The following is a 68,995-nucleotide window of genomic DNA, read 5'->3' on the forward strand; positions in this document are numbered from 1 at the left end:
CTCTTTCTTAACCGCTAACAACAATGCAATGGTTTGAAACGAAAACTTTCGTAAGTATACCATCGTAGTGCCATAAAGTTTGACAAGTTGAGTTGAGCGTTATTAACAGTACGGTGTCTTGGTTAACCCTGAACGAGCTGGAAAATCCGCACGTGTGCATGGAGATTTTTCAAGTACCATAAATTAATATATACTGTCCTCTTCACTAAATATATAAATAAAACGTTTGAAATTAAAAATCAGGCTCTCTGGTGATTTTAGTTGTGGTAACTATAAATATTTCTACGTGCCAGTGCTTGGAGTTGAAGAAGACAAAGCTTATAGTCCGGCGTGAGCGAATCTCTGAGCAACAAAATTCTCCAGACATTGTTCACCATAATATCTTCTTAACTCACGCTAAGCTATTACCTACAGGCATTTTAAATGGCTTATTGCCGGACGATTTAAGTACTCTGCCAACAAATGTCATTATAGCAACGGACGCATCTCAATCACATGAAAAACCAGGCGTTGGAATATATTGCCCCGTACTTTATTGGTCATTTTCACTTCGCTTACCGGATTTTCTTTCTGTCTTTCTAACTGAATTCAGGGCAATAATGTTAACTTTGCGAAAGGTAAATATTTCCATTCCAGTCCTCCGGGAAGAGCACACTGACTCACTATCAGTGTGCTCTTCTCTGTCCGAATCTGGTCGCTCACCCATACTGAAACTTTTTACATCATTCTTTCCCTGTGATTTCTGAAGTATTCATTTATTCTGGATACCAGGGCACAAAGGTTTGTTGTTAAACGAAATAGCTGATTCTTTTGCGAAGGCATCGCTTTCGACACCAATTATTTCTAGTTTCCCTCATACAGTATACATAACGGTGGCGCGACTTCGCGCATTCAAAATCAGGCAAAATTTATCAGACCCTGCACTGACGGCTTCTCCAGAGTACAAAAACTTGTTGCTCCCTTGGCGCAGTGAACTGTCTAAATCAAGGATGATGAAATTTGTCATCACAAAATTTCGTTGCCACGTTACCTCCCTCAATTTTTACTTGCATAGATCCAGGTATATTGAATTCCCCTATGTGCATTTACTGTAATCAAGAGGAAATGATCAGTCATTTTTTATTATATTGTCGACGTTTCGATTTATTCAGGCGAAGCATACTAGCACCACCTCTCCAAAGACTGGACTTGCAATTATCACAACCTGATCTTCTTTCACTTGGATCCTCTACACTGGGTTTCGGCCACAGGGATGTTTTATTCGCCGTTCAGGAATACATCACTGCGACTAAACGATTTTCTTGCTAAATTACGGTCTCACTATCTTTCTTTATTTTCTTTTCTGCAAACTTGATATCGGCATTTCAAATCAAAATAAAGTTACTAAAGGTTTGTAGGAATGACGCAATGCTGAAAGTATAGGGCAAATTCACCTTATAATTGGCCAATCCTCTCCTTTGGGTACGAGCCGTTTTCACAGAGAAACAACAACAACAACAACAATAATCTCTGTGGCCGGCGCTGCTCGCTCAACCGGCTGAAAATATACCTGTGACTACCCCTCTAAGTCAGTCTCCTGTTCGTAACATATTTGGTGCAGTTGTGCGATCCCCGTCCTCGCCACGAAACTCCGAAGAGGACGTTCCCTCACGGCTTTAAACATGACCACTCAAGACTCGGCTACATCCTCCCTGGTCGCCCACCCTTCTGCCCGGCCTGTCGACCCAGCGCCCGCAACAACTTTCATGACGCTTCCCGCCCTCAAAGATCCTGACATGTTCTTCGGCTGCGAGGCTTCCGACTTCGACCAGTGGCTACGCCTCTACGAACGTGTCAGCGCCACTTACAGGTGGGATCCCACACCAATGCTCGCAAACGTCATTTCTAACCTCGACGGAACTCCTCGTGTTTGGTTTGAAAACCACGAGCATGACATTACAAACTGGTACAGCTTCAAGGAAAAGATACGTGGGCTTTTTGGCAACCCCTTTGGTCGTCGTGAAGCTGCGAAGAATGAGTTATCATATCGCGCACAATCTTTCACGGAGTCCTACACCAGTAACATTCAGGCTGTCCTCTCACTATGCCGCAAAGCTGATGAAAACATGTCCTAGCCTGACAATGTTGCGCATTATTTGAAAGGTATTACCGACGATGCATTCAACCTGTTGGTATTCAACAATGTGTCATCCGTTGATGCGGTTATTCAAGAATGCCGCCGGTTCCAACAAGATTAAAGAAGGCGCATCTCCCATCAGTTTCAGTGCCTTCCAAACACTGCTGTGACTTGCTCGTGTCCCGACACATATCGTGCACCAGACACCTGTGAAAACTTGACGCGAATCGTCAGGCGGGAGCTTGAAGCGGCTGCTCCAGCAAAGGTGTGACCAACGTCTCCTGACCCCTCTCCTTCAATCACGTTGCCCTCATTCAAGCAGTCGGGCGGCAGGAAATCGACAGCTTGGGAATTTACTCTATTTCACCACCACTCGCACCGGCTTCTAGCCTATATACAAGCCTGTACGTCCTTTTCCCGATCGGCTCTCCCTCACGTTCCGTAGTCCGTCCGCATGGTGAACACACGATGACAAACCGATCTGCCTCTCGTGTCACTGAATCGGGTACATTTCTCGCCATTGCAGAAGTCAATGGGATGGGAACCACCTGCACAAGCCTCATCTCGTCCCTTCCATACTCGTCCTGCCTATCACCATGAGACCAGACGCGACCATTTTGCACAGGAACCTCCTATACTGAACACCGCTACTCCTGCTCTACATTCCCCCAACGTCACCAGTCTCATTCTCCACAGCCCCACCGACCGTCTTCCCCGCCTTTCCACGAGGTTCCTCGAAGAAAAAATAAGTGTTGCAGCCCACGGATGTGGCACTGCATCGCTATGACTCACAGAAAGTTCTCCTTTGACGATACAGACAAAACGGTACCTTATAGACCAACAAGTAGATGGCGTACATGTCGCTGCTCTTGCCGACACCGGCGCTCAACTTTACGTGATGATGAGTGATTTTCGCCGCAAGCTCAAGAAGCTTTTCACACCTGCGACCACTCAGTTCATCCGTGTTGCGAATGGCGTGATAGCATCTATAGTTGGAATGTGCTCCGCTCGTGTAAGCATTGCGGATCGACACACAGTTGTTATCTTCACCGTCCTTGATAAATGCCTCACGACGTAATCTTAGGCCTCAAGTTCCTGTCCGCGCATTCTGCCCTCATAGACTGTTCGACCAGTACGCTCAGTCTACACTTTCCCTTAACAGAACCTCTTGCACAACGGCCGAATCACCTCTGAACAACGGAATATGCGCGCCTCCCTCCACAGGCATTGACCTACGTAGAGCTCATCTCAATACCACCAGTTTCCGACGGTGACTATGTTCTGACCCCTATCATTGATGTCCTCATAAACCACGGCATTACATTACCACACATCATTCTGTGCGTCACAGGAAATTTTACTTGCCTGCCAGTTGTAAACTTTAGCATGACACCTCATGTGCTCCCGCAAGGGATTTCTTTGGCGTTTCTCTGCACCTTAGAAGACAATGCGGTAGATGTGTTCACAATGGCCGCTCTTTCCGACCCCCACACTCAACAGCAATCTTACACTTGCTCCGACAGCGCTATTACATCGATGATCGCTTCCAACTTAACGCCGCAGCAGACTGACAAGCTCCACCGAGTTCTGCTGTCCTACATCGACGTTTTTGACCTCAACGGCCATCCGTTGGGGAAAGCTACTGGAATGACCCACCACATAAACACTGGTAATGAGAATCCTATTGATAGGCGTCTATATCGGGTGTTGGCAGCCGAGCGTCACATTATCCAAAAAGAGGTCGACATAATTCTCGCCAAGGACATCATTGAGCTATCCTGCAGTCCTTGGCCTTCTCCTGTAGTGCTAGCCCGCAATAAAGATGGTGCATGACATTTCTGCGTTGATTATTGACACCTAAACAAAATTACCAAAAAAAGACGTGTACCCTCTGCCACGATTAGATAATGCGCTTGATTGCCATTATGTGTCCCATCATTTCTCCTTCATAGACCCTGCGTTCCGGCTACTGGCAGATTGAGGTAGATGAAATGAACCGCGAAAACAGGGCACTTATTACCCCCGTTGGTCATGCCATTCGGTCATGCCATTTGGCCTTCGTAACGCTCCAGCCACCTCCTTCGAACGAATGATGGGCTTCCTGCTCAAAGGATTCAAGTGGTTCACCTGTTTGTGCTACTTGGAAGACGTCATCGTCTTTTCGTCAACATTTGAAACTCATATAGAGCGCCTCTCAGCCATCTTAGGCATCTTACGTCACGCTGGCCTGCAGCTCAACTTGTCCAAATGTCACTTTGGATGCCATCAATTCACAATACTTGGCTATTTAGTAGACGCCAACGGTGCACAAGCAGACCCGGCAAAAATCAGCGACGGCTTAAACTTTCCTGCAGCACGACCTGCGAAGAATGTACGCAGCTTTATTGGACTATGTTCCTACTTCCAATGCTTCGGGAAAAATTTTGCACACATAGCGAGTCCACTTTCGCAGCTCTTCAAGAACGACGTCCCGTTTTCATGGGCTCCAAAGAGGTTTTTGCGTTCTCGATTCTCATCGCTCTTCTCACTACAACTCCGATGCCGACTCACTTCAACCCTGCTGCTCATACGGAAATCAGTACAGATACATGTGGACAAGGCATTGCTGCAGTGCTGGCTCAGAAACAACATGACCATGATTGCGTTATTCCATATGCCAGCCGCCTCCTATCCACCCATGAAGGTAACCATTCGATCCCAGAGCCGGAGGGCTTGGCTTTTGTATGGACGGTGAAGAAATGCCGACCTCCTCTATACGGACGCCTATTTTCGGTAGTTACCAACCACGACGCACTCTGCTGGCTCAGCTCTCTGAGAGATCTATGAGGCCGCCTTAGTCACTGGGCTTTGCGCCTGCAAGAGTTTTCCTATTTTGTGGTCTACAAATCTGGCCGCCTGCACCATGATGCCGATTGCCTCTCCCGGTACGCTGTCGACGATCCTGATGACACTGACGAGCCGACGGAGAACTTTATATTGTCAGTCTCTGATTTCTTAACATTGGGGAAGAACAGAAGCGCACTTTAGTGCCGCTTGACATCATCAGCTGTACGGAATCCTCCCCACAGGATGCTTCCGTCCGCTCCTTTGTCATTCAAAAGAGAGTGCTAAACCGCCGCAATTTCCGACCAGACGGGTCTAACCTTCTGATGGTTGTGCCTAAGCATTTGCGCCGCTGTGTTCTCACTGAACTTCACGACCCTCCAAAAGCTGGACACCTTGGAGTATCCCGCACGCACGAGCGCGTCTGGCGCCGTTTCTTCTGGTCAGGCCTTACTCGCTCAGTACGCAGATACGTCGCCACGTGTGACCTATACCAACATCGTTAAACACCGTCGCTGCTACCCGCCGGCAATCTTCAACCAATCGACATACCTTGGGAACCATTTTGCCGTGTTCGGTTACACCTTCTTGGTCCTTTTCTTACATCAAGACTGGGAAACAAATTGATAGCCGTGATTACAGACTAATCTAAACGCTACGCTATTACGTGAGCTCTACTGACCAGCTGTGCAACCGACGTCGCTGGCTTCTTGTTACGGGAAGTTACATTGATTCACGGTGCTCCGAGACAACTCCTCACAGACCGTGGCCGTACATATCTATCCCAAGTTATCGCCGACATTCTGCATTCTTGTTCCACGCAACACAAACTGGTAACCACTTACCACCCTCAAACAAACGGCCTCGTGGAATGAATTAACCGTACTATTAACAAATATGCTCGCTATGTATGTGTCGCCCGACCACCGAGACTGGGACCTTGCCTTATGCTACGCCACTTTCGCGTATAATTCATCCCGTAAACACAGCGGGCTTTTCGCCGTTCCACCTATTGTACGGAAGAGAGCCGACTTTATCACTGGACTTAGTCATCTCAGCTCACACCTCGTCCACCAGCGAGTATGCCCGTGACGCGATTGCGTTAGCCGATCATGCCCGTCAGCTCACTCGCACTCGGCTGGTGGCGTCGCAATCCAACCAATGCCGTCGGTACGATGCGAAACATAGAGACGTGCATTTTGCTTCCGGTACTCTCGTTTCACTCTGGTCCCGTCATTGTCGGCTGGCTCTATCGGAAAACTTTTGTCCCATTACACGGGACCCTACCATATATTGCGTCAAGTAACACCTGCCACCTACGAGATCAGCCCCATCTATCCATAATCATCTGCTGTGTGGTCCAGTGATATTGTACACGTCTCGTGGATCAAGCCCTACAATAATGCGTTAGATAAGGACCTTTAAAGCATCGGGAGGGTGCCTCCGCCACTGGGGGTCATGCTACGTGCCAGTGCATGAAGATGAAGAGGACAAAGCATATAGACTGGCGCGAGCTAATCTCTGTGGCTGGCGCTGCTCACTTAACCGGCTGAAAATACACCTATGACTGCCCCTCCGAGTCGGTCTCCTTCTCGTAACAATATTATGAGAGACGCCGTATAGAGGGCTCTGAAAATATAGACCACCTGCACCCAAATACCAACGTGCAGCTGAAGGGGAGCACACAAGCCTCTAGGATTTTGCCTTAATCTAAATGGGCCCGGTGCATCCGGAATTAAATCTCAAGACATGCGGAGCAGCGGTCGACCTCTGTAACCACTACAACACTGTGGCAAGTTCATGCGGTAAAGTTGTAGTCGAGAGGTAAGGTTGTTCGTTGATTTCCGTACAACGATTTTCACTAAGCATGTCGAATTGATCATGGCACGCTCAAACCCGACTACATTAACCTAAATTGTACAGGCCGTTTAACCACGTTGATTGAAGACAACGATATAGAACTTAGAGATTCCCCCCATACCCCGCCACTCCTAAAGAAAAAAACGGTCCGGTGATGCCACCAGGTTGTGTCGAAGCCTGTTGTCGTCAGGCTTAGACAGAACCACTACGCCACGACGGCGTCGCAAACACACTTAGCGATAACAACATGTCTTGGTCTCACAACAATTTGTAAGATGCCGTCGAAGCCATTTTTTCTATCATCACGATCACCTAGGTAGGTGGAAAATATTATGGCTTGCCAGGCTCGCTAAGACCACAAGAATTACACACTGCGCAACGCGTACGACAAATAGTGACATGTAGTGGACTTACCTCATTAGTGTCTTACGAGCGCGCATTCAGAGCTGAGGACCGTCGAATGAAGGTTTCTGGACGCAGCCAGGCACTCAGGAGAACACGAACACGACACAAACTTCAACAACGCAGCGCCGACGTTCGGCGGTATCAAACGCGCACCACACAACAAAGTTTGAACGAACAGTGGCCGAGAGTCGATATATTTAGCCATCCGACGTTACTACTCTTTGCTTGCGATGGGTTAAGCTCGGTTCAAAGTGTTTTCAATCCGAAGCATTTCTTAGTCGCAAGATGCCGCGCTTCGGTGACGGCGGCGACGCCAGTGCGCCATCCACACCCCAACTGCGCATGCTCAAGTCTCGCACCGGCCAAGGAAGAAACCCGCAAAGCTGTCGCTCCCCACTACCTCTTTCTCCTCGCAAGGACAATGGAGGCAGCGTATGCTAGTTAAAAAAAAGACTGCTCATGGTGCACAACTGTGCACTGGCGACTGGATCGTGCGTTCAAACTTCCGTCAAGGGCGTCAGTACTTTGATTTAGCTTAACGGTGAAGGCAACGCTTTTTCTTCATTAAATAAAGAAGGATAAAAACGACGAAATAACTATTAGGCATTTCCAAACCATACCAATTACGCAACATTCACGTTAACCCCCCCCCCACTCTTCGACGCATTCACTCCAGTTCCCCTCGTGGGAAGATGCGGGTGGCATTTACTTGTTTCCTTGACGAGCACTAACTAATGCATGTTTTCGTTAGACTGACCACGCTTCGTAGCACAAGCAACAAAATACAGCAGCGTGACCCAGGGCAGCTAGCAACGACCTTAGAGATTGCAGCGAGTGGTATTGCCTTCTATTCAATGTGCCAGCTTCACCAGATGTAACATTCTACAACGACGAAGCATTGAATAACAATGCCATTGCCTTTAGAAAATGGAAGTAACAGATCTATGGGTACATACCGAGTCTGACAAACATCTACATACACTACTCCTGCGTTGCGAGCGGTATGGTGTGGTGAGCCGCCCTGCGTGGCACTCAAGTCACGGAGGCTATACATTTATTTCTTGTAATAATTATGAAGGCATGTACTCCTGGTTAGAAATAGTTTGGAAAATAAGTTTTTGACAGCGCAGCTGGCAAATTAGGTAAAGTATGTAATCTAGACGTCCAGAAACTTCAACACAGCTAACTTAGGTTGCTTGGTCATCTTGAGAGAGGCGTGTTTAGTGAATAAAAAATCACAGCATATTTACAGTGAGAATGATGATGAGGGGGCGAAGCATTCATTCGTCTGTTCTTCCACCCGTGCTTTCACATTCGTCCGTCCGTGCATGCGAATAAACGGACGCACGGATGGATGGATGGACGCATGAATAGACAGACGCACGGACGGACAGAAGCACAAACAAACCGACGGACGGACGGCTAGAAGCACTGACATACAGACTGACGTATGCACGTAATCATGCACCGACAGGCAGACGGACGTACGCACGGACGGGTGGACAGAAGCACGGACGGGCAGGCGAATCGATGGTCGGAAAGACGGATTGACGGGCGGACGCTTCGCCCTACTCATCATCATTCACTCTGTAGATATGCTGGGAAAAATACTAATGACATCTAGTTATATTCCAGTGGACATATACACGCAACACCAACTATTTAGGAAGGCATAATCTACAGGTGGCTGCATACTACATACGGATGTGGCAACTATCCATAGCCTAAGGAGCTTCACACTTAAAAATTTACGATGGTCGCGTGAGCTTTTCATCTGGCATTTGTGAAAGACATTGTAATGGGAGCTGAGAACAGGGGTTCATTTTAACTTGCTGTGGCTGAAACAATACTTTTTAAAATTTAACTTCGTTCTTGGGGTGTTTCATGTAGCGGCAGGCCATGAGCTCGATTGACTGCTCTTGGCCAAGCCGCTGGTAGGCGCTTTTCACCTTCGGAAAAAAAACACAGAATTTTTTAATAAGCAAGTATACTACAAGCGAAAGCGTAGGAAACTTTCAAATGCATTGATATTCAAACTATGCTTGACTCTGCGGCTGATGCCCCACATTGAACGTGCTGCACTCCAGCATATTTTTCGGTTGTCGTGGGTGGAATATGAAGCAAGCGCTTTACAACGGTGCCATGCAGTCGATGTATTTTACGAATATACGCATAGGTGTCTGCATGGGGGGGGGGAGCAGGACAGGGACGAACGTCTGCCAAAGTCATTTTAGAGGGCCGGGGGCGCAAAGTTGGCCTATTGCATCAGCATTAGGGTGAGTTGCTTTTTGCTTTCCCCCCCCCCACCCTGTTTTTAAAAGGGAACCGTAATCACGCTTATGATGATGAAATTGTACGTTCTTCGTTGACACAGTGAACTTTGAGGTTTACTTTGAAAGACGCGTTCATCCATACAACCGTGCTGGGGAACTTGACTGACCATGGACGCTGCACTTCGTCAGCGAGGCAATATGCGCGCGCTATTCATCAATCACGCCGCGAATGGGTTAGGTGATATATAGTACCAACCTGAGAAAAAAAAGACATGGTTTATCCATCCCTTAAAGAAATCTAGGAAACATCAAAGTAAAACGTGCATTTACAGAAGTAGTTCAATATACAATGATATGAAAGAGCTTCTTCAATGTTCATTATTGTTAGGCAGCCAGATAATTTCTTAACGTAAATGCATTTACAATGATGCTTAGTCATACTTCTACCTCTCGCAGACTAATGTCAATCATTAAGAAATAATAAAACCTCTGTGGTCACATATGCGTGTGGCAGCTGTAGTAGTTATAACATTAAGCGTGGAACCAGAGAAAGCGATGTGACTGTCAGAAGAGCATGACTGATTTGAAGCCGAGCTTTGGATAAGGTCGCCCTGTTGCGGCCTATTACAGTTATCAGACCCTACTGCCCGACCAGAGGGAAACACAACACACGTCGTGTGTTACCTTTAGCCCGCCGCAATTATTCTTGGCACGAACGAAAGTGGCTAACGTTTAGCTATATCCTGGCGGAAGAAGAGCGTTCCAGAGTTCCCACCGCTTTGTTTGGTATTAATGGATGCTATGAACCATGTCAACGCTCGTGGTAAGGCCGCCAACAGGTGGAGTGTTTAGACGTCAGCAATGTTGCTCTTCTGCTATACTGGAAACACGATGAACGCGACGGATGCTTAAAAACGAACCTTAGAAGGAACTTATCACATTGCACTTTACCAACAACGCTCTGAGAAGACAGTGGAAGACATAAAAGCCATATTTTCAATGCGTGCAAGTATGCGGTTTTTTTCCAAGCCAGATGAATGTTAGAGTATCTGTGTAATATATTACAGGCAGGTCATTTTTTTCGAAGTTATGAGTGAAAGAGATGGCACCAGCCCAACAAAAACCAGCAACCGTCGTTGTCTTTCACTTTCACGCACCAAAGCTGCGACGGCTGTTCTGTATCATAACCCACCGTGGTATAAGCTGTGTTTCAGTCCTTGGTCTACATGCATGCGGTCGAAGGAGGGTCATAAGGCTTGAGTCAAGCTATGTGCATGATGTCGATCGAAGCGGACGATGACAACGTTGGATCGGCTGGAATGATGTCTTATGTAATGTCAGTAACCTGGCAAACGACGCGGTATGGTGCAGTTTAGCGAGCAGTTTTTGAGAAAGACCAACGCGCCGAGTGGGTGACCACAGAAGGACAAGGGAACACGGCGAAAAGTGCACGTTTTGACGATGAGAATTGTAGAGTTGCCTTTGGTGCTCCTGTGAGGCCTTTAGACGGTTGCAGGTGAACTGGCGTGCGTGGTAGGCTCGCGCGATGGCTTCAACAGCAGATTGAGTCACTGAGGGCAGCAAGGTGTCAAAGGGTCGTACAGAAGAGGCCTTATAGGCCATATAGAAGATTCCCTTCGGGGAGGTGGGGTCATTCCCCCCCTTTCTCTCTCTATGTGCTATGGGGCGATTTTGATTGATATGTAGGGTTTAACGTCCCAAAACCACTATATGATTATGAGAGACGCCGTAGTGGAGGGCTCCGGAAATTTAGACCACCTGGGGTTCTTTAACGTGCACCCAAATCTGAGCACACGGGGCTACAACAGTTCCGCCTCCATCAGAAATTCAGCCGCCGCAGCCGAGTACCTTAGCCACTAGACCACCGCGGTGGGCATCACTTACCGGGGGTGTAGGCAGAATTTCTTTTTTTTTTCGGGGGTGGGGGAGTTGCGGGGACAGGGGCATGGGGAGCACACCTGCCTCACTTGAAGTGGGGCATGAACTTGTGGTCACGTGTGACTTTACGATACCCTGGCAAATAAAAAATAGTCTGGGTAGGGGGGATGGTATGGGGCTTAATGTGTCACGGCTACACTGCTGCCATTTACCTAATTATGTTAAGTGGTAAATTGGCATGTAGTTTGAAGTTTGAAGCTTAAACTTTGAAGTTTATTTCACCACAGTGTTACACCATACAATGTGTGGTGTGGATTTCGGGAAAAACGCTGCAATAAAAAACGCAGCTTGACGCAGTCATTTCTAGAACGGACAAAAAAATATGACAAAAGAAAGAAATTATGAACAGCGCTCTGTTCCTTCCCTCTAATTTCGTCTTCGTTTCTTGTGCGCTTTTTCCTGCAAAACGTCAATACAGACCCAAAAATTATACGAATTGTGGTGTCAAAGAACAAAATAATCAAAGGTCAATTTAGAAAAGTAGCATTTTATTGTACAAACACCTGCACTTTACTACAAGCAGCACTCACAGTACAACCACAACGACTAGCACAGTCTGTGGTCGTCGAAAATCAGGCACAGGAGGACCAAGGCTCCTACGGGCTAGCGCTTCACACGCAACACAGAATCTCGTCGCAATCTCGTGACGTACGTCGTTACTTTCCAAAAAAAAACAGTAGCAGATACCGGGGGGCGGGTATGTGCGAATGATGATAGACGTTTTATATCTACTTAGGAACTCTGAGAACACACATGGCTAACTTTAACGCTTGAGCTTTAAGGAAACCTGCCTTAGACAGCGTTCACCGAATCAATGCGAACAGTAAATGTCAGTGTCCCTGCTGCAATCGGACCCTAGCATTCTGCATGGCAACGAAGTATCCTACACAGAGCCACGTCAGGTCTCGAGTATACTTTTTCAAATAGGCCCTAAGGTTCGTGTACCGTCAATTGTGGGTGCAGTACTGGCTATTTACTTTTATAAATATTACATATGTCCTCCTATAATACAGCCGTCATGTCACGTTAAAGTAAATTGTAGTTAGGCGCCATCCGCTGAACTTGATTTGTGTAGCAGTACACAGAGCTATCATCCTCGCGCGCACCAGCACAAACACCAGGGCTTGATATCAGCTTACCATCTTCTGGTGTTGCTAAGATCCATGTTGCTGTTGGCATCATTACACGACTGCAAACAACTGCTAATATTAATCTTCTGCAGCAGTTTAACGTATGTGTGTGCATGTATTTGTACATATATTTACCGCCACTTGATAAAATCTCGGTCAATAAAAAAATAAAACATATTCACCTTCCGCCGGCATACTTCGCATAACACCAATTAGCGAGGTACGTGGTATCTGCCGATTTCTTTTCAAAGACATAGCATAGACACAAAAATACTGCACACATCACAATGTATATCTGTTCTCTGCGCCATTATACAGTATATGGTTTCCTTTTTTATATAGGTTCGAGTGTGATCCCGTCAAAAATTTACAATCAAATTAAGCCTTGAGGTCACAGAAGAACGCCACGTTAGTGTATTAGAAGGCTTCGGGAAGAAAAATGGATCTCAAACAAATTCCCGATTTTGCAATTCAGATTGTTGGGTATACGGCGTCCCAGTGTAAGCAGACCTCACGTGGTCGTATAACTTGCGGATGATGTCGATCTTATCGATCACGGCGTTTGTCACCATATCGATGAAGGCCAACACGATGACGGCGATGAGACAGACGCCGCCAATGATCATGACGTGCTCCTTTATAAAGCGATTAGCCGCGTCCGGGCAACTTCCCGTGTACACGCGGAACCAAGCCTCGTGGTCGGACAGGTTCAGCACATCGCGTCCGCAGAAGATGCCCGTGTAACTGGAGTCCGCGCGGCAGCACGATGGCGGCACCGAGCAGCGCTCGTGGCTCGGGTTGGACAGGTTACAGTGGAAGTAGCTGCTGAAACAAGGTGTTTGAAGAACTAGTAAACTGAGTACAACACGTCCGCGTCAAACAATTTACAGCTAATCTCTGTACTTATAGCCCTACAATAAGTTTGTCGTTATAGACAACAAAAAACACACAAACAAACTAAATGCTGGGCCCCTAAATTACCACCAATGATCATGCTAGCGTCGATTTCTGTTAGTAGATACACGTGCTCGTGGCGTTTTCACTTCGAACGCTGAGCAAAATAATTCGTACAACTGGATAGATGAGTCGATGAAATTGTTCGCTTTAGAGTCGTGTACAACTGCAGCGTCATGAATAAATTTTATCCTGTGGGTGGTTTAGGGGCCAGATAGCATAAATAACATTAAGTACAAACGGTGCATCTTGCTTTTTTATAGTCTTTCTTCAAGACCTTCGACGGAAAATTTTTGGTCTTTCTGTCTGTACAATTGTCTGTTTGTCTACCCTAACGATACCTCAACGGCACCAAACGGCCAACCCCATTCGCAGCGCCCACCAATATAGCTCAATGTTTATCGTTCATAGTTGTGCGATCGTCAATAAATAGCAATTATTGTGCATATCTGAGGCGCCATAACAATGTTTCGAAGTTTTGTATGTCTGCCTTTATACTACAAGAGGCACACACAATAACTCTAAGGAAGTTAGCGTTTATCGCGCTGCGCTGAAAGTGCAACGCGATGCTCAAAAAGGCGTTTCCAGCGCTTTGCTACGACGTCACGCTGGTGGCACCTGACCATCGCTTTGCGTTCAACACCTTATCACCTCCGAGACTGGCGCGTACCTTAATCCGCGGGCTGCACGCCCTCGTTTTCGAAGATGACGCTTGTGCCAGATGGCACTCGTGTATAACGTGCCTCGATGAACTGGTTCGCCTCCGCTACACGCTCGAGGCACTCTAACGCAGCGCCTCCAGAATACCCTCCACCGTATTTTTTTTTTGCGCAGAACATCAAACAAACGTGTTGTTCACTCTCTCCAGACGCAAGACTATCGTCTTTCGACTACATTTGCTGTGTAACACGCAGATTTGGAACCAATGTATGCAAAATAAATGCAGCACTGTTCACTGTTGATTTTCACGAAGAAAACTATGTGAAAATCATCAGAATCGCATACTGGGTAACAAGGTGCCTGGAAACAATGGGAACACACACACCCTCCAATGTGTTCTCGTTGTCGTAGCTACTTTGCCCTCCAGAAGTGGGCTTTGACTGTCGTCATAGCACCCTGCCATCGAATGATGTCACTTCTCCCCGTCAGCTCCAAAGGCGACAAAAAAAAAATCAACGACAGAGCAATCGCCAAGGCACGTGTGTATGAAGGGGGAAATGATGAGTACGTGTGTTGGGGAAGTGGCGGTTACATCCCGTTTCAATAGCTGTTCACCTGCTATGGAAGGTACGTGGGCCCTCAGCCAGTCATGAAAGAGCACAGTACGAAATTTTGCGCCTTCACAAATGTTGCGTCCATGAAACTGGCAAGTGGCTCCACCTGTGCGTAAAACTAGGCATTGCACTATTCATCCAGAGTTACTCAATCACACCAGTTGCGAAACTGCGTTCTAAAAGCTGCACACGCAATTGGCCAATTCTACGTAAACTAGCAGACTGTCGCGTCATTTGGTAGCGGCAGTGAGAAACACAAACTATAGCGGTCAATAGTTGGCTTGCTCATCAACAACTGATACTACAATGTGCCCAGTCCAGCCATCTCAGCCAATGGCGTGCCCAAATTTCGATACACAGAGCCTATGGGCAGTTTTACAACTCGTTTGATTTTGCTATACAGCTGCAGAACTTTCACAGGCTCCATGCCTACTCATGGCCATATTATGAGGACATGCGAATGAAGCGTCATCGGCAACAACAGTGCCTTGCCGTAACTGAACAGAAAATAAAGGAAAACAATCATATTGGATGAAAATTGCTAGTTCCTAAAAATACTCATTGTCATATGGTGGAGAGATCCTGTGGACTATTATGGTAAAATAACAGTGTCATCCCATCAACTGCGTGGCTGCGCAGAGTGTGTAATAATCTACGATGAATTCCGTGTGTTTATAAAAAGAGAAGAACAATTGTCCTGGAAAGCCTTAAACTTTTTATTGCTATACTGCAGTTTTACAGAAATTTTCTTATTAGTTTCTTCTGTTTATAACCGAAACCGTTTCATTTAATTATGTTTTGAGATATAACTTTTTCTTGCTTGTTTTTTATTTATTTATTGCAGGATTGCCTTCTTGCGGCCAAAAGATGGTCCCACCTACTTACGTTCTAATAGTCTAGAAATTTTGAGCCCCGGGCACGTAAATACATAGTGCAGTCGAAGTTGAGATCAGTTATGGCGGTAATTTTACGCTGCAGCACAGTGTCGCTCCGCTAAACGAACCAAAGTTGATGTAGTTTGTTTCCCCGTCTACATTTTCCGCGTTCATAGGGGTGAAGCGACACAAAATTTTCTTTCGTAGATTTAGGAGTTTCCGTTTAGGAACTGTGTGAAAAATTACGACATCGTCGCAAATAATGTCCGGCCTTGCTATTCGTCAGGTTTTACATAAATATATAACTAGTACATCTTGTCCCCATAGACCAGCCCCACTGTCACTCTACCCGTCACATTTTCATCTGTGTAAAGTTTCGGAGCTTATACAGGTTCCTGGCTCTAACACATTCCCCGTGAAATGAGAAACAACTCGGTTGCATGGGGTTGAGATCAGGAGGAGGTTTTACCAAATGTGTTCGCACTATTGTCCACCAGCAATAATAAAAAAGGTGCACCCAGCATACCGTATTTTGTTTTTAAGAACAATAACCGCCACATTATGTTTTTCGTGTACTGGAATTTTCAAGCCTTTCTCAGGGATTTTCGTGGAGTGCACGACCAATTGTCACCAATATAAAGCAACAAGAGCATCGATGTGTTATAAGCTTTGCACTTTTCACGGTTTGGAAACAGCAGTTACGGCAATCAATTAGGGACTGGAAAATGTGACGCTTACATGTTATTTTCCCAGTCGCGAAAGTTTCGGTGTGTCATTCCGCAGCACTTCAGGTAGCGCTGTAGTGCGTCGACCAAGTTCTCAATTTCTGGCGCATCGCGATACTGAACCACCAGCTTTTCGGATAGTGTGGTCCTTATCACGATCGTGATGCTGCCTGAAAAAATTTGTAGAATAAAAGCAAGTGAAGATCCACATGTAGTCTTGCATGACTATTGGAAAATTTGTGATGAAGCACTCATGACGTTCGGACTCTAAGTTAGCATTTAGTGCTCAGCCCATCAAAAAATGGTTCGTGTAAAAGCTGCAGGAACACAATGTCCTCAAGAGCTTGAACTGAGTGTGTGATGGATAATGAGGCAGCCATACTTAAGAAAACAAAACTTGTGTGACAGCATGTACACCAATAAAGAAAACATATAATGCCATATAAATTGCAACCGCCTGGCCCTAAGATATGGGCTGGCCCAAAGATACATTGGCCCCCAGATAAGTTCTTGCACTAATTGTTTCATACTCCGAAAGAGAAGTCGGCTAAGATAATTTTCACATTTGACATATCTCCACGCTTCGAGTTCTATATGTCGTCGTGATTAACCATTCCAGCCGGGGAAGCTCTACGAGCCGTGGGTGTGGTGCACTCAAAATTAATAAAAAAATATATATGAATCGGTTCTCCTCTCGAAAGGTTTCAGTAATTCAATAGGTTCGGCTTGCGATCAACGTTTCCATCTGGTGATGCCACTACCAAAAATGAAAACATCACAGCATATCCACAAGGTGACTGATGATGAGTGGGACTCACGAATGAGCGGACGAACACACGGATGGAAGGAGGCACGCATGGACTGACGGGTAGACACACAAACGGACGATTGGATGCACGCACGAACAGACAGACGCATGAACGGACGCATGGACAGACGGACGGACGGATGCATGATAGGAGTGATGCACGAATGAACGGATGCACACACGAATAGACACATGGACGGATAGATGAATGTCTGTCTGTCTGTCTGTCTGTCTGTCTGTCTGTCTGTCTGTCTGTCTGTCTGTCTGTCTGTCTGCGTGTCTGTGTCTGCGCGTGCTTTCATCCATCCTTGTGCCTATCCATCCGTGCATGCGTCCATGCATCGCATCGCGTTCGGGAATGCACACAGCACGCGGGTAACACCAACGAGACGCCAGCCAAAGAATCAAAACGCAAGCTTTTTCAACGCACCCACCACTCTCCTTCACGATTGGGTGAAACAGGGTTGGCTACTACGATGGAAGCAATACTAACCCACACCCAAAGAAGCTTCGTCCCTAAAATAGAATTTATTTTATCTGTTTCAAGGTACGTGAGCTCGCAACTCTTCCTCCTCGCCTGGGGAGGAGAACTACTCGGCCAGGAAGAGACAAGCCTATGAAAAGAGCATAGCCATAGAAAATAGCAAAACAAGCAAGGTCCCTTTTTTGAAGATCATACGCATGTGACGTCGCTGATACGACCCCGTTTCGAAATATTCTGTCGGGTACGTGCGCGGCGAAGATTCGTACGCAGCTGGAACACCTCAAATAAATGTTAGCATTTGGGTGGTTAGGGTGCTCTTTAGGATATTTCTATGCCAAAAAGTTGGTAGAGCCCACGTACAGTGGTAATCGGTAATAATCCAAGCACGAATGAGAAATGTTGATATGTCATTTTAAAATCAGCAGAAAGTTACGAGGTGAAGGTGTATGATGCCATACATGACTTCCGTGTTATGATTATAATGTTTGGATGTGTCGTTCACCTTCGTCATATATTTAAGGCACGTGATACCAAAAGTATTATGTGTGTAGCTAGCGAAACAGCCTTCAGAAATCTATGAGCGTGGTATGTTGCAATGTTCTTAGATGACACGTGTGTCAGGATTATCATGTTTTCACCAGTCATATATTTTGCCATCCAATGACGACACGTAACACCAAATTTGGTTTATGTGGAGCTAGTAAAACAGCCGCGAGTGCATCATGAAGGACCCATTATACTCCATTGTAGCGTTGAAACGCACGCACGCTGTGCACAGTGACGCTACGTTAGCAAAACACGAGCACTCTTTAGTGTGACGCTAGGCGCGACCGGCGTGACTAGCGTCCATCGGCGCGGCTTTACGGGAACCGGCGAGAAATGTGACACGCTGCATTTCGCGCAGATGCGTTACCCAGACAACACTGCGTCTCCTTGTTTGTGTGACAGAGCGACGCTGGACGCGCTGAAACGTGCATGCGTCAAAGCAACGCAGTGCGGCGCGAGCCTACGAATATATGGCAGGACCGGCGCCTGGCGTGGCAACACCGGCGTGGCGCGATGAAATGAACGCCGACCACCACGCGCACCGCTTCACCTCGAAATGTACTGGCGCCTTGACTTTGGCATGTAGTCATGTATTCACATGACAGACATCTCCTGATTATCATGTTTGGATGTGTCATTTACCTATGTCGTCCGCTTGCGTCGCGTAATGCGGTGTTTGGTACAAGTGAAGCTAGCGAAACGGCCGCGAGCGCATCATGAGCGTAGGACGTAGTCATGTTGTTATATGACAGGTATTTCATGTTTATCATGTTTGCACCAGTATAATACCTTCATCATCCATTCACGTCCCGTAATGCCAAATTTGGTATAAGTGGAGCTAGCGGAACGGCCACCAGCGCATCATGAGCGTGGCATGTAGTCATGTTGTTACATGACACGCTTTTCATGTTTATCATGTTTGAACCAGTATAATACCTTCGTCATCTATTAACGTCCCGTAATACAAAAGTTGATATATGTGACGCTAACGAAACGGCCGCGAACGCATCATGAGCGTGGCATGTAGTCATGTTGTTACATGACACGCATATCATGACTTTCTTGTTAAGGTCTGCATCTTGTGTTCGCCATGCAATCATCCCATACCATGCCAGTTTTGCTACATGCCATGTGAACGAAACCACCGCAAGAGCTTCAGGGCCATGAAAGGTAAATCTTGACATTCATAACAAATACGTTAAGATTTTCATGTTATAGCTAGTCAAATGTGTTCTTCATACAGTCATGTTATGCCATACCAAATTTGGTATTGATACCATTATGAAAACTGCCAGGAGAGCTAAACCTCGTTGGCGGCTATATAGATAGATAGATAGATAGATAGATAGATAGATAGATAGATAGATAGATAGATAGATAGATAGATAGATAGATAGATAGATAGATTGATAGATAGATAGATACGCTCAAAGTCGCAGAAATTTGCTAAGAAATGCTTCGCACTTAAAACTAGTAATTGTTTGGCATACTGGCAGGATGTATAAAAATACTCTTGTTATATAACTAAAAAGAAACTTGAATACAATGACTTGATATATCTTCGTTCAAGACGTATCATTTACATTAAGTGGGTGAGTCCTACGCATTGGCGTAGCGGTTACGGTTCACCGCTGCTGGCCTGGAGGCCGAAGCACTCAATTCCGACCACAGCATTTCCGACCACAGAGTGCACATTAAAAAACACCAGATGGTCGAAATTTCCGGAGCATCCTATCACTGCAGCAGCCCCTATTGTCACAGCGCACTTTTTGGATAGAATGTGTGTTATAACAAAAAGCTAATTATTAAAAAAATTGTTACCTAATATGAATAGAATTATTGGAAGTAGTCGTCGTATCTTTGGACAAAGGTCTTTAGGTATTAACGCAGGAACACGCGATCGTTGACACATAACCATTTGCGTCGAAATTTTACAAGCCAGGTTAGTGCTTGAAGCCGGACACACCGATTCCGTAGTTCGTGTGGTACTTCTAGTAGCAGTTTTGTTATCCTGCACAGGGGCGATCCGCCTTATGTTTTGTAAGAAGTGCATTTGCATGTAGCTTATTTTTTAACATTGCTATCACGTGGATAGTTTTAGTTGGAATTAAAAGGTCATCCCATATTATGATGTCCTTTACGCAATATCGATGCAATTGAAGTATAGTATTGACTGGTTAACGCATTTCCGTTTTTGAATAGATGAAACTTAGCCTATATATTTCATGCAAAAAAAGCCGAATGGGGTAAGTATGTGACAAGTTCTCAATTGCAAGATATATTTGTGGAGACGAACACACGAAATGATTCCCCATTTTTTCTGTTGTCATTGTGTCCCCGATATGGCTCAGACAACTAAAGTTTCTTACAAGGAACAAAAAATACCAGAACACCCAGCACGAAGTTGATGAGAATCAGGAGAGTGAGTGCGTGGGAGTACATATTGAGCAGGAAGGTGTTCTCGCGCAGTGCCCCAACGCACCCACATGAGCTGACCATGAACAGGGTGAGCCCGAATGAAAAGAGCAGCACCTCCAGGTGCGACAGTAGCGTGCCGGGAAAGTCCAGGTTTTCCAAGATGCGCTCGTCCTCCTCAAACTCCCACGATTCCACCAGAAAAAGCGCCCCTGCCAGCATGAAGAACGCCCCCACGAACCACAGGAGAAGATTGAGAAGCAGCAGCGGGTATCGCACCTTCAAAGAGAAGGGACCGGATTTCAATCTGTCGCTGACGTCAGCGTTCTATAGGCAGCCATTATTATTGCCGATCAAAGGAACTCATAAATTGAGGAATTTTAAGCGACGTTTTCTTTTCGAACTACTCCGGGTTGTTGCAGTACGATACACTACAATACGATAAAATAGAATACATTTATTTCTTCGAATATAAGGGATATAGTGTATACAGTGGTTAAGAGCTGTTGAAAAAAAAAACACAGCATAGCCATGGAGTGCAAGATAATGAGTGGGGCGATGAAGCATCCGTCAGTCCGTCAGTTCATCCATGCTTCCGTTCATCCAATCATGCTTTCTTCCTTCCACCCGTGTGTCCGTCAGTGCGACCGTCCTTGCGACCGTCCGTGCATCCGTTCATGCGTCCGTCCGTCTGTCCACACGTCCGTTCGTGTGTCCATGATTCCGTCCGTCCGTGTATCCTTCTTTCAGTCCGTACATCCATGCGTCCGTCCATTCGTGCGTGTATTTGTGCGTCCATCCGTGCGTCCATTCAAGCGCCATCCGCGTGTTCATTCATGAGTCCGTCCCTGCGTTCGTCCATGCGTCAATCCATGCATTTGTCTATGTGTCTGTCTATCCTTCCGTCCGTCCGTGCATCTGTCTGTCTGTTAGTACCACAATTTCGTAACTTTTTGTCATATATTCTTCATACTGAATTACTGTCATCCAGAGGACCTTCCAAGGACTGAACAAGAGGTGGCACGGCCGGACTAGACACCTGGTCTTTGTGTTTAGTTCTCACCTTTCACCGTGGTTTAGACGCCTTCGACTTAATTCTTAACTTGTGATTAGTTAACGGGTGTGCAGCGCGAGCAGTAGTTTTTAGGGGCGAAGCTCCTTATGGCGTGGCTTGTGCGCCCCTCGTAGTACGTAACCATCAGTGGCACATACCCGAAATAGGTATAACATTTGACCTCCAAGGTGGTGCCGGTGAGAGATTTCTTCTGTGCGTTGTTTAACAATAAAAATAGTGCTCAATGTACCAGCCAATGGCTGCTAATGGGAAATGAGAGAGAGGACCAGTCGGCTTTTAGTCAATGCGCACGCTGCGATCACCATTAGCCGCCATTGGCATGTACATTGAGCACTATCGGACAAGAAAGGGTTGCTACATTATACTCGCTGGATGTAACCTCCTTAGTTTTAGAAAGGTTGAGCGAGCGTTGAGCCGCAGTGCAATGAATACAATGAACTAGTATATACCAGCAACACGAGGTTGTTATAGGTGGGAAATAGATACGAAGCGCAAGGTGTAAGAAAGTAAATGTCAAATTCTCCTGTCTGTCATCCCCATTAGCAGCCATTGGCATGTATATTGAGCACTATCTGACAGGAAAAGGTTGGTACGTTATACTCGCTGTGCGTAACCTCCTTCGTTTTAGAAAGGTTTAGCGAGCGTTGGGCCGCAGTGCCATGAACACAGATAACTAGTATATACCGTGAACTCGAGGTGTTTAAAGGTAGGAAGTAGACCCGAAGCGCATGCCGTAAGAAATTATGCGCGTGCCACCTCTCGTTTAGTGCTTGGAATGTCCGCTGGATGGCGGTGCTTCTATATGGGGAATATATGATGGAAAGATGCGAGATGGTGGTACTTGTAGTGTTGAAAAGATGGACGAACGGACACACAGACAGATGCATGGATAGACGCATGGACGAACGTAAGGACGGACACACGAACGGACGCACGCATGGACAGTCGGGTGGACGCATGGACGGTCACACAGATGTACGCATAGATGGACGGAAGCAAGAACGAATGGACGGACGAATGCTTCGCCTCACCCTCCTTTATTCACTCTGTGGATATGCTGCCAATTTTTTTCTAAACACACAGTGGTAGAGTGATAAGTAAATTCGGTAATCCCTGAATTTTAGATGCGGAAGCATCTTATACTCGCGCCTTGTAGTGCGCCGTCCGCGCCGTCCGCACCGCTTCTCGAACATTCGACAGCTGACACGCGCGCATGCGCCGTCGCGCCGTCGCCCACCATCTGTGCCGCGCGCGCTTCTCCTTCGAGAACATTCGACAGCTGACAGCGCATGCGCCGTCGCGCCGTCGCCATCTGTGCCGCGCGCGCGCTTCTCCTTCGAGAACATTCGACAGCTGACAGCGCATGCGCCGTCGCGCTGTATATATACTCAAGGTCGGCGCTCGCTCGCTCAGTTGCCGCTCGTCCGTTGGTTTGTACGGAGCGTCGACGTCCGAAGTCGCCGTGAAATGAATGCCAACGAATCCACAAACACAATGATCGACGTCCCTTCGACCAGCGCCGCCCTTTCGCATACGTGTGTACGTGTTCACTCATTTACCACCCCCTCCTACAACCACGTTAACCAATTTAGCCATCGACCCAAGTAAGTCGAAATTTAACACCCCATTTCACAACCACGTTAACCAATTTAGCCATCGACTCAAGTAAGTCGCACTTTAACACCCCGTTAACCAATTATATGCTCCGCATCCTCCTCAGTGTTCCCCCGAGGGAAGCTGCGGGCAGTTTTTTCGTCGATACGGCCTCATCAAGTGTGAGACACATAGGACGGCTTTTAGTTCTCTCATATATAGTACAGTACCGAGTGCCGTAATTTGTTATGTACTTTTTCTAAACACAGTTTTTCACCTTGGATATGTTTCGTTATTGATAATCTGTTCACGCTCTCTGAGCTTATAGCTTAGAAAATGCTGACCTGAATTGCGACTATTGGTTCATTTGATATTGTTTCTTAACGGGTACTCTTGACACACATAATGTCGTGCGCAGAGCAAAAGAGTGATGGGCTTGGAAGTTTCGTGATAAGTAGATTATAAGAAGGTACGCTGGATTATGTGCAAGTTATAGGCTAAACAAAAATATTGCTTATATACCTGATGAAGAGATTTGCGGAAAGCGCTATTACTTTGATTCTTTGGAGCAGCTTTTCATTTATTATAACAAAAAGAAAACTTATGATGGTAATCCCGGAACGTTAAAATTTACCATATTGACCCGCACGTTAACAGATCATATTAATAATGCACTATCGATACTGTGGTAAGCTCACCACTGGATTGACGTCAAGAAGGATTGTTGTCTCAGCCTGCGGGCTGCTGACCGGAGCCGAAAGTCCACTTGAACGTGAGCTTGCACAACATTCATCCTTATGTGGCCGGGACATGCAGCTGATGAGGTTGGAAAAGACTCTGCTTTGTGGTTCACAATATACACGTTCGCGTATGTTCTTCTTCTTCTTCTTCTCATCTCATGGCTCTTACCCAATGCAGGGAATTGTTGTTGTTGTTCTCCTCTGCAAATGGCTCGTACCCAACGGAGGGGATTGGCTGATCATAAGGTGAATTTGCCCGATACTTTCAGCATTGCTTCATTCCTAAAAACTACTGGTATTGATTTATGATTTAAAGTGCCAATTGCGAATTTGCAGAAAAAGAAATAAGGGAAAAATAGAGAGACCATAGCTTAGCAAAATAATTGTTTAGTCGCAGTGATGTATTCTTGAACGGCGAATCAAACATTCCTGTGGCAGAAACCCAGTGTAGAGGCTTCAAATGAAAGAAAATCAGGTTGCGATAATTGCAAGCTCAGTTTTTGAAGAGCTGGTGCTAGTATGCTTCGCCTGAATAAATCGGAACTGCGACAGTGTAATAAAAAATGACTAATCGTTTCCTATTGATTACAGTAAATTCACATAGGGGAATTCAATAAATCTGATCTATGCAAGTAAAAATTGAAGGATGTAATGCGGCAGCGAAATTTCGTGATTACAACTTCCATCATCCTTGAATTATACAGTTCACTGCGCCAGAGAAATTACAAGTGGTTGTACTCCGGAGAAGCCGTCAGTGCAGAGTTTGATAAATTTTGCCTGATTTTAAGTGTGCGAAATTGCGCCTCCGTAATGTGTACTGTAGGAGGGAAAATAGGTATGATAGGTGTCAAAAGCGATGTCTTTGCAATGAATCACCTATTTCATTTAACAACAATTAGCCAAGCGTTAGGTGAATTTGTTTTTTTTTGTTCGCAATACCACTCGTATATGCTAATATAAGTTTCACAACAAATAATTACTGAATAATTACATTTATATGTTTAGAAGACTGAAGAATTTGGGTCTATATTCTTTTAGTCTGACTGATAAATTCCTCTATTCCGTAGTGAACATCCTTGTGACTGTAGCCCAGAGTAGAGGTGCCGAATGCTCAAAGCAAGCGTCTTAAAACAGCATCTTCTTTTCACCTATGGCCTGTGGCACATACCCACCGTGGGGGATTGGCCAAGATACGAGTGGTTTTACAAAATATTATGAAGCTTTAGAATAATACAAGTCGTATAATAGAAAGAATACAGATTACCTTGAAGACTATGGTGCGTGACCTAATGCATACATTTAAATAAAAAGAAAACAAGGAAACGAAAACCTATTTAGGTTAGAGTATTACCCTTATTTTTATACGTATAAATATCTTAATTATGTGAGCAAAATAATACTGATAAATTAGCCAACCAATGAGTTTCATTATTATTGTCCTTGACAGCCACGCATACCTTCTTAATGGAGAACCAAGATATAGAGGCTCCTAGTGACCAAATGACAAGCAGAAATAAATTCATTCTAATACCACGTAAAAGTATTTCTAAAACAATTTTCGCTCTGTAGTAAACCGAGCGCAGGTATAAAAAATGATTTATTGTTTTCAGTTCACCACAGAACGCGCACAGTGGCGAAGGTGCCTAACCAGACCTGGGTTTGTAGAAATTTAGAATCGGCAGCGCAGCCTCATAACATTTACTTCTAGTTTACAAGTTTGGCAAAAGGCATACTTCCAGGGATATAATAAATGTTGGTTGATTGATTGGTTGATATGTGAGGTTTAACGTCCCAAAACCACCTTTTGAATATGAGAGACGCCGTAGTGGAGCGCTGCGGAAATTTCGGCCACTTGGGGTTCTTTAACGTGCACCCAAATCTGAGCACTTGGGTCTACAGCATTTCCGCCTGCATTGAAAATGCAGACACTGCCTTCAGGATTCGATCCCGTGACCTGCGGGTGAGCAGGTACTGGTGCATGGAACGCCTATATTTGTTAAGATTCAGCACCAACAGAAAGTGCCGCACTGAAATATAGAGAATATGTTATCATGACAGCTGGTGTAATTGCCATATCCAACTGGCGCAAAGGGACCACAACTGTCAACCACGAAAACGGATATAAATCAGATAGTTCAAAAGTATAAGAACAATCAGAATTCGGGTTAATTATACCAACACAGCAGCTGTCATCCGATAGTGATGCGTCTGAAAGAACAATAACAGTTGTTGTAATACGGTGCAAGTGATCTTGTAATAAAGCATCTAAGATATTACGGGGAAGTAATTGGGTTTTATTTGAAAAAATATCATCAAATTCAATTTCCCCAAGGTATGACTTATCACGAGTCGGGATGATATCGCATATAAGTGCGTTTATGATTTGTTAGCTGTGAAATCGTTACCAAGAAGCTTCGAAAATTCATACCGGTTTGGATAAAAAAGCTGTTTATGATTGTCGTAATAGTGAATCATAAACGGTCAAGAGTGTTTGTACAGTCAAAAGCAGATTCTGCTGGAAATGGAAAGTACTCTCGATTCTAGCAACAGCACATATTGTTAGGAACTGTTTTATGCAGGCTAGGACATAAGTACAAAGCTTCTCTTTCCGAAAACAAAGATAAGGTCTTAATTTTCAAGCTGAAGCCTAAAAGAAAGGTGTACAACCAGCTTCCAAAATAAGACAAATGTATATGGAATATATCTTTAACAGCGGTTCTCTTCTAATACTTATGACGTATTTGCTTAGCCTACGTAATACGCCACAGGCCCACGCACCTTTTCCGGCGATATATTCAATTTGAGGTCACCAGTTAAGCAATGTATGATGAATTACTTCTAGTTGCCTAATACATTCTACCTGTCGTATATCCTGATGATAATAAGACAGTGAGATGTTCAGGAGGCACTGCAGCGGGAGAATAAGAAGCACGCATTCACTCGAATTAAGCATAAATCAATTACCATCGAGCCAGCTATCCAGAGTGTTAAGGTAAATTTGTAGCTGTTTAGATAAAGTCTGAATGTTATGTGCGATTGCGAAAAACGCGACATCGTCAGCAAGAACATAATTTGTTATGTTCTGGTGACGTGTAATGGTGCTAATTAGTGCATTAATTAGCACTGAAAAACCACTGAGCCTTGCGGTACCCCTCTCATTTGTGAGTGAGTAGATGATCTATACCCGTCTTTAAAACAATAAAATTTTCTGTCTGCAAGAAAAGTGCAAGCCTACGTTAATAAGTACGACGGAAATCAAGCTATTCTAATCGATTTAGAAAAATACAGTGCTCTATGGTGTGATGTGCTTTAGCAAAGTGTAAAGTAGTTAAAGCTGCAGATTTGTTATGTTGCCGAGCAAGTTGCATACGACTTTTCAAATGAAAATGGATATTCAAAAATAAACAACCAGTCTTTAACCCAATCGGACAGGGGCTATAAACTGACCTCTCGTCAATAAGTACCTTATTTGTACTTTGAAGATTCTCTAAATCGATTCCACTAAAGTTTAATGTCAATGTGATTGGTGTTTTGTTATCCAACATGTATGCTTCGTTGTGATTTCAGAGCAACATTATAATTTTAGCAAGTTTCCATTCTGGCGGGATCCATGCGTTCCCTACAAATAATTCACAGTTTCAGCTGAGGATTAGGCAATTTCTGAAGTAAGACCTTAAACCAAAAAATTCTTTTTTTCCATCTGGTCCTGCAGATGTCCTTATTCGGCATAGTACTTTGTGACTTACTTCAGCTAACAAATTGTTTTTAAATCCAAGTGAATTTACTAGCACAAAGCGAATAGCCTAAAATTTAGCCGTGAAGCAGTGCTCTAAACTTAGCACTTTGTCTTCTAGAGAGTGGTTCATTTCTTCCGGCATAAAGACACATGATTGTAAGGTTGAAGGCTTTGGCAGTACTTTCCTTCGCACGAGCTATGGGAACAAATCACGCTCATTTTTTTTAATTTGGAACGGTAATTGTAATGTAAACTGTCGTATTTTTCTTTCGCACGCTTAATAGTACGCTTCAATACGAGAGCAGTAGTACGCTTCGATACGAGAGATAGTATTTCCAGTTTGTTGAGTACTGATTATTGAGAAGTTTTTTAACGGAATTTAGGCTTCTTTAATCCCGCGTACATTGATCCTTCAACCAACAAGATGAAGATCATTTACTCAATCGAATAGTAAATTCAGAATTTTTTCTAGATCTCTTTAGTATATAGCCATTCATACATGCAATCTCATTAGCACTCGCATTTTGAAATTTAGAAATGGCAGAATGCAGGCAGGCTTGAAATTTACCATGGTTTTCATATGTGCGTGTTGGCCGATCTAAATTTATGATTCAACAAGTAACTTAAAAAACGATAGGAAGGTGATCGCTGTTAGTTGTTGAGTCAACAACAGCCGATGACAAAAGATTGATTGCATTGAAAGAAAACGGTCAATCCAATACTCAGCAAGTCTGACTTCAGACAAATGTTACGTGGCCTTTATTCGGACACGAGAGGCTGTGGTCAATGGCCTATTCCCACAGCCGCCTACCACAGGAATTTTTCTTTAGTTCCCAAGAAAATGCAGTGAATTAAAGTCTCCTGTGAATACAGTTTTTCCTTTAACAGGCTGCCAAAACACTGCCAACGTGACTAGTACTTTGAACACCAGAAAAGAAATGACAATTAACAAATGAAAAACACGTGGTATCCGGGGAGACACAAAGGTATTGCTGCAATTTCACGCCCCGAGCCCAACATTCTGAAGAAAATTTTCGCCCTATCGCATAATTTACTTGGTACAATTATCATTAAACCACTTCACCTGTTTGACGATCTAATCGAAAAAGAAAAGAAATCGATCGTCGCCTTCTCTTTCTACTCCATGATTATTGTGGCTAATATTGTATATTAAAGAAAGGTTAAAAGATAGAAACACTGTTCTAACATGTTTTAAAGGGTTACATTATCGAGGCGCACCAATGTTGGCAGTGCCTTGTGTAGTACTATTACACCCTTTAGGGCACACCTGTAAATAAATAGGGCATTGGCCACCGAGAAAGAAATTACCCGCTCAAGGGGAAATATTACTATAATGAACGCCCCTTACCAACTTAAAAAAATCAGAGGGACTGTGTCACCGAATTGAGTTTTAAAGTCCAAAGAGAAAGTTGTGGGCTGGCAGTCATTGATGTACCTTGCATATAAAGAAAACCACACTACTCAGCACTGGTGCACTTCAAAAGTTAGAAGGATCCTGCTTCACTACTCACCAATGATCAAGTAAAATGCTGAGCGAGGGGGAATTCAGCAATAAGGTGCATGTAATTGAAATAGCTTTTGAAAACCGTCCACGAAACGTTAAACACACACGGCAAATTTGACAATATTTAGAGGAAGACTGCGGTCGTCGGAGGGAAAAATTTGCTTGATGTTTAATTGAAATTTTTGATAATAATGGCAGAAAATGCAATTGTTTTTTGCATTTTTATGTTCCTTTCCCGAAACTTTTGCGCATGTTATACACACATTCTTGGCTGCAGTGAAAGTGGCGCCTGTTATAATCACCATCAGCTGCCAGAAACACATGAACACTGTTCTTTACCTATCCTACATGAACTCGCGAACGACAGGTTTTTATTTATTCTACTTGTCGATATCGTAATGTGCCGCAACGTGATCAAGTTGTGTTCCGCGCTTGACTTGAGATTAACAGTGAGACTGTGGTTGTAAGAGCACTTATAACCTTTTTGTAAATGATTCGACTCGATGTAGAATATAGCACTTGGTGAACTTGGAGCAACAATATAAACTCACAATCATAAATCACCATCGTTATCCATCGTGTGGTTGCTTTCCCGTTTCCCTACCCCGGTGTAGAGGAGCAGGCAAGAGAACACTGTTACTCACGCAGGCCTCTATGCTTTTCTGGGAATCGAAATCCCTCTATCTAGGTGGATTTCAGCTTTTTCATGCAAAGACAGCATCACCTCTACGTCATGTACTGTACCACTTTATTCCTCATCCATTTTCCCAGAGGGGAATAGGTAATAATGAATGAGCGTTAAATTTCCAATTTCTATCCTTTGTTCATAGTGAGGCTTTGGTTCTGGAAGACGATGTATTTAGGCTGCATGCGGGTGATTATTATACAGCTACTAGCTCGTAATATATTCACGTGGTGTGTGACGCCAACAGGCCGAAAAATGTTCGAAACTCAGAGTCAGGGCTATTAGCGTCCCTGATTCTGAGTTTGTCTGCCTGAAGAGGATGCGTGCCTAAAGAGAACAGATGGATTACCGCTTAGAGCAAGTAACGTTTTGCCTACTTTCTTTGCATCATTGTCTGTTAAGCTTAATTATTATAATGTATAACAAAAAAATTAAGCCCCACAATTTTTACATCCTTCGATCAACTATTTAGGTTGCGAATATTCGCTTTTATGGCCTGAGGTGCTAAAGATATTTAAAAAAATTTTTAAAAGTGAACAAGACTAATTATCAGGAAGGATTGAATGTGTAAATGTAAATAGCAAAAAACGGGAAACGTTCTAATGAATATTGCATCTTAGGTTGTGAATGTGGATGACACTCCGGCCTCTGCACCGTTGACATGGTCATATATCTTGCGAATGATGTCGATGTCGTCAATTACGGCGTTCGTGACCATGTCGATGAAGACGAGCACAATGACGGAGACGAGGCAGACCCCGCCGATGATCATGACGTGCTCCTTCACGTAGCGGTTTGTGGCGTCAGGGCAGCTTCTAGTGTGAACGCGGAACCAAGCCTGGTGATCGGACAAGTTCAGTACGCTGCGCCCGCAGAAGATGCCAGTGAAGGTCGACTCGGGGCGGCAACACGACGGCGGCACCGAGCACCGTTCTTGGCTCGGGTTCGACGCGTCACAGTGGAAGTAACTGCAAAGACAAGTTACATGAAGATAAGACGAGGATAAGAATTGGATACTTGTGATTGGTTAATTTGTTTTTTTCAAGCATCGAATATCCACGAATTGTGCTGACCTGTATAATAATTGATACTAAAAACCATCCTGTGGGCGGGTTTGGATACGCCGTATTGGGCTATTAGCTTTGCTTTTTTGCATCTTTAACAGCTAATAGAACAGTGCTGTGTTCAACACATACGCTCAAGAAAGTGCGGGTCAACGCATTTTGACGTTCGGTGACGTTAAAGGAGTCCTGAAGTGAAACAACGATTTGGTCTAAATTGACAAACTGCACTCTGAAACCTCTGGTGGCATTTGTTTGACTATCATAAGCTCATTATTAGCGAAGAAGATTGAGGTTGGAGTTTTGTTTTTAATTTTCCCACCGATGCGGTGGCCAGGGGGCTGAGGTCTGTAGTCGCACCACACATGGGCTCCTGCTCTTATTACTATTTCCTTTGCAACCTTGCCTGGACACTGCTTGCGTTTAGTGACCTGGAATTCGTCACGTTGCAGGGCATCGTTAGACACCAGACTCATCACAGAGAGTGTATTTTTTAGTAGATATTGAACTCTAAACATATTTTGCCTGTTCGCTGGGACACAACATCGCCAAGGAATACAGAGGCCGCGCTTCACGTGAACGCCGCTGTTGCACGAGGACGGGCCTTCGAAACGAGCTGGACACCAGCGGCTCGTAGGTGCACGAGCACGCTGCTCGCGCAACACAAAGACGCAGCGTCTGAGGTAAAGAGCTAACGCTCTCATGGAAATGCAGACGTCTAACCCACGTTAAGAAAGCCTGAGTATGATGCAAGTGCACAGCACGGAGCCTAACTCAAGAACGGCATCACAATGGACGTTTGATGAAAATAGTGGCAAAACGACAGGCAAAGCCCACATTGAGTGGCCTCAAGCTAGCCGTAAAGGCAGGTCAGTGAAAGACGACAAGTCAGCCGAAGAACGAGCTACGCAACTTGTGAAGCCAGACGCCTAATCTCAACTGCAACGTCAACGCAGCACTAGGATGCGGCGATTCCCTATTGATGACTTCAAAATTGTATCCGCCCACAACCAGAACTATATCTTTCAAAACGAACACTCATCGATGTTACACATGCCATCGGAAATCCAGTGGCTTGGCCAGCAGGACTTCTATGACCATGTACGAATGCAGGTGCAGAAAGTAGAGAATGTGATCATAGCAATCACAGCAAGTACTGCACGAGCTTCCAAACTGCAAAGTATAAATTCTATACAGCTTGGTGGAGTAATATATCAGGTAAATCCGCACATTCGACACACCGATGATTTGTGCCGCGAAGTGATCTACGGCCTCGAACCAGGAACAAGCCCCACAAAGATTGTTGCAGGACTTGGCGTAGACCCAAGATACCATGTCCTTGACGCGTGCATGCTGGAATCTTCCACAGCTGCACTTATCACTTTTGATGGGCAGTACGTTCCTTCTTACTTGACGTACCTCACTGGAGACTAGCGATGCAAGTCAAACCGGAAGTCCATCGAATATTGTCGAACCTGTGGCGCCATAGGTCACCGAAAAGAGATCTGCCCTCAGCCAAAAGCGAACTTCTGCTACAAATGCAGCCACGACAAGGACACAGAACCACATGACTACCAACCGATGTGCAAGATCTGCGGAGAAGACCACGAGACTGCTGGAAAAAAATGCAAGAAGAAACTCCGAAACAACCCCCCTCCTTATCAAGTAAGACGCCAGCAGCTCGATAAAGCCCGCGTCCTTGAGAATCGCTGCAGTGCTTGCACCAATATTTTACCCGAGTCAGTTATCACACCAAATATTTCATGGGCCCCCTCTTTTCCCCCAAAATATCATCGAAGTCACTCACGCTCTAAGAAAGAAGGTCGCTCTGGATCCCGCACGAGATCATGGTCTCGCTCCGTTAGGGGAATCAGTTACGCCGCCGCGGTGACCGGTAGTGACGGGCTTAGTTCTCTAAATACTACAAGTGCCTCGACCATCTCGCCTGCTCATACAGCGACCATCCGGGCTCTAGAAAATAAAGTCCAAGATCTTCAATGGAGGGTACAACAACGCCCACCTGTCGACTGTAGGACACTAGAACTTGACGAGAGCATACTAAAACAGACGGAAGCCAGAATAATGAAGCGGGTAGAAGAAAGGCTGCAAGAACATGGAGCGAAGATGTTCGACCTCGTCGAACAACGCCTTTAACCTTTCGAAAAAGCTCTCACTGCGAAACTCCTCGCATCCATAGACATAACCATAGAGAAAGTGGATACTAAAATAATGAAAAAGGCAGGCCCACTTACCCGTACTGTAAGCACGTTCGACGCCAAGCTTGATGACTTCATGGCACAAACGCATAAGGTCATAACATATGCATACAAAAATTTTGTTACCAATGAGCAGCTGGTGGAGCAATCAGGGAACAAGCGGAAAGAGGGAAAGACTTTAGGGAATGAAACTGCAGCGGAAATTCAATCGACAGCACCAAACGACCGGTACCAGGCGGGGATCAACTGCCAGAATGGCAGCTCCCACACATAGACAGTCTGAGCCACTCCCCGCACTTCGAATTTGGCACTGGAAATGCAGATCCTAGAGACCTCGTTCTGCATACATGCAAGAATATGTTAAAAAAAATATCCAGATATGATCGCGTTGAGGAAACCCCCCCCCCCGAAAAAAATAAAGCTCCTTGGCTACAGCACTCTCACATGCTCACCCCGGAGCGCAATTCTAGTCAAGAAGACTCTAACCGCACAGGCTCATGAAATTTAAGACATTGGCATCGAACACATTATCGTGGAGATAATCCCCACTCGAAGACTCAACAAAACTTATACCTGGCCAACCTTTACAGCCCTCCACGGGAGCAGTTACACCAATACGACCACTTCCTCCACGAGCTCCGTCAAATGGTTAACGGCAACGGACTCGTCTTAGTTGGGGACTTCAATGCTTCACACGCGGCTTGGCGCTATCACAGCACCACCAAGAAGCGGGCGCGTGTTCACGACGCTGTACAGAAACACGGTCTGACGCTGTAGAATGACTTGCTCCATCCACCCCGAGTGGGCAACAGCGTGTCGAGGGATACTAATCCTGATCTCACGTTCCCTAGAGACGTGCACAACGCAACGTGGACAAGGTTACCAGACACTCTAGGGAGTGACCATCACATAATTCAAATAGAGGTCAAACAGGCTCACCGCTTGCTCAAGACAGAAAAACCTCGGCTCATGGACTGGACCGCCTACAGGAAGAACCTTGATGACTGGACTACCAAAGATATTGAACCCTGGTTAAACAGTGTTGAAGGGGTTGCTGACGGAAAAACCAAAACGATACACTTCAACGAGGACAATCCAGCAGTCAATAAACATCTCCTTCACCTATGGGAAGCTCTAACATCGCCTAATAAACGATTGCAACGGCAAAAGCTCAACCGCAAGCTGAAGCGCCGCATCGCCGTACTCACTAGACAGGCACAGGAGTACGCCGAGAAATGGTCCTTTGTGGTCCTTCTGCGACAAACTTCAAAGGACATTGAGCACGAAGAAGACTTGGCGAATTCTTCGAGCCCTGATCGACGAAACCCATACCAAAACTAATCAAAGAAATACAATTCAGTGGCTCATGCACCACTATGAGGGCATAGAGCGCCAGTCACTCCAAGAACTTCAAGCAAAACTGCGTTGCTCGGTTAACCAGCAAGCTACCTCCATCGGCGACTCGACACCCAGGGAGTACTGAGCAGCACCGAACGAAGCACTAGACCAGCCTTTCACGCTGGCAGAGCTACACGCGACCCTCGCTAAGATTACGCGCAACACGAGCACAGGAAAAGACGGAGTGACCACTAAGCACCTACGACAGCTACCGCCCCGGGAGTTGACGGCGCTCCTTCGGCACTATAACGACTGCTGGAGGAAGGGCGAGCTACCACAAGCCTGGAAGCACTAAGAGGTGACCATGGTACCCAATCCAAACAAGCCACTGTCGATTGCGAATCTTTGTCCCATTTCCCTTGCATCTGGCGCTGGGAAACTCTTTGAGCACTTGGTAAACGAGCGGCTCACCACACATCTCGAAGATAATGGTCACTACCCGAACAGCATGTTCGGCTTCCGCCAATTGCTCAGCACACAAGACGTCCTCTTGAAGATAAAGTAAGATACTCTTCGCTTGAGCAAGCAGAATAAGTCATCTGTTCCAGCTTTGGACGTAAAAGGCGCATTTGACAATGTGCGCCACGAAGCCATTCTGTGTAGCCTGGAAGATGTCGGCTGTGGTGTCAAGACATACTCCTATATGCTGGGTTTCCTCACCAACCACACTGCCACTGTAGGGATTGCAAATATCAGGAGCGAGCTTTTTCAACTTCCTAACAAAGGCACGCCGCAGCGCTCAGTGATATCACCAGTGCTTCTCAACTTGGCCCTCCTTAAGCTCCCACGTCTCTTGAACGCTGTCTCTGGGATACATCACGCGTTATACGCCGATGATATCACTATGTGGACAAGAGGTTCAAGCATGGGTGAACCGGAGGACCGACTTCAAAAGGCGGTTAACATCACTGAAAGATATCTCAAGACCTGGGGCCTCGATTGTGCTCTGACCGACTGTTTCGCATGGGAGTTCATAATACGTGGAAAGAACTCATCGAAGCACGCCTCATCAACCAGGTCGAGAGACTCAAGCTGTAACTCACAGGGCAAGCAGTCCTTCGACGCACAGGATACCAGACCAGCCTTGAACCCAACGAAGAACGCAAAGGCAAAATACCGTCACAGCTGCGAGAAAGCCTTGAAATTCAGCAGGTCCCTCGAAACATGCATCCTCAACATCACCGAGAAAGGCGGCTCGCCAAGGCTTACATTATCCTAAAAAAGAATGCAATGATCCGCCGGCGCGATACGTGGACGCAGCCGAATATCCGGGACGTAATGTCTTCGCAATTACCATCACAGTTAACAAGGACGCGGTACTGGCATCGGCGACTATCATCGCCAAACGTGCGGAAACAGCTGAAGAGGCTGCTATAGCACTCGCCATCCAGACGAGTGAGGATCCCATCGTGGTATTTACCGACTAACAAACAGCGGCACGAAAATACCTGAAAGGCAGGGTCTCCACGGTGGCGATTAGGCTAGTAAAGCGCATGGACAATCCTCCTCCCAACACATGCATCGTGTGGATACGGGTCATGAAGGTCTCGAGGTAAATGAAACGGCACACATCGCAGCGCGTGAATGCGCCAACGGGGCGTTCCCATACGAGATCCGAGACACCTCCCACTCAACAACAGAATCAAAGGCAAGAGAAGCCATACCTATAACGTACCATGCATTACTGCAACATTATCGGCTCGAACGCAGGTTATACCCACCGCCACATCCAAAACTCACAAGAGACGAATGGACTGACCATAGGCGTCTTCAAAGCAACACGTTCACCCACGGCGTACTATTGCACCATATGAGGCCCACGTCGCACAGCTACATCTACCCTCACTGCAATGTGGCAGACACTCTGGCGCACCTCCTACTGCAGTGCAAAATAAGTGCCCCACGACTACGAGCAGCAGCACCAGATGCGGACCAAGACCTCCTCAGTGAAGCGTGGGAGGCTGTGATCTCCCAGCCGGACCTGGTCGAGCAGCGTCAACTCGTCGCTCGAGCTCGGCGGGCTGTCCAAGCCAGAGGGTTCCTGGAATAAGGGACCCTCCCACCTTCACTCACAAGCTTCTTTCAATAATTGTTTCTCTCTCTCTCTCTCTCGCACCGATGCTTACGCATGTGGCTTCAAACATTTCACCATGCATTATTGAAATTTTGGAAACGTTGTCTCGATAAAATTTCCTGGAAGTTCGTTTGATAAATACCCACAGGTGAAAATGTACTGAAGATGTATTGAATAGGAGCTACCTAGGACCCAGTACACGCCTTCGAATCCCATCACATCATAGTGTTTGTGCAGGAATCTCAAGTGGCGTGTCCACACGCATTTTCGTTTTGCGCGTTTTCTCGCTTAGCAAGCGCTGAGTGGCGGCGAAATCGAAGTTTTCGGGATTGTGAATCTGTACTTCACTAGTACGCAAAAAAGTCTTAAGTGTGTCTTAAACTAACGCCTTTATATATGCACGAAAATAATAAAACAGTCGCTAACCGCTGAAGGTGCCGTGACCAATATGCATTTTTTTTCAGAATATTCTTTCAATGACCATTGAATATCTTACCAATAATATTCTAAAAAACATAGGATCGTGTATAGCTGCCTCAGTATGTGCGAAGGCGACAATTTGCTCCTTTTTTGTTCTAAGTCGATGCAATGAACCACCATCTTTCACAAAGAGCTTCATTACATCCGTACATCGCAGTACTTCTTCCAACAACTTTCCGCAAGTAACATTGTTTTTTTAATGTCTCCATGATTTGAGGCATTGTAAGGTTTCTGCACCAACACTTATTTTCCAAAGTAAAAACTGCGAATGAGGTTGTGAGCTCACTTACATGTTGTCGTTCCAGTCACGAAAGTTTAGTGACGTCATGCCGCAGCACTTGAGGAAACGCTGTATTTCGTCTACGGGGTCGTGAATATCCTGAGAATCACGGTAGTGGAGTACGAGCTTCTCAGATATTGTCGCCTTTATCACACTCTTCATGCTTCCTACGAAATTGGACGTATCACGCACATTAGCAATAAATTTGTACTAAAGTCCAATATCTGCTCGTGTCGATGATTGGTAGAAGCCGAGAAGGAAGAAGATCAGTATAGAATAAACATGGAGTATGAGCCGGGCCACGTCACCCAGTCATCATAGCGTCACACAAGTCGACAGGATGAAGACCTGGCCACCACTCATCAACCTCACATAATTCACGAAGCCACCTGCAGTACGCCTCAACTGAATATCGACCACAAAAGAGGTGATCTCAGGCGCATTCAGTTACCGGCACCATGACAGAACCATCGACTGAGCTCGACATCCCCAAGTACACCGGATCAGCGGACGACAGACCCGTACAGGACTGGTTCAACCTATTCGAGGTCCACGCCGCCGCTGCATCCTGGTCGGAGCGGGAGATGATCATCAACTTCACCGACTACATCTCCGGTGAGGCATTCAAGTTTTACCTGACACACATATTCGAAAACGACGAATCATGGCAAAAGATCAGGGAAGAGATGATTACCCGTTTCAAAGAATACGATGAAGACCTGTTCATACCTGATCAGCGGAAGGCTTTTCAACTGACCCATCACAGTTACGCGAAGTCTTCCCGCAGTAAGCCTATTTTTCAAACGAGATCTCAGAGAAAATATACCACCATTGTACCATTGTATGACTCGTCCAAATACACTTCACGCATTACAACACCAACTAGGGACTTGCACGTCGCAGCAGAGAAGGTAATGCCACCGTATGCCGATAGGAATGTAGACCATTTTGCCAAAAGACCGGACTTACGGTTGGATTTTTCACGGGCAAATAAATCGGCATTTCCAATGTATTTACGGCACCATAATACTTCAGGTATTACTGAACAACCCGAATCACTTGATGCTTCGTGTCGCACACATGGCCCACACGGCTTCGGACGCGTGACGGCATTTACGCACGACGAGTTAGTAAGTCCACATGAAACCAAACCAGACAACGAATGTTCACAGAAACATCATTCGTTCAAAGTATTCAGCTCTGAAGTTCCATCTCCTGTCATCAACTTTACTGATAAACCTGATGAAGCACCTCACAAGATCGTAGCATTTACGCATGACGAGTTAGTAAATCCGCACGAAACCAACCCAGACAACGAATGTTCACAGGAATCTCATTTGTTCAAAGTATTCAGTTCAGCAGTTCCACAGAGACAGAAGCATTCACAATCAGCATCTTGTGAAGAAGAGTGTTCTGCAGAAGCGTCGAGTGTTCATCAATCACAAGATCGAAGCGTTGTGTATCCAGTATACAAACTCACTGTCAACAATAAAAACAAAAACGCAGGTGCGACTTCTGAGGACATAAGTACGCTTCAGGCAACCAATGAACGGTTTATAAATGCAGAAGATTCAAGTGCACGAAACCCATCACATTGTTTTGCACCGGAAACAGTTGCATTGGTTGGCATCGTAGAAGCCTGGGGAGAACTCGCTAAGAATCCTGGCGCACCACGATCAATGTCACATCACAAGCAAGTTGACGAAACCAAGAAATTCCAACGTCAACATATACTCCAACATTGTCAACGACGAATGAAAACGTCATTGAATGCACTTTTAAGGCTTAGAGAACATTTCAAAAAGGCCCAGTGTCGTGGATACATTCTCCACCAAAGATCAAGAATGTGCCTTCGATCTAAACATCTGCGACATCGCCATAGAAAAATCTCAAAAAGCCACAAAAGCACCCCTTGTACTTGGCAGAAACACAGGCAGCGCCCAATCAACCTCAATCAACGCGCACGCAAGCTGCCTGCACGGCCTGTGCCACGACAAAAAATTCGATGCCTAAGATATCTGAACTGTCCATTCTGCAAGGTGTTCGAACCTCCTTTGTTCTTCACAAGAATGCCGGCTGCGATTTCCGCTATCTCCACGTCCAAAGCATTCTTGTGTTATCCAGGACGCAACCAACAGCCTCGCCCACCAGAACTCCTGCGTTAACCGGATAGCTGCACTCTTTCCTGAAGTTTTGCCAGTTTACGGAACACCACGGGGCCATGAAACCAATTGTGAAATTTGACATTTGTGACTTCTCAACCTCTCCTTGTGTACTTTTTCTTGTTCGTAATTCATGCCTTCTTTCGGGGGGAGGGGGAATCGTGTGACGTATGAAGCGATGATTGGTAGAAGCCGAGAAGGAAGAAGATCAGTATAGAATAAACATGGAGTATGAGCCGGGCCACGTCACCCAGTCATCATTGCGTCATATATATATATATATATATATATATATATATATATATATATTAAAATGAGATTTAACAGACAATAATGCCAAGGAATGTATTGAAGAAGTAATTAGAACCAGTGTAATGTAAATAAGAAGAAAGAAAAGTGGGTGAAAATATAACTTACCGTGAGTAGGAATCGAACCTGCGACCTTTGAATAACGCGTTCGATACTCTAGCCAGTGAGCTATCATGGCGGCTATCCCTACAGCCACTTTATTGGGTTTATATGTGAGTTCAAACGTGGAACTGTCAGTCAGCGCCATCTGTAGCCACCACGCCGAGTGTAGAAAACCCTTTTATGAGCCTGTGTCGTCAAGTAGCACGTGAACTTATTACGAGGGGGACGCTGACCAATAGTCTCTCGCATACAACCTAACGGCGCCAAGTCTGCCAGTACGAGACCCTCGTTAATGAATAAGGAAAAAAAGTGTACACTTAAGGGTTCGTTTTTCCATGTTTTGACACAATAATAATGAGATGTAACAGACAATGATGCCGAGGAATGTCTAGGGGAAGTTATTAGAAAAAAGTTCGATTCCTGCTCACGGCAAGTTATATATATATATATATATATATATATATATATATATATATATATATATATATTACTTTGAACGAAATAACAGACCGCGACGAATTGACGTCTCGCTCGCCCCCAGACCAGGAAGCAAAAGTCCTCGTCTTTCTCTACATTTAAGTGATTTCACGCTACAGGTATGGCTCATACCCATTACCCTACCTGTGACATTACTCCCTCTCCTTGATGCTGGTGATGAGCGATGAAAAAAATGAGAAAGAAAAGGAGCTACTATGAAATCTCACACCTGTGTCGTAAGGCAAAAAAATTGGCTGGTGTCATAGAAGTACTCAAGAAAGAAAGGAGTTAGGACAAAAGACAATCAAAAAGAAACAAAAGTGACAAAAAATTTATTGCATGGTAAGTCAGTCAACGTTCGATTGCTGACGCGAGAAATATGGCTTGAGCCTTGACACATGCGCCACATCACTTTGTGGAAACCGACGGGAACGTCTTGAGGTGCGCTCTGGGAGAACTTCGTAAGTAACGTCACTGAGTCGGCGTAGAACTTTGTACGGGCCGAAGTAGCGCTGCAGCAACTTTTCAGAGTGAACAAGCTGTCGAATCGGGGTCCACACCCAAACTTCATCGCCTGGTTGGAAGGTAACCTCTCGTTGTGTAAGGTTGTAGGGGTGTTTGTCGGCAGTTTTGCGAGCCTGAATACGGCGTAGGGCCAGTTGACGAGCCTCCTCGGCGCGTTGAGTGAACAAGGCAGTGTCCGCGTTGAACACCCCAGGTTGTTGGGAAGGAGCATTGTGTCGAGCATTGTAGTGGCCTCTCGACCATGAACTAAGCGAAATCGGGTGAAACCTGTACTCTCTTGGGCTGCTGTGTTGTAAGCGAAAGTTACATAAGGGAGTATATTATCCCAGTTCTTGTGATCCATGGCCACATACATTGACAGCATATCTGCAATGGTGTTGTTCAACCGTTCAGTGAGTTCCTTTGTTTGGGGGTGATAACCCGTGGTTTTCCGATGTTCTCTATCACTTAGTCTCAGCACTTCTTGAAGAATCTCTGCGGTGAGAGCTGTACCATTATCAGTACTTATCACAGCTGGCGCTTCGTGATGAAGTACGATGCTGGTGACGAAGAACTGGGCAATTTCTGCTATAATAGCTCTGGGCAGCGCCTTCGTTTCGCTGTAACGCGTTAAATACTCGGTGGCAACCACAATCCACCAGTTTCCAAACGAAGACGTTGGAAACAATCTGAGCAAGTCAATGCCAATTTGATGGAAGGGTGTTTTCGGCGTGGCGATAGGCTGTAGTAGTCCTGCTGGTCGGACAGGTGGAGTCTTACGGCGTTGGCAGTCGCGGCATGTGCGGACGTACTGTTTGACTATCTTCGCGAGGCATGGCCAATAGTATGAGCGTCGAATTCTTTCCAATGTGCGCGTGTAGCCAAGGTGTCCTGATGATGGTTTGTCGTGACAAGTATGTAAAATATCGTCCCGAAGCGAAGTCGGTGCAACCAGTAGGTAAGTAGCCTGGGTATGTTCGAACTTTTTCTCATAGAGGACTCCATCAGTGATGCAGAACGAGGCCAGCGAACGTGCAAAGTTTCGAGGAAGACAGCTTTTTCGGCCTTCGATGTAGTCAATCAGCTCCATGTCGTCGCGTTGTTGTTGAGCCAAGTCGATTACTGGTACAGAGGAAAGGAGTGTATCGTCCTCTTCAACGTCCGCGTTCATACTTCCAATCAGCCACGTGAAAGACAGTCAGCGGCAGTTTGTTTGCTTCCGGACTTGTGAATAACTGTAACGTCAAATTCTCGAAGGCTCCACCGTGCTAGACGACCGGAAGGATCTTTGAGGTTGGCCAGCCAGCATAAAGAATGGTGGTCGCAAACTACCCCGTATGGTAAACCGTACAAATAAGGGCGAAACTTTGTTATAGCCCAAACAACGCCTAAGCATTCTTTTTCTGTTGCAGAGTAGTTTTTTTCTGCGGATGATAGTGTTCGACTTGCTTAGGAAATCACGCGCTCTACACCATTTTGCCATTGAACCAATACAGCTCCAATTCCGACATTGCTGGCATCCGTGTGCAGCTCTGTGGCAGCGTTGTCATCGAAGTGACCGAGTACAGGAGGGGCTTGAAGATGATTTCGTAGCGTGTCAAAGGTTTGATGCTGATCATGACCCCAGACAAATGGTAAGCCGTTATTTGTAAGTTCAGTTAGCGGTTCAGCGATTTTTGAAGTCTTTGACGAAGCGTCTGTAATATGTGCACATTCACAGAAATCGGCGGAGATCGCACTTGTTCGTTGGGACAGGAAATGCAGCAACAGCTTTCGTTTTCTCAGGTTCTGGATGTATACCAATGTAGCTGACAACATGACCAAGAAACATCAGTTTCTTGAAAGCAAGGTGGCATTTTTTAGGTTTGAGAGAAAGTCCAGCTGTTCGAATCGCCTGAGGAACTACCTGTAAGCACTGGATGTGCTGCTCAAACGTGTCAGAGAAGGCGACCACATCGTCAAGGTACACAAGACACGATTGCCATTTTAGCCCAGAAAGAACCGTGTCCATCATTCTTTGAAAAGTAGCTGGCACCAAGCATAAGCCGAAAGGAAGGACCTTGAACTCGTAGAGTCCATCAGGAGTAATGAAGGCGGTCTTTTCGCGGTTGCTCTGATCTACAGAAATTTGCCTATAGCCGCTGCGTAGATCCATGAAAGAAAAGTAAGGAGCGTTGAGAATGTGGTCCAGCGAGTCATCTATTCGTAGTAAAGGATACACGTCTTTCTTGGTGATCTCTTTCGGTAGTCGACGCAAAATTGCCGGGTACCATCTTTTTTCTTTACTTACTCAACAGGGGATGCCCAGGGACTGGTCGATGGCTTGATGATATCGTCCTTGAGCATCTGCTGAACCTGTTGGTGTATAACGTCTTGTTCTTTTTGCGAGACTCTGTAGGCGTGCTGTCGAATGGGTCTCTCGGTATGCTAGGTGTTGATATGATCCTTGTCAAGCGGTGTTTAGTCCACTCTCGAAGTCGTAGCGAAGCAGTCCTAAAATGAGTCGAGTAGCTTCAGAAGAATTTTCCGTTGTGCGGATGGTAGACCCTGGTTTACGACAAGAGTGCTTGCGAATGTCATGTCGGAATTATTGCGCGACGAAAGAGCAGATAATATTGAGGGACCAGGGACGTCGGCAATATCCTCAAGGTATGCGATCACAGTGTGTTTGTTAAGATGGCAATACTCCTCGCTGAAATTCGTGACTAATAGGCATGCCTGCTTCTTCCTGGGCTGAAAAATACTTTGGCCAACGCAGATTTGCTGTGAAAAAAGTAGAGACAGATTTCCTTCTGCAGTTACAGCATCGGGAACGTCTTCATCACATTCAACGTTGATGAAGAAGCTGCTGCAGGGAGGCAAAGTAACAGATTCGGAAGATACACGTAGGGCAGCCTTCGATAAGTGGGCGTTTTTTGGTTCAGGATGAACAGGTCCTCGAACGACACCTGCAAGTATCGTAGGTCAATAATTGCGCCGTGTTCGCGAAGAATGTCCAGTCTCACAGTGAGTGGACAGGAGCACACAGGTAACACGAGGAAAGACCCTGTGAACGTCGAAGCACGGATTCGAACACGGGCTGTTCACATTCTAGTCAGCGTCACGAGGTGGCCCCCCTGCCGTGCGCAACGGGGTTTCTTGACAAGGGGTAGTTACCTTCCTCAGTTGGGACGCCAGGGCGCTGCTCATAACCGAATAATCGGCGCCGGTGTCAATGAGGGCACAGACGACGTGATTATCGACGTGTACTGTGATGTCGGCGGAAACAGTCTTATGACTTTCAGAAATGACTGGAAAGTCAGAACGGTCTTTGTCGGGTCCTTGCGTCGAGGGAGGCCCTTTGACAGTTCGTTGGGACGTGGCTTCAACCCCAGGAGCCGCGGTTTCTAGTTTCCCCTGTGGGGACTCTGAAAAAGCATAAGATGACGAGGAAACGCTAGGTGAAGTGGGGCGGCGAGGTGATGGTGACTGTGATTTGTGGCGTTGACCAAGGCGAGGAGCTTGCTGGCCGTAAGGTACGCTTCAATGTCGCGGGGACGCTCAGGGGGAAAGCCACGGAGACCAAGTTCGCGGTACTGGCGATAGCGGTAGACGTGACCCGCTTCGCCACAGTGGTAGCAGAGGGGACGGTTATCCGACGTACGCCACACGTTGGCCTTTGCGGCGTTCTGTCGCGATCCAGACGGATGATAAGTTGGTGTACTAGGAAACCTTGAGGCAGGTGGCGGAGTGCCCTGGAATCGATGGCTAGCCTGATCCATTGTCCGCATGGTGGGATCAGGAGCATGTGGTGCAGGAGATCGAAGAGCCGCCGCATAAGTCAGCACAGGGGCCTCAGGCCTTGTTGGCGTGAGTGGGGTGACCACCTGTCGGATCTCGTTTCGGATTAAGTTTGCGAGAGCGCTTACGGGTGGTTGGGGTCCCGCTGCTTGGAGTTGGCGCAGCTCGTCCCACACGACGCTTCTTATAAACTCTGCGAGGGCATGCTTCTCGCTGTCAGCCCCGACAGAGCATGCAGCAGGGGTCACGTCCTGGCGTTCATACTGTGACGACCGATGCTGGAGAGTATACTCCAGTGTGGTTGCATAATTTATGAACTCAGCCACAGTCGTCGGTGGAGTGCGCACGAGTCCGGCGAAGACCTGTTCTTTTACCCTACGCTATAAAAGCCGCACCTTCTTTTGCTCGGACATTCCAGGGTTGGCACGCTTGAAGAGTCGAAGCATGTCCTCGACAAACATCGCAACTCTCTCGTTAGGTCGTTGGTTCGGAGACGAGATGGCCTGCTCCGCTCTATCTTTTCTTTCAGTGCTGTGGTACGCATCACAAAATTGTCGACTGAACTACTGCCACGTCGCAAAGAGCCCTCGTGATTCTCATACCACATTTTGGCAGAGTCTTCTAACGCCAAGTAAACTCTCCGCAGCTTCCGAGCTTCATCCCATTCATTGATGTTGGCAACTCGATCGAAGTGGTCAAGCCAGTCATCAACATCATCAAAAATGTTCCCATGAATTTAGTGTGGTGTTTGCTGCGCATGAAAAACATGCGGGAGAAAAGAACAGGCGTCGTTGGTTTGACTCGCCTAGCTGGTAGTCGAAGCTGCCATCTCGTCCCGAGAGAGAGGACCGTATTCGAGAGGTAGTCCTCGCAGGCGGCGACTGCTTCTTGCCGTGGGAGCTGTAGCTGTCTCCAAGTAGCTCGGTGTGTCGGCTGAAGATCTGCAGCCGAGGCGCATTTACCCCGCACCTCCACCAGTGCCACGAAAGAAATAACAGACAGCGACGAATCGACGTCTTGCTCGCGCGCCCAGACCAGGAAGCAAAAATTCTGTTCTTTTTCTACTTCCTAGCGTTTTCACGCTACAGTTATGGCTCATACCCATTACCTGTGACAATATATATACATACATATATATATATATATATATATATATATATATATTGTAAGGCAACGTTTTTGCTGCTAGTCACTTCTTTTACTCGCCGAGCCTCTGCCCCACAACACAGGTCAGACTGATGATGATTAGTATGTATATATGACAAGATTACGAACATGAATAATGCTCACACTTATTACCCCCCCCCCACGCTTGAGGGGCCAGCCCGGACTCATCTTAGACGAAAACGGAACGTCGAACGAATGGCTTCCGACGCGATACGTGACAATCTCCGAACCACGACAGCGACGATGCGAAGAAAGGTCGCATAGAAGTGACACGGTAGTTCACTGGGCACTGGGGACGTTTGTTCGTTGATTGTATAGGGTCAAATGAAGCGTTACTGAAATTTATCGCACCATCCTGGAGTACGAATAGGCGTTCAAAGCAACACTTCATCCCCGGGACTGAAGGAGACGTCGCGATAAGAGCTGTCGTAGCGTTGCTTGCAATCCTGATGATTGGCTTCTGTATTAAGGCGAGCCCGTTGCCGACATTCCTCGAGCCTTGTGATGAACTTCTCTGGTACGGTTGCCGAGGAGTGAGTTGGAACAATTAGAGAAGAGATGTCAATGGTGAATGTATGGTATTTTTCAAATGAATGGTATCTGGGAAGCAAACCACACTGGTGCCCTGGAGCAGTGCAACAGGCAAAGAAGTAGGTTTAACTGCCGTAACTAATGCTCTGCCATCATGAAAGTGCACCAGGCTAGGAGCGATGGTAAGCCCACCATTGATGTAGCGTCCACACGGGGCCAGGAACACATCATCAGTACTGATCTTATCTGATGTCAGGGTCAGAATATGCGCATTACCTGGAGGAATAAAACAGTCATCAGCGGAGACGAAGCGCTGGCTACGAGTATCTTTATCGGACAAAGGCGCAGTATCTGACATGCGAATGACCCTCTGAGGGCAAGATATCACGGCTGAAGCTGAGGACAGAAAGTCCCACCCTGAAATGAGCGCATTAGTACACGATGGGAGAACGAGGAACTGTATATGGTGAAGGATGCCCTCAATAAAAACTCGTGCTGTGCAAACACCAGAAGGCTGAACGATAACCGCATTAGCACAGCAAAGAGGAGGGTCATCATACGGTGTCTTCACTTTGCGCAAACGAGAACACAAGTCCACACTAATAACTGAGAGCGATGCATCTGTGTCCACTAAGGCTTCAGTCCAAATACCCTCAACACACACAGAAAGTACATTTGAGGGGAGTTCTGGAGGAGTTCGATGCAGTCCGCCAAATGCAGCTTTCGCTCCTTAAGCTGCACTGTTTAGTTTTCCGGGCGATGATCAGACGCCGTGGTAGCCGGACGAAGTGGTGACGAGGAACGGTGCATAGGTGATGGGGAACGATGGCGCGAAAAGCGGAAGGTACTGGCTGCATCGAAGTGCTGTGGAGATGGTGAGTGGCGTTGGTACAGTTGGTATGGGTGGCGATGTTGTGGAGCAGAAGCAAACTCATCCCTCTTGTAGTCACCTTAGCACCGCCTTTCATCTTGTTGACGTCGACGACAGAACAGTGAGATGTGGCCACGTATTCCGCATTAATAGGAAATCGGTCGAGATGGACACAAGGCATAAAAAGAAGGAGGCGGTGCCCTTGGGGTGAGGACATTTAGGGAGGGCTGTGCAGTTTACACATACCGCGGTGATTGCTGGGAAGGTGACGCTGCAACCACCTGAGCGTATGTCGGCTTTGGAGTGGTATGCGAGCTCGGGACTTGCTCACACGTCACGGATGCCAGCTCCTCCCTGACTATGTTGCGGAGGCTGCCTGCATAAGGTGTTATGCGGAGCTCACAAGACAACGAGGTGGCCTGGAGTTGCAGCTCTTCGCGAATCATGAACCGTATCAACGCACGGAGTTCATTGTCATGCGTTGGCCTCAGATCTCTTGTGTCAGGTTGTAAACGTATAAGTTGAAGGTCGTCGAGTCGCTGACACGTACTGATGATATGCGTGACCATGGTGGGGTTCTTTGTCGCCAAATCGTTTAATGTGACGGCACCGATTCCCTTGAGCAGGTGGCGAACGCGGTCATGTTCCGCCATCGAGCTGTCGACGCGACGGCATAGGGCGAGGACATCTTCAATGTACAAAGTATAGGACTCGCCGGAGTGCTGGACACGTTCAGCAAGCTTCCGTTTGGCGATGTCTGCATGTACAGAAGGGTTGGAAAATATCTGACGGAGCTGCAGCTTAAAGGTAGGCCAGTCTGGGAAATCCAGCTGATGGTTGAGAAACCATGTCTTAGCGACCTGCGACAGATAGAACAGCACGCGGGACAGCTTCACAGAATCATGCCAATAGTTAAGCGCACTCACACGGTCGTACTCATCCAACCAGCCGCCAACGTCTTCACCGCGAAGGCCAGCGAACATCGGGGGATCTTTTTGAGGGGCGGTGACAGTCCATGAAGGCATGCCCAGGGGTGTAGGTGGGGTGGATGGAGCCGTGTTGTTGTTGTGCTCGTCTTGCGACATGACCGTGGGCTGACTGCGCAAACGGCGACCCGACCGGAGCTCAAGGGATGATTGGCAGTCGAAGACAACGAAAACGCGCTGCAGGGAGAGGACCAGGGGACCAAAAAGCACTCTCCACAACTTGTAAGGTAACGTTTTTGCTGCAAGCCACTTTTTTTACTTGCCGAGCCTCTGCCCCACAACACAGGTTAGACGAATGATGATGAGTATGCACATATAACAAGAAGACGCACATGAACAATGCTTACAATATATATATATATATATTTATTATTTTTGTATTTTTTTACAGATACTGCAGGCCCTACCCGGGCCCATGCAGGAGTGGGATACAAACAATACATTCAAGCAATAACTAGTAATACACAGGAGTACGGGGCATATATGAAAGAATACATAACTATCAAGTACAGAAAAGTCAAATATATTTTCTCGCTGTTCAACAGAACTGCGCTCAACTAAGAATATTTTCAACATTTGTAGCCGGATGATTTGCACTCAAATGACACTATTTTCAGCATACATCACTTATATGGTGAAATTAATCTTTTCTATCTGTTGAGTGAATGAAGCCGTCGAGGCATATATATATTATGATTGCGAAATGTTCCTGACGTTTTTTTTTCGTTCTAGAACGCTATTTCATTATGCTCCATTTTGAGCGTCAGTGTCTTGGTGCTTACTTCTAGTAAGTTCTAAAGGTAGCCTTTCTTACCCAGCACGAAGTAAACCAGAACGCCGAGGACAAAGTTGACGACAATAAGGATGGTAAGTGCAAAGGAGTACACTCTGAGCAAGAAGGTGTTCTCCCGCAGTGCCCCGACGCAGCCGCACGAGCTGATGGTGAACAGCGCAAGCCCGAATAGGAAGAGCAGCACCTCCATATGTGTTAGCAGCATTCCCGAGATATCCAGGCGTTCCAGGACGTGCTCCTCTTCCCTGTCCCAAGAATCCATGAACATCCTCAATGCATCCCAGATGAAGGATATGCCCACAAACCACAAGAGAAGGCATCGCACCTGTAAGTGCGACAGCGAGAACAACTTTGCACTGACTAGCGTGCTCCCTCTAGCAAGTTGGTTCTTGAAATGCCTCCAAAATTAACTGAAATTGCAGGAGGCAAATTATGGCTTTATTCCTTCAAGAAGATCCTTCGGGGCGGCACTGGCAGACATGTGATGTTGGGCGATGTCGTAAGCCATCCTGCCACTGCCACTATAGTCTACAGCAGTAGACTTGAGGCAATGGAAAGATGCAGTAGCCACTGCCAAAAGTTTGCCGCAGTAATTTAAAACAGAACTGATCGTTTTTTTAGGTTCCCCGCCGCGGTGGTCTAGTGACTAAGGTACTCGGCTGCTGACCCGCAGGTTGCGGGTTCGATTCCCGGCTGCGGCGGCTGCATTTCCGATGGAGGCGGAAATGTTGTAGGCCCGTGTACTCAGATTTGGGTGCACGTTAAAGAACCCCAGGTGGTCAAAATTTCCGGAGCCCTCCACTACAGCGTCTCTCATAATCAAATGGTGGTTTTGGGACGTTAAACCCCACAAATGAAATGAATGTTTTTTAGATTACCGAGCAAGTGTCCGCTAGCAATTTAAACCTACCAACGAAATCTAACCTTTTTTAGATTACAGAGCAAGTGTCCGCTAGCAATTTAAACCGACCAACCAAATTTAACCTATTTCAGCGGTTCTTACATGAAACGCGTTTCAGGACTATCATGTTTGCACCAGTCGTGTATTTCGTTATTCACTGACGTCACATAACACTCAATTTGGTATGTGTGGAGCTATCAAAACAACTGCGAGCACATCATGAAGGGCTCAATGTTCTCTAATGTAGCGTTGAAGCACGCGCGCGTTGGGAACAGCAGCACTACCTTAGCAAAACGCGAGCACTCTATAGTCTGACGCCAGGCACGACCAGCGTCCGTCGGCGCGGCCCAACGGCAACTGGCGCGAAATGCGACATGCTGCATTTCGCGCCAACGCATCAGCCAGACAACTCTGCGTCTCTCTAATTTTGTTACCGAGGGACGCCGGATGCACTGAAATGCGCATGCGGCAAAGAAACACAACGTGGCGCGTGCCTGCGAGTATATGGCAGGACCGGCGCCTGGCGTGCACCAGCGCTGGCTTGACGCGACGAAATGAGCACCGGCGAGCACCCGCACCGCGTCATGTCGAAATGTACTGGCGCCTTGACTGTAGCATGCCGTCATGTTCTCTCATGACACGCATCTCATGACTCAAGTTTGCACCAGTCACATACCTTCGTCATCAATTGGGTCACATAATACCGAATTTGGCATACGTGAAGCTAGTGAAACAGCCGCGAGCACATCATCAGTGTTGCATGTAGTCATGTTCTTACATGACACGCATCCCATGATTATTATGTTTGTATGTGTCATTTATCAATGTCGTCCGTTCGCGCCACGTAATACCACGATTGGTACATGTGATGCTAGCTTAATGGCCGCGAGCACATCATGAGCGTAGAATGTAGCCATGTTCTCACATGACACGCATCTCACGTTTATCAGATTTGCACGAGTATCATACCTTCGTCATTCATTCACGTGCCGCAATACCAGATTTGGTATAGCTGAAGCTAGCGAAACGACCGCCAGCATGTCATGAGCGTGGCAAGTAGTGATGTTTTACATGACACGCGTCTTATGATTATCAAGTTCGCACCGGTCAAATACCTTCTTCATCCATTCACGTACTGTAACACAAAATTTGATATATTTGACGCTAGCGAAACTGCCGCGAGCGCATCATGAGTGTGGCATGTATTCATGTTGTCACATGACACGCATGTCATAATTTTCATGTTAGGATCTGTCGCTTGTGTTCGCCATGCAATCATGCTTTACCACACTAGTTATCCAGCACGCCATGTGAACGAAACCACCGCAAGAGCTACAGGACCATGAAATGTAAATCATGATATTCATTACATATATATCATGCTTTCCTTGTTTTATTTAGTCAAATTTGTTCTTCATACAATCATGGTATGCCATACTAAAATTGGTATCGATACCATTATCGAAACGGCCAGGAGAGCTAAAAGTCGAAGGCGGCTAGATAGATAGATAAATAGATAGATAGATAGATAGATAGATAGATAGATAGATAGATAGATAGATAGACAGACAGACAGACAGACAGGCAGGCAGACAGACAGACAGACAGACAGACAGACAGAAAGACAGATAGATAGATAGATAGATAGATAGATAGATAGATAGATAGATAGATAGATAGATAGACGGAAAGTGCTCACAGTTCACTAAAAGCACTTTGTGTTTAAAACAATTTTTCGTAATAATTTTCAAAAACTTTGGGCGTCAGTCATAAAGATCTTAAAATTCATATTACCATAGAAATACTTAGTTTTACGTAAGAAAGGCACGATATAATGCACGTCATTTGGCGCACTTCAAAATAATTAGTTTGTCTCTTCCCAAAATATTAAGGTAAAATACCAGCGCAGGCTTCTCTCTGCGTCATTTTCCCATTCATGTGCTCATACCCCAGCTGGTGAAAAAACCCATGCTCCCGTGCTTACAAAAACTATGCCATTCCTGCTTATTCATCATTCTGGTACTCATTTACGACTCATTCTGAATAAGAGGGTAGGAAAACACGGACACCAGCAATAAATCATAAAAAAGGAAGTATTTTACGGGCGTTATTGTAGAAAGTACCCAATATCATTGCGTAATGCGTGTGAAAATATTTGTAAGGAATTTTCAGAATTTCTATGCTATTGATTCCGTCTCTGCCAATAAAGCAGATGCTCTGTTACTTCATAATACGCACACACTGGTTTGCAAATAGGTGCGCTGCTGAATAAGCAGCATGATGGGTCGCTCATTAACCAATGTTGATCTTTCAACGTCTGACACTCCTTGTACGTAAGCTTGCAATATGAGCAGGTTGTGTACATCACATGAACTTACCGCTGGATTGACGTCAAGCAGGACCGTCTCCTGCTTCTCTAGGCTGCACACCGACACTGGCGGTCTCAGCGAGCTGGTGCATTCACTTAATCGACCTCTGAATTGTGCAGACATGAGGCTGAGAACGTCGGTGTATGTCCGCTTAGCAGCTCAAAAAGCGCTTGCACGTAACAAGAGTTTTCCGTTACACCAAATGATCGCCTTCTTCTGCATGTTCACGTTCTTTGGTGGCTAATACCCACTGTGGGAGATGGGCGAAGAATTGGGGGTCTTATTAAATCTTATGGCGTTGTTGTTGTTCTTGTTGTTGTTGTTTTTGTCTCTACACATGGTTTGTACCCAATGAAGGGGATTGGCCAATTATAAGAGAATTGTCCATGTATTCCCTGGATTGTTTAATTCCAAGGAACGCTAGTGTAGAAGCCTTCCCAGAATGAAGACCTTGTCTTTTTTTATAATGCGTGCAACGTGATGGAGACAAGGGCTCATTACCAATACTTGTTCCTTTCCACTATTCACTTTACGGATGTTTTAGCTTCTGAAGAAGAACATCGAACAATGTACTATATTTTAATCAAATCTTTCCTTCATTCGTAATGAGTTGGAAAATAATGTTTTGATGTGGTCGTTCGCACTATTACCTCAGTTTGATACTTTTTATTTAGGAATACTTACAATCTTGTCAGTGATGCTTACAGCAGTTGGTCAAAATGGCGTAAAAACATTACAGCACTCATTCGCACTATTTCACCATCTGGCCTAATGTTCTTGAAAAAAAGAAGAAACATAACAGAAAATCGCTTCTATAAATCTAAAATTACGAAAGTAAAACGAGGATGATAAACTCACGAAATGGAAAATTAATGACAAGTTTACACCAGCCTCCAACGAAATTTCGAAATACAGGTGAGAAAGAAAGAGTTAAAGACATATAGGTGACTAAGTCTCTTCATACATATACTGCCAAAATGATTCGTAATGCAATGCAATTATCAGTGCTTTGATTGTAAGCGAAACGCAGATTTTTTAATTATTTATATTAGAGGGCACTCTGTGGTAGTCGTTGCTGAGCCATATTATAAAGAATAACGGACAGCGCGTGGGTTCCCGTGGGATTCGTACTTGAATATTAGAACAATGGGTGTGTTTTATTACTCGCCATAGACAGGTAAATATACAGCTGAATGGACGGCAGCCATCTGAAGTCCCATTCCAATTTTCTCGTAGAAGGCAAATAGACAGCTCCGAGAAGACCACATCGTAGACAAATACGATGCAGGCTACTTTGCTGTCTAAACAAGATGGCGACTCAACAATTCGTTCAGATATGTCGGATCTCGCCGGAATGGTCATCTGCACACAAATAGACATTTCGCCACATACTCATTGTGAGTAACGTTTATTTTTTTAATTCGAACACGAATTAAGAAACAAATTGCAATCTTTACATTTGCTTATTTTAGCTTTCATTTCTCAACGCGAGGTGGCACATCGTCGCGTAGAACCCGGCTTTCCTCAGAGAGGAAAACCAGGCAATGGTAGAGCGTATATCAAATGACATTCAAGAGTTAGCAGGAGAGTGCGAGATAATTATACTAGGTGATATGAATGCGCACAAAGAAGATATAGATGGTTGTACTGACCCAACAGGCAAATTAATCATAGCTGTGTGTGAAAGGCATGATTTGTTCATTTTCAACAGTACCGAGAAGTGTGAAGGGCAAAAAACATGGGAGGTAGGAAGGCTGCAGTCCACGATAGATTGTGTGCTGATGTCACATAGGATGTATGATATGCTCACGGGAATGCACATAGATGAAGGTGGCTCCAGAAGTCTGAGTAGTAATCACAAACGTATCAAACTAAGTTTTAGAAGAGCAGTGAAAGTGGAAAGTGAGATAATATGAGAAACCATAAGAAAATTTTTATTCAGTAAGGCAAATAGACTTAGCTACTAAACAAATTCAGAAAGTAATCACTGAGGATAATGAAACAGTGTACACATTCACGAATTTATTTAGACTGTATGAGCTAGAGCTTGCTGAGGTAGGTGACAAGTCACCCCGAAAAAGGAGACACAAAACTCTGCGTTGGTGGGATGATGAAGTTAAGAGAGCCATGGAAAAACGTCAGGAAGCTTCCAGGGAACACAGACATGCTAAGCAGCGGGGTGAACCGACAGATGATGTTCAATGAAAATGGGAAATCTTTCAAAGCTGTAGAATGGGTGCATCCCTTCTGATCAATGACAAGATTAGAAGAAAGGGAGCTCAGTGGCTGGCAGAAGTACATAAAAAAATTGAAAGGCAACTGCGAAGTTTTGGAACCATCTTAACTTCCTAAGAAATGAGACGAGCCTAGAGCAGAGGTTTATAACTACAGCTCAAGATGCTAGGCTAGAAGGGGACGAAGCTATTGAATATATAATAACAAGAGTGACAGAACATTTTCAACCAAACAAGTTCTTTAGGCACCACAATATACAAGGATAAATCGAGTGGCGCATTGGCTCCATTTTCACAATGAGAGTGGGAAAGGGCTGAGAAGAGGGTTCCTAGTAGTACATCAACAGGCCCAGATGACATTCCAATTATGCTGATAAAGACATTAGGTCCGAAGTGTAACCAGGCTTTGAAAGAGGCAGTGAGCAAAAAAAAACAATCAATGGTGAAGTCCGTGATGCATGTAAATTTAGCAGGATGAGCAGGATCTATAAAGTAAAGGGGGACTAAGCTGACATAAACAACTACCGTCCTAGAGCAGTGACATCAGTGGTGTACTGGCTGGCAATGCAGATTATAAAGTAAAGACTGCAGGCACGGATAGAGGATGAAGGGTGCTGGGGGAACTGCAGATCGGGTTTCGGAAACACAGGAGGTTGAATGACAATCTGTCTTCACTGACGCAGTGCATCGAAATAGCAGAAAAGGAACACAGGGCCCAGTGGGTAGCATTTTTGAATATCAAGGGAGCGTACGATAGCGTGCTTCAAGAGGAACTGTGGGGAATACTGAACACACTAGAGGTAGAACATGTAGTCACTAATCTTATAAAGGATTTCCATAAAGGTAACAAGGTTATTATAAAGTGGGAAAAACAGGTATCCAAGCCTCTAGAGGTAAAACAGGGGCTTAGAAAGGGGTGTCCCCTGTCGCCCTTATTATTCATGATGTACCTTCAAGGATTAGATGCCAAATGAGAGGGAAATGGACTGGGCTTTAACCTCTCTTTCATCAAACAAGGAAAACACATTGAACAGGCACTACCAGCATTGATGTACGGAGATGATATAGTGCTAATGGCCGACAACAAGGAAGATTTGCAGAGATTGGTTGACATCTGCGGTAATGAGCGGTAGGTTAGTTTTCAGATTCAGTAAGGGAAAATCAGCAGTCATGATATTTAATTACAATGAAGGTAATGAGCTTTGAATACAGGAGGTCACACTAGAGATTACAGGTAAATACAAATACCTGGGCGTATGGATAAGCAAAGGCCGAGTACCTAAGGGAATACAAAATATACGTGACGACTAAAGGTAAGAGGAATGCAGTTGTAATAAAAACAGGGCACTGTGAAATTACAATAGGTATGATGTTGTGAGAGGAATGTGGAAAGGAGTCATGGTTCCTTGTCTGACGTTTGGCAATGTGGTCTTGTGCATGAGATCACAAGTTCAAACAAGATTAGAAATTAAGCAACGTGGAATAGGTAGGCGTGCCCTAGGAGCTCACGGGAATACACCAAATCAGCCAGAAAAAAGATAAAATTTGAGAAGCGACTGAGAGAAACGGGGGAGGAGTGTTGGGCTAGAAAGGTATACAGCTACTTGTACATGAAGAAGGTCAATACAAAATTGAGGAAGCGAACCAGAAAGTTGACTGGTAAATACTTAGAAAACAGCAGGGGGCCAAACGAAGAAGAATTATCGGTAAAGAAGAAAGTGAAGGAATTTGAGACCGATATGGGGAAAATTGGCATAATCAAGAAGTCCGCACTAGAGATCTATCGAACATTTAAGCAGGAAATGGCCAAGGGAAGGATCTATGATAATACTCGGGGTAGTTATCTACTGTTTGAGGCCAAGACGGGAGTATAGCGAACCAAGAAGTATAGGGCCAAATTCGAAGAGGTAGACTCGGTATGCAGTGCGTGTGGAGAGGAAGAGGAAAGGGCCGAACACTTGATAATGTTCTGTGAAGGGCTTCATTCTTTAGTTCAGGATGATAGCGCAGAGTTTTTCAAAGCACAGAGATTCAGGGACAGGGAGGGCAAGATAGACTTTAAGCGGGTAGAAATAACTAGAAGAAAGTTATCCGATTGGTGGCTAAAGTCAAAGCACGAGTGAAATATAAACGCTTCACTGCAAAGTACGAATCCTCAACCTCACTATTTAAAGGAAAAAAGATAAATCTAGTTTTTCGTTCATTAGGTATTACGGCCATATCCATCCATCCATCCATCCATCCATCCATCCATCCATCCATCCATCCATCCATCCATCCATCCATCCATCCATCCATCCATCCATCCATCCATCCATCCATCCATCCATCCGTCCGTCCGTCCGTTCGTTCATCCATCTATTCATTCATCCATCCATCCATCCATCCATCCATCCATCCATCCATCCATCCATCCATCCATCCATCCATCCATCCATCCATCCATCCATCCATCCATTCATCCATCTATCCATCCATCCATCCATCCATCCATTCATCCATCCATCCATCCATCCACCCAAACCCACCCACCCATCCATCCGTCCATCCGTCCGTCCGTCTGTCCGTGTGTCCGTCCATCCGCAAAAACGACAGCATGGGCTCGATACTGTCTTCTAAGCTGTCTGCTTAGACGGTTTAAGTGCTCTCTAAAAATTTAAACACAGCCATTATTCTTCATTTTTCGTCTTAGGGCTCCGGTTCTTGATGAGCACTTGCCTAGGGTGGACGGCTTTATATGTGTGAGTTCAAGCGCAGCAGCACTCAAAATTTTTGGTTTCGTCGTTCAGACAGCCGTTAAAACATATAAAATTTTCTTCCTCTTCACGATGACCTTCTGCCATGCTCGGAAATTATGTATGCTACCTCAGCATTTCAGTTTAGATCCCTGCTTTTCCTTTCGCTCATGTTTGTCCTTTTTTGCATGTATATTTCTACAACATATTTTACGAGGAATTGTATCGTGCCTACGTTTAACGATATTCACAAAGCACTGGTAGCGAGATATGTATACTAAGAACGTAACTGCAAAGGCTGAAATCACCAGGGTCACCTGATAAAGCGACGTTCGTACCACTGATCGTAAGATACATTGCTCGCGTGTTGATTTTTCTGGCGTCATGTGTAAGCCCAAATTTAACGTGTTTAGGCGTTACAGAACGCACGGCGCAGTGCTTGTATCGAATTCAATGTTATTTGAAGCTAAATTGCCCTTAAATTGCGAGGTGCTGCGCGCCGAAATAACTGAAACATCTTTTGCAATGTACCCGCAGTTCATTTGAGGAGCTTGCAAATTTTCTGAAGCGAGGTTCGAATGACGAAAAAAGCTTGCCAGGTCCTCAACTTTCAGAGAACCGTGCATGAACATCGACAAAAGATGGCTTAAGCATTTTGGTTGCGGACGGCTCTCTTCACAGAACATATTTAGAATCAGCGCAGCGGGGAGGGCGTTTGTCGCGGTGTTTTGCGAAGCGCCACCTGGGCAGAGCCTGACGTCAATGGTCGCCGTAGAGCGAGCTCGGACCAAGCATAGAGGGATCGTAGAGCTCTACTGTTGGACCATAAAGTAATCTCGGGCAGACCGAGCGAGCTTGATCTGCCCGAGAAGCTGGCTCATCCTGTATAAAACCACAGATCCAGTCTTTTTCATCGACACAGCTGCGTCACAATACCTGTCTTGAATTAAGAGGAGCTGAACTAGGTTGTTGTTTAGTGAATTCTTATTTAAACGCAAGGCCAGTTTTTGACTGGTGTCCATTTCAAATCATACAAACAATGAGCAAGTTTATCGAATTAGCAAAATATAAAATACATATGCGACAAATTCATGACCCTGTGGCCTACTCAGCGGCATTAGAAAAGTGATCTTTGCCTAAGCAATCAGGTTGACACATTTAACTTCCAACCAAACTAAGATGCGCTATGTATTCAAAGCTGCCGCAGAGAGCGCTTATTAATGCTATGTTAGTGTTAAAAAACGCGTTCCATTTAGAAGCGAGTTAGTTGTATTGAAGCGGTCAGGATACTTGGACAATAAGGTGCTATGCGCTTGACGTACGAGAAGACATCAGAAACACATTCAATAATTCTTGCCTCAATAGCACATTCTTCTGCTCTAACGATGGTCGACAATCGTTTAGACATTGTGTAAATGAGTTATTATTTTCCAAAAGGTGCTGGCAAAGTAAAACATCTCATAAATCACTTAGTGTCAGAAAACGCAATAGAATAATGTCAGTATATTATTTCGTTGTCCTGGTGACATTTATATCGTGTTAAAAATATCATCGTCAAGAAGAGAATATTTCCGAATGGCGGGAAAAATTACCTTCAGTAATATAAATAGTTCTTTTCAACTGCATACATTTTGAAGCGGTGCTTACTAGCTTTACTTTAACGTTTGAACGCATTGAAAAGCGTTTAGTAGGCACGATGTTTTTTCTTTGATCTTATAGCTCAAAAGAATGGTTTCCTACCCGCAATGATGCACTTTCTTTCACTGATGGCCGAAATAAATAAATCCTTGAAAGATTCCGCTTTCTGCGTTTGCTCACGGGCATCAATCAAGAGAAAGCGTTTTTTTCATAATCAAGTCATTATGATCGCAAAAAACGTACAGGAGGTATCCCTACATCTAGGAAAGAGCATTTAGGATCCCAACAGACAAAATGATCTATGCACTGAATCGCCTTAATGTAATACTAAATATGAGTGATTTCTTTGCGTACGGCAATACGGCAAGCATCCTTGACTTCTATCTATCTATCTATCTATCTATCTATCTATCTATCTATCTATCTATCTATCTATCTATCTATCTATCTATCTATCTGTCTGTCTGTCTGTCTGTCTGTCTATCTATCTATCTATCTATCTACCTATCTATCTATCTATCTATCTATCTATCCATCTATCTATCTATTGATCTATCTATCGATTTACCTATCTATCCGCCTACATTTGGGTGCTGCGGAGAGCGCCCCATTACCTTGGGTTAAGCCAAAAGTTGCATGGGGGGCAGGAGGGTTTCACAAATACGACTCGCTGGTCATGAACAATATTACGCTACTATGCTATCACGAAGTTGTCAAAGACTTCTCGCTGGACAATGACACACACCCGCGGGCGTGTACGTGCCACAGGTGATTGACACTTCATATATACCTAGCAGCGGAGAGAACACACAAGAGTAGTTTTAACGGGTGAGCTTCAAGGAAAAGCTGGCATTGGCTTCGTTGGAGCGGGTAATGTAAAGAAATGATGTCAGGCTCCCAGCAGTTATGGAGTCCCAGTATTTTGCTTGTCAAAATGTATTCTACTACAGAACCACGCCAGGTCTCACAAATGCTAACCAGATAGATCGTAATCTTCGAGAAGCGTGCATTGGGAATGCAGGGATGGCTACCTACATTTTTACCAATACATATGTACTCCAACGATACAGCCCTCACATGGCGTTAAGTTCAGCTGTAGTTAAACGCAATGCAGCGAAAGTGATTGAGAGTTTAAATGAACCAAATTGTGGCACGAACAGACAAGAGGTTTAATTCGAGAGTGTTAAGAAAATTCAGTGCACCTTCACGAAGTGAATGGCAACTCATGGGTGAAGGAATAGGTCCCAAAATTCATGATGTCTATTTTGAAGACACCGACTAGTAAAAAGGACAAACAGATAGACGGACCGATGAATCGGCAGACTTAAGCATGGGTGCACGGACGGTAGGACACTTGAATGAAGAGACCAATAGATGGGCCGACGGACAGATGGATGGATGGACGAAGAGAGCGGGTGGTCATCTGTTGTGCTGTCATATGAATTGTTACACACAAAGTCGTGTGTTTACACATATGTTCTCGTTTTGTGTGTGCGTGTGTGTATGTGTGCGTGTGTGTGTGTGCAGAGTGTGTGTGTGTGTGTGTTTTGCCCTGAGGAGCTTCGCCCCTAGAAGCTGGAACCAGGAGCAAAGGCGGAACGTGCGCACAGAATGATTATCCTTGTCTCTGCGGGGACCCAGCCCCACATTCTGCGTTGCAACCAAGTATTCTACAACAAAGCGATGCTACGTCTCGGAACTGGCTTTCATGTAGACCGTATAAGCTTTCGCTTGTCATCATTTTTGTTCTGGTTCACCACTTGCCGTTGGCGCATAACCACGGTGGGGCATTGGCCGAGAATCGAGTGTTTTTATAAAGTATTATGCAGTTTAAGAATAATCTATTATATATATTAGAAAGATTTTCGATGACCTAGAAAAATGTGGCGCTCAGTCTAGTGCATAGCATTATTTAGGCGAAAAAATTTCTCTTGATTGAGAGCAATACTTTGATTTTTATACGTTTATAGACTTGTAGACACGCTAGAATAATATTTTCGAATAATTAGTCAACTGACTAGTTTTATCATTATATTCCCGGACATCCGCGCATACTTCCACACTGTAGAACTCAAAAATGGATGCTCCAAAAGAGAAAATGACCTGCACAAAAAATACATACCAATACCACGTAAAAGTATTTCTAAAACGGGTTTTCCTAGTGTATTAAACCACCTGCTGGTCAAAAAGAAAATCTATTTTTTCTAGTTAACCACAGAACGTGCACCGTGACGAAGGTGCCTAAGCGGACCTGTGTTTGTAGGAAGTTAGATTTGGTACTCCGCAACGCAGCCTTGTTACTTCTTGTTTAGAAGTTTGGCAAAAGGCTCTTCGCCAGGGATGTAATAAATGGCGATATTCAGTAAAGTTTGTCAGTGCTGTATCTCTGAAGACATCGAATAGTGCACGTCTGCGGAATGGAGGAACTTTAATGTCGATGTTTCAAAACATAACGAAACCTCGTTCACACAAAAGATGAAAGACGTTTGCTACGTAGACAGAGCCTCCCAAGATCTCGTGCCCACGGCGAGAAACGGAGGTACCAATGACCATTTTTTTATAACAGACATGAACAAGTCCAAGCAACTGAACTATATGTCATACTTCAGTGTACATAGGTCTCTTGTTGGCGCAATAATGAACGATTAAAGGACCAACTGTACTTCCGCTGATGGTGCTGACATTTCACAGTGATTTTGTCCAAATTTAGGAGGTGTCAACAGCCCACGGGACGTGTATTCATGACCCATTGGCAGAGGAACGACGCAGATGTACGCTCGTTGGCGATGTGTGCCACGTAACCAACATCGCCTGCTTAGGAAACACTTCAACATACCACACTTCATAATGGCGGTACATGTCGAGCGTGTATAGCTAACGCTCTTTCATAAGCATCCTTCTCATAACGCCAATTTTCTAAGTGGGATCTGCCAAACTTTCGAATGACGAACGAAGGGCAGGACCCTTGTTCCCTTTGTGCTTTTTGAGTTCTTGCCCATGCTTATACCTTGCATTATGCATGAAAAAGAAATGTAAACTAAATGGAGAAGACATTTTTTTCTTCCTAAAATCGCGAATCACAGCTCTTCTGTTGTAGTTTCATATATTTGCTGGAGTCTTTTTTTTAAACACTAAGGGTACTCTATCTCTTGAGCCGTTGTACGTTACGTGGTGGTATACGCGACAGCAACGTTGCAAAACATAGTTGAGATAACGAGTATGTAACGAAGTCGCCCTGAAAAAGATGTGTGAGTTAACCCATACCGAGTACCGTTTCATGAAAAGTAAACTACATGAAAAAAAAACAAATCCAGAGAGACAGAAAAAAAACGACGCCAGAGAAGGATAGGAAGATAAGGAAAAACAGGTGATTCCGGGAGGAAAAAAATTCTTTGCTGATGCGAGGTTCAAACCTGCGCATGCACCATACGCAGGTGAGCATTTCAATCATTTGTCCACCCAGGCTTCTTGTTCTTTATTTCCCTGTTTAAAATTGGATATCAGGCACGATGGTAGAGCAGAAGTTAACCTTGTATACGCGGGGAGATCGGGCTACCTCCGTGCACGTTTGCATAGGCGGTGTGCGGCGGCGTATATATACACGCAATGGCGCTTCGTTGCCTGCGGACTGAGACGATTGTCGGCGAGTAGAGTGGGTGGATCGCAGTTGATTAGTAATATCTATGCTCCTCTCTACTGAATCGGTACACGAAGCCTATGCAAGGTTACCATTGCCAGCGAGCAAAGCACATTCTGCCTTTCAAAATGATGTTCGCACTGGGTGACTCTCGGTGCTCTTTCGCACTAAATCAAGCTTTGCCTGTGTTGTTCGTTTGTGTTTAGTTTGTGTTCCGCCTGCTACACTCTGCTGTATTAGGACGGAACTACTTACTTGCCTCTTTCCCATCTGCATACAACGAAAAAGAAAGAAAGATTGTAGAAAGCACGCATATCTGTGCGATGAGTTCAGTATCATTATTTGCACTTATACGAAAATGATAATTTTTCCTCATTTTGTACACCATCATATGTAATACAGTCGATTAGTCTGTTCAGGAAAGATTAGTGGCTGACAGTCTTTTTCGCCCCACTGCTTTTACCACGTATACGCGCGCGTTCGTGAACCAGTCGATATAAAAACCTCATAAGTATTCAGCAGAAAGCTTTCATCGAAGCATAATACCTGCATGATAGTGCTACATCAAAAGTATTTTTATTTTATAGGACAAGTCCTTTTTTTCAAAAAAAAATCACCACTGCCTTCCGTCGGCCGATAACATTTCCACACAAACGCTCAAGACAATGTAAAGAAAGATGAGTTTTTCAGCAATATTTTGCAATAGTAAATGTAAGTAATGCCGTTTGAATTAAGTTTGAATGTTTGGGCTCTTTAAAGCATTCGTAGGTGTAAGCACACGGTTGCTTATGGTAACTTCGTTTTAAGAACAGTGAAAGTACAGAAGGGTCCCAGTTTTTGTGACTGTAATATTTCTGTGTAGGGGCACCATGAACATATAGGCTCATCCAAGGCACCTCGCATATTCGATAAACTACAGTGCTGTAGTTGTGCACCTGCAAAGAGCATGCAGAAGTGTAGCCTGGAGCTTCGTTTTTCTTAAGAAGCAAGACCCTAAAACACTGCATGCGCACGCCATTTATTAGTACAAATGTTTGAGAGGATGTCAGGAGCATTGTGAAATATGCTTGAAGTGGAAAGTGGCGCCTATTCTGAAATAAGTTCAGTAAATGGACGGCACGACGACAATCAACAGCATTGTGGAAAGTTGCACTCACTGATCTAATTACAATGCATTAGCAAGAACCCTGGAGCCTTCCAGGGTTCTGGAGCCTTCCGGAGCCTTCCACTACGGCGTCTCTCCTAATCATATGGTGGTTTTGTGACGTTCGAGCCCACATATCAATCGTCGATCCATGTATTAGCAGCCGAGGAAGGCCATACTATTTCGTACGTCCTTTAAGTCATACAATCAAGCAGTTACACTCGCACTAACATGTCCGGGCAAATCACCCTTTGAGAATGCCTAACGTACGCCCACATGGAAACACGACATGGCTAGCAGACGACGCATGGAGCAATTTAAACTTGTTGTTGTTGTTGTTGTTGTTGTTGTTGTTTTTGTTGTTTTCCTTTGCTCATCACTCGTACCCAATGGAGGATATTGGCCGATTATAGGGTGAATTCGCCCAATACGTTCCGCATTGCTTCATTCCTGGAAACGCTAGTTATTTAGCTACGATTTCAAGTGCCAATTGCGAATTTGAAAAATGTGTAGTGAGCCCCCTATTTAGCAATAAAATCGTTTAGTCGCAGGGATCTATTCCTGAATGGCGAATAAAACATCACCTTGGCTGTAGAGGCTCCAAAAGAAAAAAAAGAGCAGGTTCTGATAATTTCAAGCCCAGTTCTTGAAGAGGTGATCCTAGTGCAATTTTTCTGAATAAATGAAAACGGCGATAACTGCGCGCTTCAGACAATTGCCGCCAGGTGGTGACTCCACACGATCTCACGGTCAATAGTAGAGCACGGCGAACGCGTAGGAAAGAAAAGTGACAATAAGGATGAGGGGAGAAGGCAAAGACGGGTACAGATGAAAAAAATAGAGAGTTAGAGTGCGAAAATGAGTAGAAGCGCAAATATTTTAAATAATAAAAAGCTATGAAGACAAAGATAGAAGTCGAGAGTCTGACGATCAGAAAAAAGAAAAAAAAGGTGAAGAAAAGTGAGGAAGAAAGAGAAAACAAATAGAAGAAATAGCTCAAAAGTTAGAAGACAAGTGTCTGAGAAGCAAAAAGAGAGCAATATAAATGATTGAAAGGAGAGCCAAAAAAGCGAAAACAGAGAAGGATTGATGAGTGAAAAGAATACAGAGACAAAGAAAAAAATGCAGTGAGAAAGGTTTTTTTTGCAATTTTATCTCTAAAGTAATATTTCAGATTGTTTTTAGTTTTATTTGGGTATCCTGCCACCGGGTTTTTTGGCCTATTCCCCTTTGTCGGTGATTGCCATTCATCTCAGATCAGCAGCACCATCATAAAACCTTACAAGCACATAAACACACAAAAGAGAGCCAAAGAAAAGAGAGAAAGCATAATCACATTTCGTAGAGCAATGTAAGTATAGTTTGCCGTGTGGCGCACAAAAGCTATAACATTCATGAATCCACACCTCGTCTCTCGATTGTCTAGTTCAACTTAACCTTGTCCGAACGGAACGTTTCCTTCGACTTGTACACAGTGGGATGAAATAACAACGGTGGGTAAATTATGTGGTCTCAAACTGAATAAACAGACATATTGAATTTGCTGCTCCAATATACGACCAGTTCATCACCTCTGCTGTTAACCAGTGTGGCCCCACTCTGTCTAAGATGAGCATTTTTTTTCGGCAGAAGAAGAGCACGTGCTGTGATGGATGCACTAAAACGTGAAGAAGAAATCACGATAAAGACACGCGTTACACGAGGAAGCATACGCAGAAGAAGAAGACTGCGTCCGTGCCAGCACCTGTATTTCGTTCCCGCATCGTCACAAGGAGCGTTATAGTCCAGAAGAGGCTCAGCCATTGCTTGAAAAAGGTGATTATCTTTTGCCTTACTGCAACTCAGGTCCTGGGCATTAGGGGCTGAACAATGGTCATTTTTTGCCGGATCAGAGACACCGTATTATCCTTCCTGCAAGTCTCTCGAAGCGGTCACTTTTTATGCTATGTTCATACCATAAGGCAGTCTAAAGAGGCGAGGCAGTATGATCTGTAACGTTTACGATTTCACAAGTAATGAAATATCACTCGAAATCTCATTTAACTTTGATCCCCCTTATGAACCATGCTACAGGACAGCACTTCCCGGTCAGTATATTTAAACGCACGACTACGCTGACACATGCTGTACTCTCCGCTTGGTAGTGGTACCATGGACAAGTAAACTCAACCGAGTAAACCCAACCGAGGTAACGGTCAGGCTTTGCGTGCTTACGTTGTCCGCTTTCATGATTCAAAACTGGGTACAAATGGTTATAAGCTCACATATTTGAACTCTTCCCAGGAAATGCACTGTTCGCCACAACTGCAAATGCCGTTATCAAAATCTTACTCTACACAGCAAATTCGCGTAGCCTTAGATATGCTGCTGGTAGTAATCTTTCACAATATATCCACGTGGCATTTGGGAACCACTACCGGAGAACACATGTTTCTCGCTTGCTCATAACTAACTTAGAAAAAGTAATGGCGCACCTACGATGTTGAGTGGTCAAAGGATGGCCTTGTTGAGTCCTACAATTTTGTTGTTCACTTGTGCTACGGGACGTAACGCTTCTACATTACGTAAATGAAAGCTTATGCATCCCTCTTCGTCGTAATTCTACAATTGTGAATCGGACTTTATTACGGTGCTCATCGCACGCACTCTTCTTCTACTTTAAATGTCGTTAAACATCGCACGTACCCTTCTTCTAGATTAAATGTCGCTAAACATTACGTTAAGAGGTTTTACTTCTGGAAAAGCCCTACCAAAACTCCAGAGGGCAGCACAGCAAATGAAGAAGGTGGATTGTGTGACTGATATTCGGCAATAATAACTGGCAGATACGGCCTTTCATGTAAATTATAACTTATTGATTCCCAAGAAGTGTGTGTGTGTGACGTATGCATATTTATGTGTTAAGTGTGTGTTTGTTTTAGTGTGTGCGCATGTGTGGGTATGTGTGGCCCTGGGTACGCGCGTGCGTGCGTGAGGGTAGAAGAAAACGAGGGGCGCTCATAAACTTCCTGTCCACCCTCCTTTCAATGATTTAGAATGTGGCACTTACTATTGCAATAATGTCTGAGTTACAGTCTTTTGCTATAAAACTGCGCTCTCCATAAACTGACACGCTTACGCCAGTAAGTCTTTATTTGATCAAACTTGCCAGGATCACTAGAAGTAGGGGTAAGCTAATCTTGAGCAATTACGCTCAATGTAATGTATTTTCTTTGTACCAACGACATAAAAATACTGTTCACCATTACATTGGCAAGTCACGTAGGTGAAAGAGGAAATTTTTATTTCAATGAAGTGGAATGAGACAGCATCATTATTATCGCGCGTTCCCTGAGAGAGATTTTTAGATGCGGAAGCATCTTATACTCGCGCCTTGTAGTGCGCCGTCCGCACCGCTTCTCGAACATTCGACAGCTGACGCGCGCGCATGCGCCTTCGCGCCGTCGCCCACCATCTGTGCCACGCGCGCTTCTCCTTCGAGAACATTCGACAGCTGACAGCGCATGCGCCGTCGCGCTGTATATATACTCAAGGTCGGCGCTCGCTCGCTCAGTTGCCGCTCGTCGGTTGGTTTGTACGGCGCGTCGACGTCCAAGGTCGCGGTGAAATGAATTCCAACGAATCCACAAACACAATGATCGACGTCCCTTCGACCAGCGCCGTCCTTTCGCATACGTGTGTACGTGTTCACTCATTTAACACACCCTCCTACAACCACGTTAACCAATTTAGCCATCGACCCAAGTAAGTCGGAATTTAACACCCCGTTCACAACCACGTTAACCAATTTAGCCATCGACCCAAGTAAGTCGCACTTTAACACCCCGTTAACCAATTATATGCTCCGCATCCTCTTCAGTGTTCCCCCGAGGGAAGCTGCGGGCAATTTTTTATATCTCGCTCTCTTCCCGTATACACGGCGTTTGAGGATCACAATGAAATGCTCACCCGTGAAAAGAATCTACACCACAAACATCGCTTTTTCCAATCCTTACACCCTACGAAATATTTCGCTATCGAAGAACCACGCTCTTTTATTGTGGACGCAGTTCCTGACCACCGGGAATCGTGGACGAGTGAACGCATCTTACGCTATAGCTTCGTGAATTATCACGACTGTGCGTTTTCGAAAGTGTGCGTCTTAGAATACTGCATGAAGTTACACATTTAGTATAACAATGCAGTCCCAACTGCGGGGAGCAGATGATGACCTCTTGTTTGACAGCGCTTACAAGAAAGGAAAACCTCGTGGCACTTTTTGATAACATGAGCAGGGAAACAACATTAAATGAAAGAAAATGACAGGCCACTCCTTCCAGGAAGAACACAAAATCAAGCATGTGCTCTGAAACTTCTCACACGATTTTACCACGACCGACCATCCAAAACGAATTTATATACACTTTCCCTTTCTATTCATGTTATTTTGGGTGCATACATATGAATGTTTTTAGCAAGCAGCCTAGCCCACCAACATATTGCACTTTGAGGCTTCCTTGTTTCTATCACACGGTTGAAAACGGATACATTGCCTGAGACGCTCACTACTGCTGACATTGACACTTTAGCGAGAGTTCACTAAACTGGTGGCGGTACGTCGGCGTTTAGGCTTGACAGCGATTGACCATCCTATAACTGAAAGGAAATGCAGCGTGAGCAACGCAAACTAAAAATAAGACACGAGATGGCAAACCAGATGGCATAGTTAGCGCTGGTATGTCATCTCGTGCGTTACTTTGCGCCTGCATTTCAAATCGTTTCTGATGTACAACCGCAAGACCCAATGGACCTTTTCATAATTCGCAAGTTCGCTTTCTCTGATCTGCTTTTCTCTTCAATAAGTAGTAGTGGTGCCTGTCATGCTTCATGCGGAGACGTGGTCCTAGGTCCTAGTCATGGACATGCGTAGCGCTCGTAGTCAGGGAGGCGGAGGTTCATTGCTGCGGCCACCCTCCTCTCTATTAGGTCCATATTGGGGGCCAATTTTACGATCTCCCTCTTGTGTGGCTAGCACAGCGCCCCGCTCCCGAGTCAATGTAAGGAGCAGATCTTGCGCCCCCTTTTAGGTAACTAGGGGGCGCCGCCGTCCCTTCTGCCCCCTTCGTGCGCACGCCTGAGTCATAGTTGAGCGTGCTCGGTCTTGTC

At 45.3% G+C, this 68,995-nt stretch overlaps 1 protein-coding gene across 1 annotated transcript; it reads right to left on the reverse strand.

Moving 5' to 3' along the window:
* Window positions 1-30,617: 30,617 nt before the first annotated feature.
* Window positions 30,618-52,585, reverse strand: LOC142784733 (tetraspanin-33-like). Its single transcript, XM_075883234.1, has 4 exons — window positions 52,472-52,585; window positions 49,214-49,517; window positions 37,521-37,677; window positions 30,618-30,969 (listed from the first exon to the last, which is right to left on the reverse strand). Exons 1-4 carry the CDS (start codon window positions 52,583-52,585, stop codon window positions 30,618-30,620), a joined length of 927 nt encoding a protein of 308 aa, XP_075739349.1.
* Window positions 52,586-68,995: the final 16,410 nt, after the last annotated feature.

Source organism: Rhipicephalus microplus, unplaced genomic scaffold (genome assembly GCF_043290135.1).
Source record: "Rhipicephalus microplus isolate Deutch F79 unplaced genomic scaffold, USDA_Rmic scaffold_15, whole genome shotgun sequence".
NCBI classification, from domain to species: Eukaryota; Metazoa; Arthropoda; class Arachnida; order Ixodida; family Ixodidae; genus Rhipicephalus; species Rhipicephalus microplus.

Coding starts and splice junctions, on each gene's coding strand:
- LOC142784733 (XM_075883234.1), bottom strand. CDS start 52,585: ATGTCTGCACAATTCAGAGGTCGATTAAGTGAATGCACCAGCTCGCTG. Junction 49,518..52,471: donor TGCTTGACGTCAATCCAGCG/GTAAGTTCATGT, acceptor TCGCACTTACAG/GTGCGATGCCTTCTCTTGTG. Junction 37,678..49,213: donor TCTGGTTTACTTCGTGCTGG/GTAAGAAAGGCT, acceptor CCAATTTCGTAG/GAAGCATGAAGAGTGTGATA.